Below are 72,089 nucleotides of genomic sequence, written 5' to 3'. Positions count from 1 at the left end.
TTAATCCTTGACTAGAAGCATTCCACCATCTCAACCTCCCAGTCATTGAGAGGTCTAGAAAATCTTGGGTTCCATCCACTCTCTACAGAAAAGTGCACCTGCAAATTCGTCACCCAAGCCTCTTTTGAGCTAGCTAAAGCAAACAAGGAAGGAAATGACACACGTAAAAACTCATCCCCCGCACCATCTATCTCTCCAAAACTTGACCCTTCTCCCATTGCCTACTACAAAGAGAGTTCTGGAAGAGGCTAACTCCCATAGAAGCCTTATAGCCTTTCATAGACCAACACCATAGTTACCCTTCACTTCCTTAAAGCAACAACCCCTTCCAATTCCCCAAATTTACCACAAATAACTTCTCTAAAAAAAGAATTCATTTCCTTAGCAAAGCGCCAAATCCATTTGCAAAGGAGAACCTTATTAAGAGAGTTAAGATGTCTAACTCTAAGGCCTCATTTTCTTTTGTTTAAACAAACATTATTCCATTTCACTAAATGAGGTTTTTTTTATAAAGCCCCACTTCCCCACAAAAAGTCCATTTGAATATTCTCCAACCTTAAGTGAATCATCCTTGGCATCTAGAAAAAAGACATAAAATAGATTGGCAGGCTAACTAGCGTGCTCTTGACTAGTGTTAGTGTAGATCCTCAATTTTGTCCATTGTCACTTGCATATATCTTGGGGGTGTCGCCCATACTCAATTCTTGTGTGTCACGACCACGGAGCCTTTGTTGGGCTTAGTCGGTTCTTGGACCCCATGTGAGTTCACCTACGATCCAATTTAGTGCAAGCGTTTGGTCCATTATGAAGTGTCGTCATGGTCGATTCCTTGGTTCGTATCATTCTATGGGATAGAGGTTGAGGTTTCCGCAATCTCAGTTCAGTTGGAAACCATGACAAAACACACTGGTTTGTTTTAGTCATTTCTCCATCAGCCGAGCTAGGAATCATGCACCGTTTTTTTGTTGGATTTCTTATTCTTCAAGGAACATTGTGTCAAAATTTGATAATTTTTCTCAACTGGTCGATCGGATGGGCAATCAACTCAACCGGTTCGACAAGTTTTTTTTTTAGGCAGTCGACCGGTTGCCAACCGATTGACTCGTTCGTCAAGGCTGCTGGCGAACGACTCTGTTTTTGGCATTTTTGGTGCCTTTGTTCAGGCTGGTTCAAGCCCTGGTGCTCTAGATAGGTTTGGAGAATGGTTTTAGGTTTGATTTGGGCCATTTCGTGGATTGATTGTAACCCACCTTGAATCCATGTGGATTCTTGGCGAGTAAGGAATTATGAAGTTATGAGGAGGCAGCTGCCCACCCCAGGAAGGGGAGAGTTGAATGAATTGGGTTTCCAAGGTTGAAGGTGAGGATTTCCAAAGCTGAATGGGAAAAAAAATGGTGTGGTGCGGATACTGAGAATGAAGTTTGAGAGGTTTTGAAGAAAAGAGGAGACGTTTGGAAGAAAAAAGAAAAAAAAATGGTTTTTGAGAAATCCTAGGAGGAGACTCTGTATGAGGAGAACTGAAAGCATGGGGGAAAAGTCTAGGGGTCTCTGAGGGGTTGGCACCTAGAGAGAAAGAAAAGAAAGGAGAAAGAAAAAAAAAAGATATGAGAGGAGAAGTGGGAAAGGTTTTTAAAGAAAAACAGATGGAACGGGAAAATGGAAGGATCTTGAGGAAAAGAAAAAATGATTTCTTTGGTTTGCCTTGGTAAGAAGAAAAAAAATCTCATTTGAAGCCGAGGAATACCTCTCAAAGGTTGGTTCTTCAGGGTACGTTTCTGGTTACTCTTAGAATTCTTGCTTATATTTGATTCCTCCTTCTTGTTGTTTCAGAATATTTAATGTCTTATTGATTGATGTGGATGAAAAGGGCCACAAATTGTTATGTTGATATTGGTTCTTTGTCTATTTGCTATGTTCTTCATTCAGTTGATGCCACTGATCCTGTTTTATTTTGTTCATGTTAAAAATTTGTTTTGAATCATTCCCCCATTTTAGCCCATGAATCTACCCTTGAAATAAGGCTATTTATGTTCATCTTTTGCTCACCCTTCCCTAGGATTTTTTTTTTAATGTTTTCATCTATGATTTCTACTTCTTATTTTTTTTATTTTTTATGGTGTTAGAGTCCTTGTCTATGTGTTTGAGCCTATATTGGAGAATGACAGAAGCTTGGATATAAGAGATAAGCCTGTCCAGTTCTGGAAGGTTTTGTGTTAATGGATTAATGCCCGAACGAGGTGGCTTCCTTTGTCGCCATGGCATGGGCAGCACCTCTCTTTTGTGGCCCCCTCCCCTCATTGGGATACATAAGAGCAAGTTCGGGTAGCTTTTTAGATGGGAGTCCCGTCGGTGGTAGCAAGTTGACCATTTTCCCATGCGCCCCCTACATGACCAGTCCACTCACTTGTCTCCACCGTTGAAATAAAAAATAAACACATATTGGTTGAATATTTTTTTTAAACACTTGATGAAGTCTATATATTTTTTTTTTTTATGATTTTTGAATAATCTTGCTTCAAGTTTCCAAAGATTCCAAAAAATTTTGAATTCGTTTTTTAAAATTCTCGTACCCAAATTTCCAAAAATTCCGGGTTCATTTTTTTAAAATAATCTTGTACCCAAATTTCCAAAAAGTTTCAAAAATTCAGAATTTATTTTTTTAGCGTCAATTTCAAAAAAGTTTCAAAAAGTCCAGATTCAATTTTTTAGTGTCATTTCCAAAAAATTTCCAAAGTTTCCAAATTCCGATTATTAGGGGATGAAGTTCAAATGGGAAAGATGTTAGTCCTCAGCTGAAAGCCAAGGGAATGAGAGTAACTAAATTTTAGCCACGTAGTCCAGAGTCATGGCTGTGCTTAGGGGCCATTGGGTAGAGCCGAGAGATTACATATATATGGTTTGGTCATGATTGGAAATTTTGGTAAATTTGGAATTTGCATATATTGTGTGCTTGTGCTTATTAATTAACCCTTTCTCACAGTGCAAGACTAGAGACCTCAGGTACGCAACTTTGTTCTGGTAATTAATTTCCTGTGTGTGCCGAATACCAACTAGAATTGCAAGTCTTGTCATTCATGTAGCCCGAGGGGGAAGTTGACTGATCTTCGACCCATATGCTCCAATGTACCCAATTCACTAGTAGAGACCGGATTTCGGGCCTAGAGGGGTGCTACCTTGTATAAGGTACCTTCCTGATAGGTAACCTAATCCTTGAACCTAAAAATCTAGTTTCACGGACCGTTTTTTCCTAACTGGAGTCATTGAGGGGTTTTTTGTTTTTAATTTTCCCCATTTCAAAAATAAAATAAAAAGTAAATGGCGACTCCAAACAAAAACCGTCCCTCATCGGGATGGATTTTCTAAAAATCAAAAATCATTTTTTCTCCACATTCACATCATTTGTTTTAATCCGTGAGTCGCGCCGATCAGTGGATCGGGGGATGGTCCACAGTTAGTCTTACCTCTTTAGAAATATATTGTCTTTTCCAAATTGTTAATATCATTATGAACCTTTCTTCAACCTTGTCTCGAACCACTATCGAGTTATGGGCAGCTCCAAGAGGGAGCCCCTAATAAGTGGTTGGGAGCGCACCCACTTTACAACCAAAAATAGCAGCCAACTCCATTACATTTGACACCCTCCCAACCGGAATAAACTCATTTTTATTTAAATTGATTTTCAAACCCGAAATGGCCTCAAACCACATGAGTAACCAACTCAAATAAGTCATTTAAGAAGACATGGCCTCACAAAAAACCAAAGTATCATTTGTGAATAACAAATGGAAAATCTCCAAGCCCTCCCCATTTCTTCCTAACACTTTGAAGCCAGATAAGAGGCCACCATCTCTTGCCATTTCAAAAAGGCAACTAAGCGCTTCCATAACTAGAACAAATAAGTACGAGGATAACAGATCCTCTTGCCTTAAGCCCCTAGAACTCTAAAAAAACCCCGAGGGAGTACTATTCACTAACACCGAGAACCTTAAAGTTGAGATGCACGGACTAATTCAATTGATCCATTTTTTTTTTCCAAAACCCATTTCTCCTAACACCTTAAGCAAAAAATTCCAACTTATATGATCATAAGTTTTTTCAATATCAAGTTTACAAAGCACCCATACTCTATTACTTCTCAACATTGAGTCAATTGCCTCATTAGCTATAAGTACCGCATCAAGAATTTGTCTTATTCCCATAAACACATTATAATATTTTGAGACTACTTTACCTATCATTTTCTTTAGCCTATTAGCCAACACCTTAGCCAAAAGCTTATATATGTTGTCCACCAAATTTATCGGCCTTAAATCTTTCAATTCCTCAGCCCCTCCTCTCTTTGGAACCAATACTAGAAATGTTGCATTGAGGTTTTTCACAAAACACCCATGTTCATGAAATTCCTTAAAGAAACTCAAGACCTCAACCTTGACTACTTCCCAGCAATGTTGCCAGAAAGCTAGAGAAAAGTCATTTGACCCTAAAGCTTTATCCTTGTTTAACTTTGACAAGGCAATGAACACTTCTTTCTCACGAAACAGTTCCTCCAAATTTGCTGCATCTTGATTGTGAAGAATAGTAAACTGCATGTTGTGGACCCGCATTTTTCACGTGTACCCCCACTTGATTGGCGATACTCTCTTTTTATTTGTGAAAAATTAATTTTTGGAAAAAATTGGAGTCGCTACTTATTTTATTTTTATTTTAAAGGGAAAATAAAACAAGAAAGAAAAACCCTAAAATGTGACTCCATAATTTTTGGAAAAAACATGTCTTTGAAAAACCTGAGTCTAGGTCCGGGGATCAGGTTACCTATTGGGAAGGTACCTTTAAAAGGTAGCACCCCTCTAAGCCCTCTAAAGGTCTCTATTAACTAAGTTAAGGGGAATGTGGCAATTAATCGGTTAATTATGGATACCTAAGTAGGCTAGGTGGTTCCAAAAAATAGCATGCCAAACAAGATCAAATCATAATAAAGGAAGGTTAGGATGTATACCTAGACCGTTTCTCAAGCGCTATCATAAAACATCGATGGTTAATTTAAACAATATATCATCTAGCATGTATTTTATTAGAAATAATCAAACAATGAAACATGTATATCAGAACACTCAAGCATTATTAGACATAAGCATTATTTCACAATGACAAGCATATTCACAGAATTTAGAAAGTAGGTGATAGAGGACATACCTAGATAGTATAGATAATTTGTAACGTGCTTCCTCAAGTTGTAAGGGATTAGATAACAAATAATAAAATATAGAAATCCTAGCATGCTCGTTATCTTTGGAAGATGCAGCCTACTCGCTTTGGGGATCAATGGCGTTCATGGTTCTCTTGAAGATACCATGAAGATCTTTATGGAAATTGAGGCATGGACCCCTTAAAATGCAACATGCTGCCACTTTTCCTTAAAAAAATCTCACCATCTAAAAGTGCAACTTGCTGCATTTTTCTTTCAAAAAAATCTCACCCCCTCAAAATGCAACTTGCTGCCACTTTTTTTTTATAAAAAATCTCACCCTAAAGTAGCAGTCTGCTGCCACTTTCCTTTCAAAAAAAATTCACCCTAAAGTGGCAGCCTACTGCCACTTTCCTTTTCATCAAACTCATAGTGCGCCCCATGGAGATTAATAAAAATCTCTTTTCCTCATTTTGGATGGTCACGCCCTCTCTCCTATAGTGCATGTGCAGATCCAAGGATGCAACCCATGAAGTGATGTAACGATTCCTATTGAGTCTGTTAATGTTGCCAAACCAGAAAGTACCCAATTATGAATGTCCAGAAGATGCTGAGGACATGCATGTCTTCCGACAATGATGTTAGTTCAGGACAACGATAAATTTGAAGATGTTAGTAAAGTGAGGTTGTCCATTGAGTGTGATAATGTTATCAAATTTAGGGCAGCAATTTGAATCCTTGAATAAAGATAGCTTCCAAGGCTTCAAGTGGGGTGAGATGTTGAATCACTTGTGATAGAGAGATTAAGCTACTAGCACATCACTGAATTTTCAATGACTTGAGAGAGAACTGAGGTGTGGCAGCCACTGAGAGAATATTAATCTATGAAAATTCCCACTTTCGAGTTGCTTTAGAGAAGTAAGGCGTCACAACTACATTACCATCTAGTATTTTGCTTTGACTTGGCAACACTTACATCTTTTTCAATCATGCATGGAGCTGTTTTGAAGTCCAAAAGTGCAAGTCGTTTTTGGATGACGGCTGGTTCTTGTTTGCTGTTCCTTGAGATCAGTTTTATTGCCAATCAGAATGATGAGAATGGTCTTATCAGCATGACCACGTGACTCTTCCAACCATCGAGGTATGTGGTCAAAACTTTGGCGTTTAGTTATGTCGTAAACCAGCATTGCGTCAACAGCACCCCTGTAATACGCACTTGTAACGGCTCTGTGTCATTCTTAGCCAGTAGTGTCCCAGATCTGAGCCTTGACACTCTTGCGTCGGATGACGAGGGTTCGAGTCTGGAACTCAACCCCGGTTGTAGCCTTGGAATCCAAACTGAACTCGTTCCTAGCGAACCGAGTTTACGACTAGCCCACTTCGGTGTCTCCGATCATAACCACTTTGAAAACGTAGTTGATCTTTTGGCTCGAATTGCCATAGCTTCCACCACTCGCCATCACCGCACCACTCCATTCTCTCTCTCTCGAACACTCTCTGTCTGGATTCAAGATCAGTCACAGCCTTCCTTTTCCCATCCTCAATTCTGTCCGCTGGGAAACCGAATTGCCACCATCAAACAGTTGGTTCCTTGCAGCCGTTGAAGCTTGTCAGCATCACCAAGAGACCAACCAATTGGGTTGTAGGAGAAATCAATCTGTTTCCATGTAATCTGATCCCAAACTCCAATCCCATGCACGTGGCTTCAATCTTTACCGCTAGCAATATTCCTATAATCTGAATTAAAGCCCAGAGCTCCGACAATTTCCTTTCTTTATGGCAGCCAGATTTGGATCCGATCTCGACTCTCCTTTGAGATTAAGCAATTTATCAATGTATAATCAGACCGCTGTGGACAAATCCATGCTTGGTGGTCATGCTTATTGATGATAGTCTAGAAATGTGGAAATCAAACAATTCTGATGAACCCTCTCCCATGCGTGATAAGGCCGATGATGTGTTATTCCAGATTCATCCCCGGAGATCTCTCTAATTAGAATGTTCAGAATCCCCCAGAAACGAGAGCTCTCTTTGCGGTTTCTTTCTCTAGCAGCGTTCATCCCCCCCTTTTTTTATATGCTTCCCGAACTTCATCACATGAATTACCACAATCATCATCCGTCACTTCTGCTCCATAGCATGAACCACAATATTTTCCATTGCATTCAAGCCTGCCACCATGTCTTTGTAATAGCTTCTCAATCTGAGGGCCACCAATTCCATCCTACCTAACTGCTACCACATTACCATGGGCGTCAATGGAGAGAAAGTTTTGACCAGCATGGGCGCTCGTACCATTGGAGATGCAGCCTTGAAGATTCCCCCAGAGTGACCTGCTACTGGTGCGTGCCTTCTATGGAATCTGTGTTGCGTGCTGGTCCTCTTAATGGTGAGGAATACGGCTGTGTGCTTGCAGTCCCCCTTGAAAATACACACAAGAACAAAAGAAGGCAACTAAGAAAAGAAAGCATAAAGGATGAAAATAGAATGATCTAGAGAAAGTCGTGCTTCATATTTCGATCCACGAGATTAGGTTGGTGGGAAGAGTAAAGAGAATCTGGGCAACCAAAATCTTAAAATAATATACCATAAAACAGAGTCTCATTGAATTCAAATGATAAAAAAAGTAGGGAATGGAACAATATCCGTAACAATATATGAGAAATCATCAAGATTCGCATGGAGTTTATGCCATCTCTAACCCAACAAGCAAACAGCGTCCCAGGTCACAAAAAAAATAAATAAAGAAGTAAAAAAAAATTGAGGAACATAGATTGGGAGTATGAGCCAAAACAAAACGTCAGTAAACTTACCTTAGAACTTTTCTGAAGAAGCAGAGATTGCTTCTCTTTTCTAATTCCACTTCGTTCTTAATGCATGCTGAAAGTCCCCTCTCCTCTGTGCCTCTCCTCCAGACCCAATGGATTTTAAATTCTAGGCAGTCTTGGCCGCAATGGCTTGGCTTCCGGCTATCTTCCCTCTCACCTTTGAAGACAATTTCCCATATAAAAATCCTCTTTTGCCCAGTCACTCCTTCTTCCTTCTTCCCTCTGAAATCTTCCGATGCGTGTTGCCCCTTTCTTTTCCTTTTCTCACATATATATCTTACCCCCTAAAACCTAAATCTCTCTAAAAAAGGCAAATTCTCTTATTTCCTCTATTCTTTTCTCCTTTTCCTTTTTTTTAAATCTTCCAATTTAAAAGCAATCTTCCCAATTTCAAATTCCCCTCCAAAACCTTCCAAGGAGAGTCCCACCTTCCTTAAACTCCAATGGTAAGTTTCCTTGCAAAAACATGAAATTTTTTAAAGTAAATAATTGAATGAATAACTAAACAAGTAAACAAAATAAATAAATAAATAAAATAAAATAAAAGTCTTAGTAGGCCTAGTGTGCCCAAACGGGCCTAAGGTGAGACTAAGTGGGCCAAGGTGGACCTAATGGGTCAAGAGTGCCTAAATGGACCTAGGGTGCCTAAATGGGCCTAAGTGCCTAAGTGGGCCTAAGTAGACTACCCTAAAAGTTATCTAAAAAATGAATGAAAAGCCTAAGTCTAAAATAGGGTTGCCAAAGGTCGCAATAAGAAGTCAGATAATCCCTCAGCTAAAATCTCCAGAGTGACTCAGAAAAAGGTAAGTCGTATGAGTAGTAATGGGCCACCAAGGAGTTACTATGGAGCATTAAAAATGAATTTAAAGACATGTGCTAAATGGACAAAATTGAGGGTCTACACATGTCTCTTACACTAAGGCACCACTCCCCTGGTGGTTATGATAGAAATGACTAAAAAGCCTAAACAACCCTTTCCCTCATATCAGCCTCTTCTGTGAGAGAAACCCTGTTAATCTTCACATTATCCATAGTATTCCTCCTCTTATGAGCATTTGCCATTTTGTGGAAGAAATTGGTGTTTCTGTCCATTTTTTCAACCAAAATTGCCTATATTTCTACCTCAAACTTGTTTATTCCATTAGAGTCCATTTCTTAAAATTTGCCCTTAAAATCTCCTTAATAGACTTCTCCTTAAATGATAAGGTACCTTGCACCTCTTTAGAATCCCAAAATTCCACTTGAGACAAGGCCTCTAATTTCTTAACAGCCACATTCTTGAAAACTTCAGTGTTCCACCTCTTCAAAAAACCTTTTGAGGTTTTTCAATTTTTCTGACAAAACAAAGCTTAGGGTCTCCCTAAAATTAAGGGTCATCCACCAAGACTTCATTAAGTCCTTAAAACCTTCCTCCTTGAGTCACATATTCTCAAACTTGAAAGGAGAAGGGTCTCTACACCCTTTCCCCACCTTCCCCCATCCAATAGAATTGGAGCATGGTCTGAAACAAGTCTAAACAACAAGTACTATAACATTCCATGGAAGTGGCCTTCTTAATCACTAGACACCAAAAAGCAGTATAACCGTGCAAGGACTTGATTATTCAAACCACCACCACGTAAAAGGGCCTCCTATTAAGTGAAAATCTCTTAGTTGAAGCTCATTTATGACCTCTGAAAATCTTCTCATTATTGTAGACAACCTCTAATTGCCACCAGAACGCTCCTGAGAGAATCTTGCAACATTGAAGTCATCCCTAATATACCATAGGTCATTCCATAATCCCCTTATAGCCCCCAATTTCGCCCAAAAATCCTCTCTAACACCTCTTTGGATAGGGTCATACACCCTAGTAAAAAACCAAACAAAACCATCATCAAAATTCTTAAATCAACAAGAAATTGAGTAAACCCCAACCTCCATACCCACTAACTCAAGAACTCTTTTATCCTAGAACACTACAATCCCCCTAAAAGCCCTCATCGCATTGATCACACCCCATTCAATGAATTTCCTTGTCCCTAGACTTTGCACCAACCCTAAGGATATATCTTGGATTTTGGTCTCCTGGATACAAACCAAATCTACCTTCTCCGTTTTAATGAAAGACTTCAACACCATTCTTTTGTTACGATCATTGGCCCCTCTTACATTCCAAGACAAAATTCTTAACTTCATGAGTCCCCAGTAGAAATTGCCTCTCAAACATTAACCCTACCACTATCTGAGTTTGTGCCCTTATAGCTCACCAACCATTCTAGTTTCTTCAGCTCTCTTTCAGATCGAGAAGATACAAATTTGTCTTTCTTTCTATCACACTTCTGCCCATTAAGACCCTTACAAGCCTTTATATGCTTCAATATCACCAGAATCTCCTCCTCATAAACCTCGGTTGGCATTCCTAAAAACTTACTAAATGCAGTTAACTTGTCATAAAACTCTTTCTTCTCTCATCCCTTGTCCTTTTTGCCTTCAAACCACGAACGTCTCTCCTCAGTGTCAGCAATAACTTCCTTTACCATAATTTCTTTACCCTTAAAACCCATGCAATCCACCAAACTTCCATCGACCAAAACCATCCGAAGGGGTTCCAAGGCCATCCTAATGTTACCTTCAGCCTCCACTAACTACAAGCAAGAAGATGACCCCTCCACCCCCAATCATATTTCAATCCCACATGTTTAAGAAGGAGTAGAAGAAAAATAACTTTTTCTCTCTCTCTCTCTCTCTCTCTCTCTCTCTACCCCTGCCCCCTTTCCCCCTTCCCCAATCCCCCTCCATTCTCGGCCCAAAAAAAGAGTTGGAGAAAGAGACTTACCTAGTATTCTATCACCCTCTTCTATCAAAGCTTTTTCGGTGGGCAAACATCTAACCAATGACGTCGGAAAACCCAAACAGCTTGAAAACAACCCCCAGCTACCCTCGTCGCTCCATCCATCCCTACCATAAGCCCTTGAAGACTTCAATTTCCCTAATCACTTAAGCAACTTAAGCTCTGAGGGTCTATGACCTAAATTTAAAGAGCCTTTGCCAATCAGCTTACTTGTTAACACTAAAGGCCCACTTGGCAAATTTAAAGAACCTTCACCAATCAACCCACCCTGATAACACTAAAGACCCATTGGGCTGGGTTTTAGGAACCAACTTGCTCACAAGCCCAAAACTCTCTTTAGTCAAATCTAAGCCACCACGTCTCTCTGCTATCCTTTCTTCCAAGTTAATGACACCCCTTGTCTCCTCTGCTACTCCTTTTTCAAACACCATACCATCTTTCCTACCCAAACAATCAAAGATAGACATGTCCAAAACTCCATTTTCCTTCTATAGTCTTCTTTTCCGCACTCCCTCGACAACGCGTGAATTACCCCCTCCCTTCTCCCCTCTCCCCTCTCCTCTGCCATACTCTGTGCAATAATGCACTAGCTCCACATGGGAGATCCATGGAGGAATTTCCCACCAAATTTGGACGACATACACTATTGTACCTTCCACCACCTATAGGGATCTTGGTTTTTCTCTCCCAACTAATCACACCAACACCCTAGCCCACTGCAAATGCCTGAAACTAGAAATGTCCTCATCCACTACCACAAATCCTTCACACCCATCATCTATTTTTTTTAAACATCTCCTTGCTCCGGAGATGAAGAGAGAGTCCCATCACCCTTACTCATACATGTTTTGCCAGCTTCTCTTTTCAACAACAACCTATCTCCAGGTTCCACCTCTAACATTAATACTAATTTCTGAAACCTTCGAGCCCCCCTTGAAAGAACTATCTCAGCATCAGAGAAAGTCTCAAACTCAAACAACATGAGGGCTCTTCCCAACTAGCAAATCTTCACTCTCCCTTACATAAGCTAACTGAAGTGAATCCAACTCTTTAAAGAGTTTAAACCTAGATAAGGAGATGGTCCATTTTCCTACCATCCAACTAGACAATGCTTCAACTGCTCTTTTCTCTACTGAGCCTCTTCTACCCCCACCTGCAGCCAAACTGCATTACCAACTCTTATAATGGACTTCTTAGTAGCCTTGATGTATGAAATAGTTGTTGTCTTCTTCAAGACATCTCCACTTTCCATAGCACTAGGAAAACTGGCCCAAGAGTCGACCCTATCGAGCCCACTCCCAATGAACGTAGCTTCTTAGCAAGCACAAGCCACCCATTGGGTAGTCCTCTTCCTTTAGGGAAGCACAAAGTAAATTTTTTTTCCCTCCATTGATTTCACCATACAGAAAATGAATATGTTTGCCTTATTAGAACAATACTCCAACTTGAACTTTCTACCATTTTCCACCTAAGACTTGGTGCACAACTTCCTTCCATCAATTCTATAGTAGGTTTCCATTCTAGCTAACAAAAGCCCAAGACTAGAATCCCCAAACTTTATCCAAGAAGAGAAACCTTTACTTCTTTCGCAGATACTCCCTATTAACTTACCTCTCACCTCCTCCAAAATGATTTCAAAGGATTTGGATTCAACAGCAAACCAACTTCTTCTTCCATTCATCAAAGTTATTCTTTTCTAGCTCTTTAAGCACCTTGAGACCTTGTTATTGATGTAGCAATAGTAGCTAAAGGCAACAAGCAACAACGCTAGGGCGAGAAACGCTAGAACCACAATTGCAACTAGCGCTGTTATCAAATTAGCTAAATTAATTCAATTAAATTTTAATGTTCGAAGGAGGATGTACCTTTTTTCTAATAAAAAAGGCAATGTTATCTTACTGATGAAAGTACATTCAGATTAAGTAAAACTCTTCTTTTAAATCATAACTTTAATTAATCTTAATTTTTAATTAAAATTAAAAAATTTTAAAAAATCTTATCATATATTCATAACATTTTAAGATTATTATTATTATTATTATTATTATTAATAATTTCACACTGGTGGGCCCAAACGGTCCCTAATCTGTATAGTCTTTTCAAAAAGGCCAACTAGATCCCAAACTTGACCAATCAGAGAAGTATCGTGGACTGCAGCCAATGACGTGGAGGCTCCTCTGGACTTTGGCCGCGGTTGAGCTTTGAATAGGTACACGCAGAGATCAGAATCCGAAAACCCTCACGATTGATGAACCCTAGCACGTCACAGTCTCACACGCCAATTCCTGTTCAAGAAGACTCTCTCTCTCTACTTCCTGTTTCTAAGGTTCTCTCTCTAGATTCAACGATGGCAGTTCCAGTTGTTCGATTCCCCATCATTCGTCTGGTGCGGTTCATCGGAGTTGTGGTCACTGCTTTCGTTCTCACATGGGCGGTTCATTACAGAGGAGGAATGGCGCTCATTTCTGAAAACAAAGATCTTATCTTCAACGTAATTTTCTCATTTTTGTTCTTTGTTCTGACTTGTATGCGCTGATTACAGGGAAAATGTAGGAAAGAGAAGGAACTGTGATTGCCATATTAATATTTCTTCTCTTTGTTTGTGGATGGAATTTGGCTTAGTTTAATTGGAGCTATGACAACTTAAAATATAAGATGCGAGATTTAACTCGTTCGTCATTTTAAATTTTTTCCTCTGTTTGCGTAGCTGCTGGACCTAGGGTTTGATTTTCTATGCTTGGATGCGATTTTTGCAAATCAAATGCGACTGCTTGTTTCTTGGATATTAAGTTTTTTGTTTCACTAATGTGTTGAGAATTGTTTGCACTGTGAATCATGTAGATCCTCAGGTCAGGATGTTAGATAGTTCAGCATGAAAATTGTTTGCATTTTGAATCATTGTCAAGGCCTTGCGGATATAGATCCTCAGAACAGTTTGTTTAGGTAGTTCATCATAAGAATTCTCTGCATTGTGAAACATTTTTTGAAGCCTTACGAATGAGATCCTCAGGATGTTTAGGTAGATCAGCACCTATCAAAAATAAAAAAAAAAAAAAAAATGTTTAGGTAGATCAGCATAAGAAGGTTTGCATGTGAGTTGTTTTCAAAGCCTTAACAATGTACCTCTTGATAGATATGATGATTTTGTCATTGATGTGAAATTTTATGCACTAGATTGAGATTAGAAGTGTACTTGTGTATGGGAGCTTTCTCCTATAAGTTATGGCTCTATTTTATATCGGAAACAATTGCAAGCTCTGCCAGTGTGCTGAGATCAATATCATCAGATCATGATGGTTTAGAGGTTGAAACAAGCCAAAGGGAAGGGGTGATTGGAACTTGTGCCGTGCATTAGCTCAAATCCAATGAATGAAGCTGACTGTCATTTGGAAGCTAGAATAGAAAACAATATTTAGCCATATAATAGCACTTTGGTGTCTCCATCAATGCATTAGGTAGGTCATATCTGCAGTGAATTCTCTTTTATGTACTGAATCTTCTTCTGCATGCACACACACACACACTTGCCTCTTAGACCTGAGTCAACCTTCTTGGAATCTTAGAGAACCCACTTTCAATAGAAACATTTCCCTAACCAGGAGTGAAACCGTAAGGCTATGTTTGGTTCCTGGAAAATGTGAGAGAAAGAAAATTGGGAGGAAAAATGGAAGGAAAGAAAAAGCTAAGGAAAGGAATATAAATTTTTTCATTTGTTTGGTTATCCATGGAAAATTCAAGGGAAAAAAAAAAAAGAATTCATTTTCTTTTGTTTGGTTAACCACGAAAAAAAGTCAAGGAAAAATAGAAGGAAAACAAAATCAACAATTTGTCTTAGATGATTATCAATTTGTTGAATAATAAAATAACTTTTGTGCTCTTATTTTCTAAAAATTAGTTTTGCAGAAACATATAACCAATCCACATCCTAACTCAAAACATTGCTCCTTACTCATTAGAATTTATGTGAAAATCAATGCTTAGATAAACCAAATTCAATAATCCTAGAAATCATACCCAAGCAACCAAATTTTCAGCAAATTAACACTGCATTTATGCTCTTGTACTGCAAATTAACATTGCACAATGAATGTATTCGGATCCATGGGAAATCGTTTTGGTGTCGAGCTGAGATTGAACCTCGTCAACACAAAGAGTGGACTTGAACCAAAGAGACAAAACGGCTGCTTGCACGTTCTTATAGCCCTATTCACTGACTTTCTCACTCGATTCAACCAAAACCCTTCTTCACTCTCACCCTGTTCCCCAAGATTGTACCCCATTGTGAAACTCTAGTCCCCCCAATTCTCCTTTTGCTTCTCCCAATTTCTCTCCGATCAAAGTCCAAGAACCCCAAGATTTAGGGTTTCCCAATGGGTGATCCCTTGGAGAGATTGGGATCGGAGGAGGTCATCAGAATGGAATCCTGTATGAAGGAGGAGCTCTACATGGAGATTGATTCGCCTTTCCGGGAAAATGTCACCACCGCTAAGGATTGGAAAAAGGCACTCAACACGGTGGTTCCAGTGGTGGTGCTTCGGACCACCACTTGTCGGGCCTTTGATACCGAGGCCGTCGGTGCCAGCTATGCCACTAGGATTGTGGTCGATAAACACCGCGGAATCATTGTCACTAATTGTCATGTTGCTAAGCTTGATATGCTTGGAGCTCAGTTTTTGACATCAATTTGTGTTGTGATTTTACCAAATTCTGTTTTACTATTATGGTTTATAGGGCCGGTAATTGCGGAGGCCATGTTTGTGAACCGTGAAGAAATTCCTGTGTATTCGATATATAGAGACCCTGTATTCATCCATGGGAACTCGGGTGCCTGAAAAGGGTAGGTTTTCAGAGGCACTGGAAGGTGGTCGGAGTGATAGTGGTGGTCGTTGAAAGGGTTGACGACGGTGAGAAGTCATGATGACGATGAGAAGCCATAGCGACCAGTGAAGAGGAAGTTAGAGGTGAGCAAGAGACTCGGTGAAGACGATACCACGAGCCTGATAAAATTTCCCCCACCTTTTCCCTTCTCTTTTTTTTCTTATTTTCCTCATTATTTTTTAAGGAAAATAGTAGGGAAAATATTATGATATTTTCTTTAATATTTTCCTTTATATTTTTTTTCCATCATATTTTCCATGTTACCCAAACTAAAGAAAATAATTTTCCACATGATTTTTTTTCCTTTCCTTAGCATTTTCCAGGAACCGAACATAGCCTAAGGTTTTTAAAATTTTTTCTATTATCTAATTTTCAGCATGTGTTAGTAAAAAGTAAACCTGTGTTCTTCTAACATTACTAACACTTAATGCATTTTCCATGTGTGATTTTGAATTACCAAATCAAATTCATGAACTTTTCCTCATGTTATTAGTCTAATGACAAATTAACCTTTTAAGTAACTTAAAATTATTAGTATTATGAAATATGAATTCAGCGCTAACAATTACTGATACCAAATTTTTCTGTTTGACTGAACACTGCCTTGACATTTTTACTAGTCTTTCCACAACGGCAAAGCTGTGGTTTTTGATAAAGTTATTTATTATGATTCTTGGTTGTCTCAAAACGAATTTCCCTATCATACTTGGAAAATTTCCCTTATCACACTTCTCAGATTTCTTTTAAGATTACATTTCCCATTTTTGTTTCTCATGTCTTCACCAATGTTCACCTCCTATGCTGATAACTATGTGTATCTCTTCACTGAATGATTGCATTGTTCTTATATTTTTTCTAGTGATTAAGCTGAAATGTTATTGTTTTATTAGTGAAGAATCGAAATCTTGACAGTTCCTTAAGACAGAACAACTTTGGTGGTGCCATCCTTCTCTTGAAAGGGGAAATAAAAATTTTATTTTATTGGCTCATTTTTCTTGATTTTAGTATTTTGAGTATTTCCTTACTTGTAACAGTGCAGGTTTCTTTCACTCTGTTAGTGAGCTTATTTTTGTTGTATCCCTTGCAGGTCCACCCTGTTTTAATGGTGATTGGCCTCATACTTCTGAATGGTGAAGGTAAAAATCCTTTATTTGGTGCATCTGTGCCATAGTAGAAAGCGTTCCTTGGCTATTTTGATCTCAATATTGCATTGAAAGTTTATGACCAGTTTCATTTTTATATGGTAATCCTATGTGGCATGAAGTTAAATGTATCAACTGCAATTTGAGATTATTGACATGATATCTTTAATTTAAAAGAGGACATGACCCTATATAGAGCTAGATTATAGTAATGAAGATGATCTTAGGCAGGCTTTAGTTTTTTGTCATGAATTGTTTGTGATCTTCTGAGGTTTTCTTAAGGCTTTGAAATTAAGAGGTTTGCTTTGTTGATTTTTGTGTTAGATTGGTTTGATGGTGATGTTCTTGCTTGTTTCTCATTGCTGTATGCTTCAGAGCAGACTAATGCTTGTCTTTTAAGCACTTGTTGCACAGAAAACTTATCTTAAGCGTTCATCAACATTTTCATTGTAGATAAAGGATTTGCTTTTATTCAGTTTTGATCAATATTTCATAATTCATACACAAACAAAACTGGTGTTACTTTTATGATGTTCAAAAGACAATGAAAAAAGAGGTTGTTGTGAAAAGTAGCAGAAATTGGGTGGCCCAAAAGAGAAAAAGAAATTCTATTGCTTGTAGTAAATGTAAGAACTTGCTTCACCTTTTCATTGTCTAGAAGGGTTTTTTTCTTCTGTAGAATAGTGGAGATTAATGCATGTGTGGGAGGGATGCAAAAGGAATATTTTCCAGATCATCCTCCCATGATAGTTGACCAGGTTTTAGAGTGGAACTGTATCCAGTTAAGAAAATTTAGAAGAATCTAGTCCCTTCAAATTTGAAGATATTCACTTCATGTTGTTTGCTCAAAAATTGATCACTGGTATTTTTTGCAAGAGGACACATTGTGCAATGAAGCACAAATTAACCCTTTGGAAAGTATTGCTGTTTGGAATGTAATGCTGTTTGATTTGTACAAAGTACTTTATTCAGGTAATGGAGTAGATGTCTTGTTGGTTGAGTTGTTCCTTTAGCCCTAAAATCATTTAAGAGTTTTTGCTTTGTGCCTCTCTTAGAGTTTTGAAAAAGAAAAAAAATGAAGTGCAAATTTATTTGGTTTTGGAAGGATAAATGCCAAATGCCAAATGCCATTGCCATTCAGAAACCATCTGTGGGAACCTGCTCCACCTTCTATCCTGCTGGAAGTCATTTATAGGATTAAGGGAAGTAATTTTTTGTCAGACATTAAATTGCTTTCATATTGTGCCATTTCATTTTCTACCCCTCCAGATCATCAGAACCTATTTACATCTGTTTCTGACCAACATTATTGGTCTTCTTTGACCATGTCAAAACAATCTCAATCATCACTAAATTTTTACTGTTTCTCAAATCCCCAAATGGTTGCATTTCTAAATAAACATTCCAATTTAATCCTTTCTACCTCTTCCACTTATATGTAGACTTGGTGACCAAGACTGCACTGCACTAATATCTACAGCAGACTTCTGAAAGTCTAGATTTAGTCCATGTTGGTTAAAAGTTCTTATTTCTGCAAGTTGTGATGAATCCTCCCTTACTATAGCAAATACTGGAATCTGGAATGATCAATCTGTAGTTTTCTGAAATTAATCTATGAAATTCACTTCAAGCTATCTTTCCTGCCACACTGGCACCTTCAAAATTGTTCCTTTAAATGCTTGGAATGGGTTGTTGCAGCAATGTTAGCATACAAGACAGTTTCAGGAACGAAAAACTACAAAAAGTTGGTTCATCTTAGTTTACAGTTCCTTGCATTCTGTTTGAGCCTTGTTGGTGTGTGGGCTGCTGTGAAATTCCACAATGAGAGAGGCATAGACAACTTCTACAGCCTGCATTCGTGGTTGGGATTAGCATGCCTTTTCCTGTTTGGCATCCAGGTCTTTTTTTCCTTTCCCTTTTTACTTCTATGTATTTTATTTCTATAATAAACTTGTATAATTGCATATGTTTACTGTTTCATTTGCGCAGTGGGCCACTGGATTTGCAACCTTCTGGTACCCAGGTGGGTCGAGAAACAGCAGAGCTAGCCTTCTTCCTTGGCATGTGTTCTTTGCAGTATACATTTATGCCCTTGCCGTTGCTACTGCTACAACCGGGATTTTAGAAAAAGCCACGTTCCTTCAAAGCAATAAGGTGATATCGCGATATTCCATGGAGGCACTGTTAGTAAACTCTTTGGGTATCTTGATAGTCGTTTTGGGTGGTTTTGTCATTCTTGCAGTTGTTACACCCGCGAATGGCAAAGGTGATATCCCTAGAGGATCCATAGAGTAGGCATGATTGTTGCTTGTGTATCTCTTGGTTGTTGCTTGTGTCCTGAAAATTGGGATCTTTGATCCTGAATTTCTCATTACTTCTACGAACCCAAGTCATGTGTTTCCAAAATTTGTCACGGGAACATGAATATAGTGATTTCATAAATTAAGAGTGAGATTTTTGCCTTGGCCAGAAGCCTCAAAAACTGCGCTAAAAACCCTAACTTCACTCCTGTACATTCTTGTGCACTTAAATAAATGAAGTTGAGCTTCCTTTGCAACTGTGGGATATGATGCAATTTTTAGCTCCGCTGATGAAACCATATGAATTTTCTAGCGTCCCAAAATAAATCAATCTGACTTCACAGGTTGCAGCCGTTTCAAAAAGTTCTGCATGTGGCATTAATGCATGACGTGTCTTAAATTGCTTTAGGATTCTAAAATAAATATTTTGTTTTCTTGGAAGAAAAAGAGAAAAAAGAAAAACAAGAACACTTCCATATGTATAGCAGTGATATTTATGGTAGGGGTCCATGGCATTTGAGAGTGATGTTTCATATGAACTATAAATTCACATTTAAAGAATGTGCCTGGGCTGGGGACCCCATAACATAGGCCCATGGCAGACGACTGCATGCGACTGACCCGTTATGTTAAAGGCTGAATCGGGACCTCTTTCTTAAAACTCTATGGCCGGGCAGATGAGCGACCTCGAGTAAGACAAACCGAAGACGCATCGTAGAATATAGAACCACAGAAGATATTTGAGCCCTCACATTCAAACATAGCTGCCCAATTAGAGTGGCCACTCCTGCGGAACCGACAACGCCACAGAGGTGAAAGGGGATTGGTCGAATACAAAGGTTTGGCCAGATTGATCGTCCCACAAAGCTGTCCAGTCATCTCTATAAGAAAAAGGTATCACCTGACATCTTAATAAGAAAAAGGTATGACCTGAAAAGCTAGTGTTACAGCTGAAATGGTCCCTCGATATGTTTGCTTTTTTTACTTTAGTATCTTTGTTTTTTTTAGTTTTTATTTTAATTTAGTTTCTATTTAGTTTGGTTTCCTTGTCTCTTCCATCCTTTAGCCTATATAAAATAAGAAGACATGAAAAAAATCTCAATAAGAAAAACCTAAAAATTGTTCTCTCAATCTGCATCTTTTCCTTAGGTCATAAGATTTGGTATCAGAGCATCGTCTTGACACCAATCATGGTAGAAGAGACTAGAGCACAAGAACAACTTAGACTTGAAGATACTATTAAACAATTGAAGGATTCATCAAATAAACAAGCAGTCACCTTATCAGAACTATCGAAGATGGTTGCAACTATAAACTAAAAATTTGAACACTTGACTTCTAGAGTAGAGGAGTTAGGTAATAGGAACAATGCTTTAATCAATAGAAGCGGGACAAGCTATCACTCACATGTTACAAAATCCCTTCAAACCAAGTTTTCCAAACTCGGTTTTCCAAATTTTGAAAGTAGGAATCAAATAGGTGGATTTACAAATGTGAGATTTTTTAATATTAATGGAATCAAGGATCATGAAAAGGTAGGATTGGCTTCCTTACATTTAGAAGGAAGGAAGGATCTTGGAATGGTTTCAAGAGTACGAGGCTAGTAACAAGGAGATCAATTGGGGACAGTTTTCTATAGATGTTGTTTCTAGGTTTAGCCCTAGTGCTTATGACAATCTTATTGGGCAAATAAGCAAATTGCAACAAGTTGCTATGATTAGGGCATATCAACAGCAATTGAAGGTGTTGATGACTAGAACTAGTAGGTTGCCAAAGGAGTTTTTGGTTAAGTGTTTTATTAGTGGCTTGAAAAAGGCCATAAAAAAAAATCAAGTTACCATGTTTCGATTGAGCACACTAGCCTAAGCCATGTGGCTAGCCTTGTTACAACAAGGGACAATGGAGATAATTCTCAGGGAAGTCAAAGGTTCTAATAGAGATGGGGGAAGGACAAGGAACTCTATGGGAATCAAAATGAATCAAGGTGGTCAATTACCACCCATTAAGAGGGTTTTAGTCGTAGAGATGCAAGAGATATGAGAAAAAAGGTTTTTATTTTTTATTTTTTTTATTGTGATAAGAAATATGAGTCTGACCATAAATGTAAGAGGAAGCAGTTTTTTTTGTTAGATGGCGATGAAAGTGAAGGGAAAACAACATGTGAAGTTGAAAATGATATTAAGGAGGATGGTCCTATGGTTTCAATCAATGCGATATCTAGTTCAACATCTCACTAGAATATAAGGATCTATGGCAACATTAAGAAGAAAGCCATCACCATACTAATTGACTCAGGAAGCACCCATAACTTCCTTGATCCCATAGTGGCTTTATGAACTAATAGGAAGCTCAAATCTCAATTTATGGTCTTTATAAGGTGCTTAAAAGGTGGGATATGCAACTTATAATTTAGAATTTCCAGCAGATTCTAAGATCCATTCGGTTTTCCATGTTTCATTCCTAAAAAAGGAGTTGGGAGTAGCAAATTTATAGCAAACTGAGTTACCTTCAATCCAAGAAGATGGTAAAGTGCAACTAAAACCAATAGTGGTGCTTGATAGGTGCATGGTTAAGAGGAACAACAAGGCAGTTGCTCAATGGCTCATATATTAGTCTAACTTGCTTCGAGAAGATGTAGCATAGGAAGATGCCTACAAGATTCAACAAAAGTTTCCACAGTTTCAACCTTGTAGACAAGACTTCTTTTGATGGGGAGGGGAATGTTATAGCCAAAATAAAGGATCCTTAGAATCCCTCAGTATATTTGTTTTCTATAATTAACATATTTGCTTTATTTAGTTTCTACATCTAGTTTCTTTATTTGAATTTATTTTCTACACAATTTAGTTTCTTTCTTTACTTTCTATTTCATCTAGTTTCTTTATTTTAATTTAGTTTCTATTTAGTTTAGTTTTTTTGTTTCATATATCCTCTATAAGGTGAGTAACCTATATAAAATAAGGAGAGTGTAATGGGGAAAGACATGAAGAAGAATCTTAATAAGAAAAACTCAAAATTCGTTCTCAATTTGCATCTTCTCCTTGGATCAAAAGAGTTATCCACAATTGCAACAAGTTAGGGTTATCTCATTCTACTAAGGATAGGCTTAACCATTCCTAACTACCTATTGGGACAACCTTGATCAACCAATAGGCCTTGGCATGTTTGGGTGCCACTTGAGATCTCTAACTAGTGGTGCCTCCAAGAGATGCCCTGTGTACGACATACTAACCATCAATCTAACTAGGGTTAGACAACCAAGGTTAGGGTTACCTATAAAAGATACTCATGACTTATAAGAAATGTAAGCCTTTTCATTTCTATACATTGAGCCTTGAGCCAATCAATTCTCTCTATCTTTTTCTTTCTCTTGGAACCTCTTCACTAACTGAAGTGTTAGAATGGAATAGTTGAAAATTCCTAACTATCTTTATTTGTAGCCATTTGTCTTGAAGTAAATGAACATTCATGTGGCCATCAGGTAGCATTTGGGTGAGGAATTGTTGGATTCCCTCAATAATGAACTCGATCAAAAAGTCAGATTGACGAAATAGGCCTAATAAAATATACTAATATATCATCTAATGAATCAGTAAATGGTCTGAAAAGGGACATTCTAGCTTTGGGAAGTGTTTTTAAAAACTATTCTAAGAAATTGTTTTTGAAATCGTTCTATGATATTTTATAGAACAAAAGTCTATTTGGGAATTTGAAATATTTTTAATGGAAGTATTGGCCATAGATGATGGCCAACTTGTGAGTCTGCCCACCTACTAAGGTCGAGTGATGGATTTTGCTACAACAGTTGCCTCTTAAGGGGGTGCTAGATTCTGTCGAGAAAGGGTACCTTGATATTATATCAGCTAAATATTGTCTCTCCATCATGAAGTCCTCATGGCTCCATTTAAAAATATAGTGATTTGAGAGCTTGCCCTGACCACTCCTAGAAGAACTCAAAAATGGATCAACGAGAAGAATCTATCGAGTCGCCAACACGAATCATGTGGCATAGATATCGAGGGCGACGATGAGACGTGTACAAGGAACAAATCCTAAAGGAAAACCTTGTTTTGTCACATCGGCAAGAAACGTCATGAAGGTTAGCCATGAGCCACCTAATGTAAATCTGCCCAACTAATCATAAGTGAGAAAATAAAGGCTAATCTTAATATAGAAAACACCCAAGAGGATGGAGGTGAATTAGGTTTTTAATTTTTTTTTTCAAACACAACAAATTCAAGCAAAGGAAACACAAATATAAAGAGATAAGGTTAAATGAAGCAAACTCACATTTTATAGTGGTTTGACACCTCTTGCCTACGTCCACTCTCCTCAAGCTCCTAATCGAGTAAGGGTTCTATTATACTTGAAGCTTCAACCAATCTTCCAACACCTTTAGACTTGGATTCTAGCTCTAATGGACTCTTACACAATCCCTTTAAGTCTCTACTCACTTGAAGCTTCTAACACTGAAATAAAAAGTTCAAATATCTTAACCTAGCTCAACAATGGCTTAAATACAACTTAAAGTTAGGATGAATCACAAAGGTGCACTAAAGAATATGCAAATGGAGATTCAATGCACCAGGGAAAGAATAAGAGCTTTTAAGGTAATAATAAGTAGGTAAAAAAAATAAATGCAGGTGTTCTCTTACTCATAAACAAAGTAGAGTTCTCAATTTATAGGTTTCTAGTCTCGAGAGTCAAAATGCCAAAAAGTAGCCTCAACCGATTGAGCTGGGGGTTGACCGGTTGATTAGTCGTTAGAGCATTTAATGCTTGGTAGGTATGTGAGATCCCACATCGGATAGGAGGGAAATTTCTTGGCGCTATATATATAGAGGCTCCTTATAATCCTACATACGCGTTTTAAAGCCATGAGAGCCCCTTTGGGTCCAAAGCGGACACTATCTACATGGTTGGGAGCGGGTCGTTACAAATGGTATCAGAGTCGATCCCTAACCTCGGTGTAGGATTTGTTTGGCCCTGTAAAGGTGTTTGTCTGTTTTGCCCCATAATCTCGTGGGACACAACGAGGACATTGTGTCTACATGGGAGGTGTTTGTGACATCTCACATCGGATATGGGAAAAGTTCTTGACGCTATATAAGTATGAACTCATCGTAACCTTGTAGACATGTTTTAAAGCTATGAGAGCCCCTTTGGGTCCAAAATGGACAATATCTACACGGTTGGGAGCAGGTCATTACAATTGGTATCAGAACCGATCCCCGACCTCGGTGTGGGGTTTGTTTGGTTCTATAAGGGTGTTTGTTTGGACCCATAATCTCGTGAAGGGGGAAAGTTCATAGCGCTATATATATAGAGGCTCCTTGTAACCTTACAGATGCGTTTTAAATATGTGAGGATCCCTTTGGGTCCAAAGCGGACAATATCTACATGGTTGGGAGCGGGTCGTTACAAATGGTATCAAAGCCGATCCTAACCTCGGTGTGGGATTTGTTTGACCCCGTAAGGGTGTTTGTCTATTTGGCTCCATAATCCCGTGGGACACAACAAGGACGTTGTGTCTGCATGAGGGGGTGTTTGTGACATCCCACATCGGATATGAGGGAAAGTTTATGACGCTATATAAGTATGGACTCATCGTAACCCTGTAGACACGTTTTAAAGTCATGAGGACCCCTTTGGGTCCAAAGCGGACAATATCTACAAGGTTAGGAGCGAGTCATTACAAATGGTATTAGAGCCGATATCCAACCTCGGTGTGAGGGTTTGTTTGGCCCCATAATCCCATAGGACACAACGAGGACGTTGTATCTGCATGGGGGGGAGAAGGTGTTTGTGATGTCCCACATCGGATATAGGAGAAAGTTCTTGGCGCTATATATGTAGAGGTTCCTTTTAACCAAGTAGAAACGTTTTAAGGCCCCTTTGGGTCCAAAGCGGACAATATCCACACGGTTGGGAGCGCGTCGTTACATCTTCATAGGTTAAGTCCTCAAAAATTTGAATAGGCTCCAACTCCAAAACATGAGAGAGATCATAAATATATTTCCTCAAAGTCGAAACATGGAATACATTATGAATCTTAGATAGACTTGGAGGCAAAACCACTTTATAAGCTAAAGTGCCTATTCTTTCTAATACCTCAAATGGTCCCACAAAACGAAGACTGAGTTTCCATTTTCTTCCAAATCTCATTATAAGCTTCATAGATGAAACTTTCAAGAAAACATGATCACTCACCTCAAATTCCAAATCTCGTTTGCGATTATCAACATAACTCTTTTGTCTTCTTTGTGCTGTTTTCAATCTTTTTTTTAATTAAAGAGACCTTTTCAACAATCAACTGCACAAGTTCAGGCCCCAAAAGTTTCTTCTCTCCAACATCATCCCAACAAACAGGAGATCGACATCTCCTACCATATAACGCCTCAAAAGGTGTCATCCCAATGCTAGCTTGAAAGCTATTATTATAAGCAAACTCTACTAGGGGCAAATAATCATCCCAATTACCTTTTAGGTCCAAAGCACAAGCTCTCAACAAATCTTCTAAGACCTGAATTACTCTCTCTAATTGACCATCAGTCTGCGGATGAAAAACAATATTAAAACTCAACTTCATACCTAATGTTTTTTGTAAACTATGACAAAATCTAGAAGTGAAACGAGGATCTCTGTCAGATACTATAGAAACAGGTACACCATGCATTCTCACAATCTCCTTAATATATAGAGAAACCAAATAATCCATAGAAAATTTGACTTTCATAGGCAGAAAATGAGCAGACTTTGTCAATCGATCCACAATTACCCAAATAGCATTATTACCCCCTAAAGTTCTTAGCAACCTTGTCACAAAGTTCATGGTAATATGTTCCCATTTCCATTCAGGAATAGAAAGGTTGTAATGATCCTGTTGGTCGTTGATGCTTTGCTTTCACCTGTTGGCACACCAAACATTGAGCCACAAATCTTGCAATATCTCGCTTCATACCTGGCCACCAATAATTTTGCTTCAAATCTCTATACATTTTCGTCCCTCCTAGGTGGATCGTAAACTTAGGACAATGAGCTTCCTCCAATAGCTCTCTCCCTAAATCTTCCTCATTTGGGACACAAAGTCTAGTCCCAAATCTCAAAATCTCATCATCTGATAAGACAAATTCAGGCTTACTACCTCTCTTAACTTCCTCTATAAGTTGCACTAATTGCATATCATTCTTTTATAGGGTCTTAATTCTCCTAACCAAGTTTGGTTGCACTCTAAAGTTCACCACAAGAGCTCCCGAGTCCAAAACTCTTATATGGACTTGTAAACTCCTCAAATCTTCTAATAATTGACTCTGACAACCTCTAATAGCTACTAAGGAACCAACAGATTTCCTGCTCAAGGCATCAGCCACAACATTCGCATTCCGTCGGTGATACTAAATAATGTAGTCATAGTCTTTAAGTAGTTCAATCCACCTCCTCTGTCTCATGTTCAATTCCTTTTGGAAAAATAAATACTTCAAACTCTTATGATCTGTGAATATCTCACAAGTTTCACCAAAAAGAAATCCGGATCTTAATTGCAAAAATCATTACAGTTAACTCCAAATCATGAGTAGGATAATTTCATTTATAAGGCTTTAAGTGTCTAGAAGCATAAGCTACAACTTTCCCATGTTGCATAAGAACACAAACCAAACCCTGACGAGAGACTTCACTGTACACCACAAACCTTCCTAAGCCTGAAGAGATAGTCAAAATAGGAGTTGTCACCAATTTGTTCTTTAACTATTGAAAACTACATTCACAATCATTAAACCACTCAAACTTAACCCCTTTCTAAGTCAACCTGGTCAGATGTAGGGCGATCTTAGAGAACCCCTAAATAAACCGCCTATAATAACCAGCCAGTCCTAAGAAACTTCGAATCTCGGTCACAGTATTAGGTCTCCTCCAATTTGACACAACATCTATCTTTCCAGGGTCAATAGAGATGTCATCCTTAGTCACCACATGCCCAAGGAAAGAGACTTTGTCTAACCAGAAATCACACTTTAGTTTATCATACAATTGCTTATCTCTAAGAGTCTACAATACAATACTCAAATGGCGCTCATGTTCCTCCCTACTATTTGAGTACACCAAAATATCATCTATAAAAACCACCACAGATTGATCTAGATAGGGCTTGAATACCCTATTCATTAAGTCCATAAAAACAGCAGGTGCATTAGTCAAACCAAAAGGCATAACCAAAAATTCATAATGTCCATATCTAGTTCGAAAAACAATCTTGGGTACATCTTCACTTCCAACCCTTAAATGATGATAACCATACCGAAGATCAATCTTAAAGAACACACATGCACCCTGAAGTTGATCAAACAAATCATCAATCCGAGGAAGGGGATACTTGTTCCTCATTGTCACCTTATTCAACTCTCTATAATCAATGTAGAGTCTCATATATCCATCATTCTTCTTTACAAATAAAACAGGAGATCCCCAATGTGAAACACTAGGCCTAATGAAGCCCTTATCTAACAACTCCTGAAGTTGAATCTTCAACTCCTTAAGCTTCATAGGTGTCATCCTGTAAGGGGCCTTAGAGATAGGAGTTGTCTTTGGTGCCAAATCAATGGTGAACTCCACCTCCCTCTCTGGTGGCAAGCCAGGTAGATCATCTGGAAAGATATCAGGATAGTCTCTTACAATGGGTATGTCTTCCAACTTTAAATCATTTTCCTCATTCACAACATAAGCCAAAAAGCCTTGACAACCTTTCCTAAGTAAAGAACTAGCTCGCAAGGCTGAGATCATACGTAGTGGTTTGTCCACATGCTTCCCCTCAAAACTAAAATCAGGCTGACTAGGAATGCTAAATGTCACTCTTTTCCCAAAACAATCAATAGATGCATGGTATGAAGCTAACCAATCCATCCCCAAAATCACATCAAAATCCTAAAGGTCAAGAAGTACTAAGTCAACTGTCATATCTCTATACCTAATCATCACACAACAATCTCTAAGTATTTTATTAACCACAACAGAATCTCCTAAAGAAATAGCAACAAATAAATCAAAGTTCATGCTATCAATTGACATCCAAGACTTTGAAATAGCTAATGTTGGGTTTCTTGTTTTCCCAAAGCTCATAGGGAGTTTTTTTAAGTATGGGCCTTAATAAAACTCTATTTAAAACATAACTAGACGTGTTAATTGCTTCAGCCTAAAAATATTTTGGTAGGTTGTTTTCATTTGGCATGGTTCTTACCATCTCTTAAATGGTTATATTTTTCCTTTCAACTACCCTATTTTGTTGAGGAGTTCTACGATCTGAAAAATTGTAGTCAATTCCATTCTTATTGCAATAATTTTCAAAATCAACATTTTCAAATTCTCTTCCATGATCACTTCTTATACAAGTAATTCCAAAACCTTTTTCATTTTGAACCTTATTGCAAAACTTTAAAAACTCATAAAAAGTTTCATTTTTTTTTTACTTAAAAATAAGACCCATGTGTATCTAGATAAGTCATTCATAATAACATAAGCAAAAGACTTTCATCCAAGACTTGGTGTCCTAGAGAGACCAAATAAACCCATATGCAATAACTCAAGTGGCCTAGTTGTGGAAATAAAGTTTTTTGTTTTTAAAAGAGTTTTTGATTTGCTTTCCCACTTGACAAGCTTCACAAACTTTATCTTTTTGAAAATTTATTTTGGAAAGACCTCTAACAAGTTCATCTTTGTTGAGTTCGGAAATGAGGTCCATGTTAGCATGTCCCAACCTCCTATGTCACAACTAACTTTGATCATGCATGCTTGAAAATCATTTATCATGACCATCATATTTTGAAATATTTATAGTGCAAGCATTATCACATCTATGGCCCATGAAGATGGTTTTTTTATTTTGAATATCCTTGATAATGCAATGAGTTGTTTCAAAAATCACTTTAAAACATTTGTCACAAAATTGACTAATGCTTAAAAGATTGTGTTTTAAATCATCTACTAATAAAACATTTTCAATTAGAGAAGATGTGTCATTACCAATGTTGCCTTGACCAATGATCTTTCTTTTTTGCATTGTCTCCAAAGGTAGCATATCCTTCATTTTTCTTTGTAAGAAAAGCAAACTTGGATTCATCTCCGATCATGTGTATTGAGCATCCACTATTCAAGAACCATTTATCCTTCTTTGAACCCTATGACACATAACTCAAGTTGATTTAAGTACTCATATCTTCTTGGGTCTTTCAGGGTTGGCGACCTTGGATTTTTCAACCCAAATCTTTTTAGTTTTTGCATTTAAATTCTTTTGAAAACCTTTTCTTAAAAGGCATGTGTTACTAATGTGTCATCTTTTTCCACAAAATTTGCAAGTAGTGAAAGGACTTGCACTTGTGGATTCCTTTACGAAATAGTTCTTAAAATACTTTTGATTCTTTAAATATTTGAATCCTAGCCATTTTTTTTTGAAAAATATATTTTTGGCTAGCTAGAATCATTTAAAAAAAAAAAAAATTTGTCCACAAGAGAATATTGAAAGAGAGGAGGTCAACCATTCATTTTTCTTTCTTAAAAACTCATTCTCTTTTTCAATATAAGTTTTAAAATCATCAACATTTGAAAATTTTTCTTTTACTGCTCTTAGTTCTTTTTCAAGTTGTTGAACTTTCTTTTTGAGAAAAATATTTTTCAAACCAAGTTTTTCAAAATCCTCGTACAATTCTTGAAAACATCATATATATTTTCATCGCTCATGTTAGAGTTTACCTTATCAAGTTCGTCTATTGTCATGAAACACATGTTTTCCACTTTTTTTCTCATTTTCTTCTTCAGATGATTCATCTTCACTTTCACTCCAAGTGACCATCATTGTCTTCTTCTTTCTTCTCTTGGTTTCAGTTTTGTAGAGAGGACAATCATATTTAATGTGTCTCGGTTTCTTGCACTTGAGGCACACTAAGTCTCTTTTCCCTTCTCATCTCTCATTGTCACCATAGGATGAAGATTCATTTTTAAAGAAGTTTCTTCTAAAAGTGAACCTTCTTTCTTTAAACTTTTTATCCCTCATGAACTTGTTGAAATTTCTTGTGATTAGGGCTAAGTCTTCATCTTCTTTACTTTGTTTTTCTTTTTCAACTTCTTTCTCTTCCTTAGTTGTAGATTTAAGAGCTATGTTTTTCTTCTTTTTGTCTTCCCATTTTTATTGTTTCTTTGCCAAATTGATCCCATAGGTCATCAATGACCCTATAAGCTCCTCCAAAGGAAGCTTGGTCAAGTCTTTGGCTTCTTGAATTGCAGTGATCTTTGTATCCTACTTTGATGGAAGTGACCTCAAGATCTTCATCACCTTCTTTGATTCCTTGTAGGTTTTTCCCAAAGTTTCAAGACCATTGACAATGTCAGTGAACCTGGTGATCATCTCAACAATAGTTTCATTAACTTTCATAAAAAATAATTCATAACTAACAAGTACATTGATTTTTGACTCTTTAACTTGATTTGTTCCTTCATGAGTTATTTCAAGTAATCTCCAAATTTCTTTAGTTGATTTGCATTGCAAATTCTATTATATTCATTTCTATCCATATCACATTGTAAAGTATAAAAAGCCTTAGCATTTAATTGGAAATTTCTTCTATCGCACTCATCTCATTCTTGCTTGGGTTTTGGAGCCATGACTCCATCAATTAGTTCTGAAGGAAAAGTTAGGTCACCTTTAATGATTTCCCATAAGTCTAAATCGGTTGATTGTAAAACCAACTCATTTTAGTTTTCCAATAAGGATAATCAGTTCTCGTAAAAAATGGAGGTTTATTGGTTGCAAAACTTTCAATGTAAAATGAGCTTGATGGATTAACCATTTCCTCTTAGACGATTAAATTTTAAACAAGATGCTTAGCTCTAATACCAATTGAGAAAATAAATGTTAATCTTAATAAAGAAAACACCCAAAAGGGAAGAGAGGAAAGGATGAATTAGGTTTTTAATTTTTTTTTTTCAAACACAACAAATTCAAGCAAAGAAAGCACAAATATAAAGAGATAAGGTTAGAGGAAGCAAACTCAGATTTTATAATAGTTCGACACCCTTTGCCCACGTCCACTCTCCTCAAGTTCCTAACCGAGTGAGAGTTACACTATACTTGAAGCTTCAACCAAGCTTACAATACCTTTACACTTGGATTTCAGCTCCAATGGCCTCTTACACAATCCCTTCAAGTCTCTACTCACTTGAAACTTCTAACACTCAAATGAAAAGTTCAAATCTCTCAACCTAGCTCAACAATGACTCAAATACAACTCAAAACTAGGATGAATCACAAAGGTGCACTAAAGAATATGCAAATGAAGATTCAATGCACCAAGGAAATAATGAGAGCTTTTAAGGTAAGAACAAGTAAGTAAACAAATAAATACAAGTGTTCTCTTGCTCATAAATGAAGTGGAGCTCTTAATTTATAGGTTTCTAGCCTCAGGAGCCAAAATGCCAAAAAGTAGCCTCGGTCAGTTGAGTTGGGAGTCGACCGGTTGACTAGCCATTAGAGCATTTAATGCTTGGCAGGTGACTGTTAGCCTTGATCGAACCTCGACCGGGAAGGCATGTCCCTCGACCGGGAATGCAAGGCTACTAGAAGAGAAAAAATATTTTTTGCATCTCTTAATCGGACCTCGACCAATACCTTAGTCGGTTGAGCTGGTTGGCTAGTGTCTTGACCAGTTCACAATTTTTAGCCCGAAAACCTATCTTTTTATGTTTTTTTTTCCTTTCTAACACTTAGACAAAGGCTTTAGGTAAATTAATATGCCAATTTTGAAATGATTTTCCTAAGGTTCATTAAAACTTGAGTTTAGATGGAAATGTAGTTTTAATGCATAAACCGAGTTTTAAAGATGCATGAAAAGATATGAAAATCCTAAGTGCACTCATGCATTCATATTACATATGTTTCATATGATTGAAGGGTCTTCCAATTGTCTTGATCTTGCATCAATTGGGTCATTTGATGAATTTCCAAACTAACACTTGAAATTCTTTATGATTCAAACCAATTAGCAACTTAACCATGGTTTGTTATCATCAAAACGCAATTAGGAGAACCCTTAGGATAACAATAAGCATCATGAAACCTCCAACGTTTGATTCTCGACATGTCATTTCCCCAAGAGAAAGTTGACTCATTTGGCCAATCAAGATTTGGTTTGGGAAACCTATAAAGGAAGAAAAAGAACAACAGATGGGAAAGACCCTTTTTAGCCGAGGCACCCATCAACTGAAGAGTTGACACTTAGAAAAATTTAGCAGCCTGGATAATTAATGGACCATCACATCAAGAAGGGTTGAGTACCAACACTTAATTTATTTTTTGTGGTTTTAAGTAATTTTTTAAAAATAATTTTTATTTATAATACCTTATTTTTAATCATTTTCTAAATTTGTATGATTATTTTTTAAAATAACTCTTTGAAAACAAGTTAAAACAATTAAAAGATGTTCTCATAAAACACTAGCTTTGTTTGGCAAGTGTTTTAAAAACAATTCTAAAAAATAGATTTTGAAAACAGTTTTTGGAAATTATTCTATGATGTTTTATAGAATAAAAATTTATTTGAGAATATAAAATGTTTTTAACTTATTTTCTATGTTTTTAAATACGTTTTAAAAATAATTTTTATTCATTTTCTATATTTTTATAATTATTTTTGAAAAACGCCCAAAGAATTAAATGATCATTAGTGAAATAACAAATATGTTTGGGTGGAATGATATGGAATAGAGCATTTGTTACTTAAAAAACAAAGTGAAAATAATTAAAAGATATTTTCTAAACTCATAAAACAAGAGAAAATAACTAAAAATAACTAAAAAATATCTCTTGAAAATACCTTATTTATTATTATTATTATTATTATTATTATTATTATTATCTTAAGAATAGAAAATTGCTTGAAAAAATAAATGGGTCACATTGTTTTCTGTTTTTAAAATAAAAATTTTTAATTGCTAAACATATATTTTCCTTTTTATTTTCACTTCTACAACTATTTTTGCCGCCTCAATCCATCACTCTCCTTCCACCTTCAGCCATCGCTCCTTTACCGCATGTCATTTACCATCAAAACACATTTCAAACCTCAGAAACCTTATCTCTTCAGCATCACCAATCTCATTTCATTTATTTGCAACTACTTCTGAACCATATCCTCAAAATGCTGTTTTGTTCCTGGCAGATTGGAAATTTATTTTGCTTCCCATTCCATATACATCTCTTTTCCACAATCCGACATTTGGGAATAAAACTCGTAACCTGTTTCTTTAAACTAGAGCATTGCGAAACACCTACCCTGTCCCTAAAGTGCTGAGTTTCACAAAGGCAACTACTAAAGACTGCTGCATAACAGATCATGCCCACAATAGATATAAAGGGCATAACATAAATGGGAAGGAGGCGGACAAGGAAACAAATTTTAACAGTCAATTCAAATGTGACACTTCGTTTTGCCCCTCAAACTTCTGCCGTAGGCTAATGGATAAAGCTGAAGGGAAGAAAAAGGGAAATTGGAGCTTTAGTGGAGACCAATATAAGATGATAGCAGACATGTAACAAGAATGAAGAACAATGACAATTTTAAACCCCTGCTTCAGTCGCTAGCTAGACATTTATGATTAGGATATGGGATCTCTAACTAGAGATTACTTAAACATTGTGCAAATCTCCAAGAGAAAATGTGATTGATTCCTTGAGAGTTGGTGCCAGTTCGAGGCTTTTTTCCACAAGTACAGCTTGCTAAAACATGTTTTTTAAATGGGCATTAGAAGTCAGGACCTTTGGTGTTTCTGTTCAGGGATCAGGGATCAGGGATTAGGGTTCATGGGTTGTGGCGTGTATGGATATTTTGGTAACATGTGCAGGCACACAGCCTCAGTTCCATGGATTTGGAACTGAGGATTTTGTTTTAGAATCAGCTAAACAAGGCACTTACCAGAACCCACATGTTCCAAAAGGTAGATTTTAGAACCTAAAAACACATTTTTTTTTTCCCTGCAAGAAAATTCTTGCATGTGATATGAAACCATTGTCTACAACCCAAGGAAAAACTCGTTACAACATACGGTAGTAGCATCCCTAAAACTGCCCGGAGAGGCGAAGGAATCGCACTCTTCACTGAGTCAGGTGAAAAGGAAAATTCCAAAACCAGAACGAATTATTCCAGAGGGAAGGAGATCTAAGAAGAAATGACATAACAAGAAAATTCTTCCACACTTATTGTCCTGTCTGCAACAGCTGGGAAGATGGATCTCAGCATGGGAACAAAAAATTGAAAAGCCTCGTGAATCATTTGACCCATCTATATCCACAAGTGCTCTCTCCGGTACTCTCGCACAATCACAGGCACACTTGTAGGTGGGACCTGTAAGAAGCACAAAAAAACTAAAATGGTTTAAACCGAAAAACAAATCCATCATAGTTGTATAGCCAAGCCAAGGCTCAAGGCACAACAACTCCCCAGCTGTAAGAGGAGCAATTACCTTGTTAGATAGGTATCCTCATATATTTTCTACTTATCATTTTATATTTTATTATTCTTGCAATTTTTAATTGTATATTGAAATTTTATATAATCACACTAATTTTTTATTCAATGTTTTTTTAAATGTTTGAAATCTTGATGATGATTATTATTATTATTATTATTTTTTACTTGGATTAGAATTCTAAATTATATTTGGCATGATATACGAGGGGATGCTTAATGCTTGCATGTACAAATTTAAAGTACTTTAAAAAATTCACATCCACCTTTAGTTGCTCCTCACTTGGCTTAGGGGCATGCCTTAGGTTGTGCCTTCCACCTTTCCAAACTACGAAATGCAAAAACAAAACAAAGAAGCAAGGCATAGAATACAAGCATGAGTATTCTGTCTTAAAACTATACTATACTATCCTCAGAAGATATTATTTAAGTACTTGAGTTATCTTTGCTTGGACAGTGTCAGATGTGGGTATATATATATATCTAGGAGTTAGATTCTTTTGACTCCAAATTTTAGGATACAATAAACCTGTTAAACAGGATTCAAAATTTAGATATGAAATGGATACAGGGATAAGCTGAAAAAATAATAAGAAATCAATTAGAAATAAAAATATTTTTGATAAGAACTTCCTATCTTTTATATTTTAATTTTATCTTTTTTTTATTCCTAAATATTCTTAAATTCTCTCTTCTTTCAATGTAATAATGTGCGAAGGAAGTTGAAAATAAAATCAATAAGTAAATTAAAATCAAATAGTCATATTTGAAGCAAAGTCGGAGCATCCAACAAGGATCCCACAGCCACACTCATACCATGTTGTGTAGACATGGGTATGTTGGGAGAGTCCAAGTACCATAGATATTGAGTTACATCATGGAAATAGAGCAAATTTAAACTTACAGCCACTGTCCCATGACCTATCTAATAACTGTGCATGCAACAAAAGCTATAGAAAAGAGAAAAGACGCTGAAAATGGGGTAGATCCTCTGAACACAAAAAGGTTTAGATCCTAAAATTCTCATATTGCAGACAGGAAAGCTGCCAGAAGCTAGTACTTCCACAATCAAGGAGAGCACAGAACTTTATATTCTTTTTCCTTTCTATTTTTCAATGGCAGACAATCATATGAATAAAGAGACTAACAACCACCATTCTTGAAAGGATAGTACTATCCTCCTGCCCCATAACCAAAGAGGAAAATTCGAAAAAGGGGTTCTGCATATGTTTTATTTCCTCCTAAACTACAAAAAAACTAAAACATTATCGCAACCCTGAATGAAACTATTAAAAGATCCAAATCTAATCTTCATTTTAATATCGGAACACCAATTATCAAGCAAAATATAAATAACTTAAGCTGTCAAAGGAAAGAAAAGGTTAATGTTGGACCAGAGAGCCCCGGTCCAAAGGGGTATTGATTCATGCACACTTTAGGACTAGTAAATAACTGAGAGATCAGGTTACTCTTGGAAAACTAAGGATAAATAAAGCGTGTTTTCTCAAAAGTATGAAACATAAAATTTTAATATTAATATGACTTACCATGCCATAATCTGTTATAATCATCGAAACATAATCTGAAGGTGTTGCATCATATCTGTAAACAAAAATCCAAAAAAAGGCGCTTGTATGGTAAGTGGGGGTGAACAAATAAGTGTGGGTCCCCTATCGTTTAAACCCTAAACACTTACATCAGATTCAAAAGCTGCAAATTTTCACTCTTCGCCCAATCATCCAAATAGTTAATTTCCTCCCTACCAGGAACTTTTGAAATTGCATCAGGATCACCTACAAGGAGTCAATCAAAATATCTGAACTATAAAGCAATGGAGAACATGATGCCAATCATAAAATAACACCAATATCAACTAGAGCTGGAAATGCATACCAAGTTCATTAGAGCAAATCGAATCAAGCTGTACTCTCTCATAAAATTTATATGCTTCACAACATACTAACACTGGAACTCGGAATGCATGAGCAACCATAGAAACACATGCAGTCCCAACCCTCGAGTAAACTGTTCCATTGGACAACACAGATGAAGCCCCAAGGAAAACTCGAGTAACTTCATGCATGATATATGAAACAGCATTTATATGGGTGTATGTGCAGCTAAGGCCTTTTCCCACCAATCTTCGAAGTAAGAGTTGCCCTTCAAGCTTTGGACGAGAGTCCACTACAACAACACGAAACTGTTTGCCGAGCTCATGGGCATACAATAGTATCATCTCAACAGCAGAGGAAGACCCATATGTAAGTAGGACATCCCCATCCCTGATTTTTGTTACAGCATGCCTGACTATTACTTTGTCCGCAAGTACTATCTTCTCGTTTATAAACCGATTGATATCTGACTGAAGACTTGCTTTCGCTTCAGACTCAGACAAAGATAAAGGTAACTTGGCAATTCGACTTTTTAAAAACCTAATTGCATTTCCCATGCTTATTGAAAGGGGTCTGCACTCAATTAGAAATGAAACATAACTGCTTAATCTAGCAGTTAAGTCTCTGACAAGAGTTTTTTCAGGTGGAGTGGAATAGTCTTTGATGGCCTCTTGGAATGCCTGAAGCATTGCAATACAACGAGCATTGCCACCAGATACGTCTCCTGCTAAATACTGTAAGCCAACCTAATGAAAATTAAAATTCATAATTAGACAGAGTACATGTTTGACCTTGTTTACAGAGTGGATCTAAAGCTAAGGGCTCAATAACCATCCATATCTGATTTTGGACATCTGGGGTCAACAATCATATGAGTCCAACATAGAATGGAACAGTGGCTCTAAATTTAGGCATCTAACATCATATGGATTGGATAAGACTTATTTTTGTTGATAAGCAATGAGACATTTTTACTTGAGTTCGGCTTTTCCAGAAACTGATTGCTTTGTATTTTTCATTGAATTTAACCTTGTGAGCATATCACTATCACAGGCTCAAAAATAAAACAGAAAATCCTATGAAATACCTTGTAAACAGCAGGATGCATTGGATCAAGTAGGAAAAACTTTGACTCAAGATCAGGAAGCAGAGTTCCACGTTCATACTGAGGTAAATGTCTAAATAACTCAACTCTGTTCCTAACTTCAATTGGCCTTACTACTGCACGCCTTTTTGCCTTCTCCACTCGACTCTTATCATCAAATTGCATGCGTGGATGAGGTACATCTTTCTTTCTATCCTTCTCTGGTGGACGGTCAACACCCTTTTTCTCAGAAGCTGTGACTGAAGCACTATCTTTCTTCTGTGAAGAAAGCTTTGAAACCTTAGCTGGTTTTGCATTAACTGAAGTTGCAACCCCAGAAGCAGCAATGGGTGCCTTACTTACTTCAGCTATCATGATTGAGTACATAAAGATTAATTATTACAACTTGATAATGCTGATAAAAAAACACCATATCCCATTAAAAATAAAACTGGTGGACATAATCAAAACCACCACTAGTGTCTCCAAGGAATGCTAAATAACATGCTGCACCTAAAATTTAAACAGGCTACAGTTCATTTGAAGAACATAAAAAGTAAAAAATAAAAATAAAAAAAGCAAAGAAAAAAATCAATGGCAATTGCACTGAACATAGAAGCTAGAAAATGAATTGATTAGTCTAAACTGTATAGAAGCACTTGAAGAAAAGTGATTGCATGAAAGGTGCCAAAAGAACCCTCAAGGTATGAGGCATCTCTTGTGATAGTCACACTTTTGAGGTCTGAGCCCAATGACAGGGCATTTGAGCCACACCAAAGAATTCTCCTATACAATTTCATTGAACATGCAAATTATATATATTCTCAAAACCAGTAATGCCTATCAAAAGAATACTCTTAAAACGAGTAACATGTGGATACATAAAGCTTTCGATATTTTTATTCTATTATTTATATTATCACTAGCAACATAGCCATATTAGAGATTTGTGTGAGTTGAAGAAAGGAAGAGAGAAGGAAAACGATTCCTTGAAAAGACTGGAGAAGTTTTACTGGGTATAAATACATGATTTGTACAGCTATTAAAGGGAAAAAAGTCTAATATACAACTAATCAATTCCCAAAATTACTCTATGATCTACTTCCTACTAAGTGAAAAGAAGATGAGAGATTTCCTCAAGCTCACTCTCTCTTCCCCCTACCTTAAAACCCGTAAGAAAACCTACATCCCGGGTTTTCAAAAGCAAACTACTAAGGGCCTCCATAGCAATCACAAACAGATAGAGGGAGAGAGGCCCCCCTGTCTCAACCCCCTAAAACTTCGGAATAAACCCATGAGGAAGCCATTAACTAAAACGGAGACACTGGCCATAGAGATTCACCACTTAATCCAATCTAGCCATTTTTGCTTGAATCCCATCTTGGCAAGAATTGCTAACAAAAAGCCCCAATTAAAAAATAAGCCTTCTCAATGTTGAGCTTGCACAACAACCCACATTCCCTTTTTTTCAACTTTGAATCAACAATCTCATTTGCTATTAACACCACATCCAGAATTTGTCTTCCCTCCACAAAAGCATTATGAAACTCAGATGCAACTTTACCCAAAACTTTCTTGAGTATATTGGCCAACAATTTATAAAGGCCTCCTACAAAACTTATAGGCATCCTTAAGATCTTTTTTATTTTATTTTATTTATTTATTTATTTATTTATTTTTATTTATTTATTTTTTTTTTTATAGGTGAAAGCACAGAAAGATAGTATATATAATGAATAAAGGGCGCCCAAAGGCCAACCCAAAGCGTACAAAGAGTATACAACAAGCACCTAAAGGCAAGAGCAAAAAAGAAAAAGGGAAACCAAAAACTTACCCACCCTCATCTAGAATCTAGCCAATCATAAACAACGTAGTCTAAGACAAAATATTACAACCAAAAGAATTTTTCATCCTTTGAATCGAAAGCTCTTCATTATCAAAGGTGATCTTCTTTTCCTTCCAAATTGTCTAAAAGAGACATAAGGGATCTATTATCCATGCATTTTACGCTTCTTGCTCACAAAGGAACCATGTCAACCAAGAAGGCTCTCTCTAACCAACAAAGGGAGGACTCACGTCAGACCAAAAAGAGCAAATAATAACTCCCAAAAAACCCTAGTCGTGGTACAATGGATTAGAATATGATTAATAGACTCTTCTTCAGCACAACAAAGGAAATATCTATTAGCTAAGGACCTCCCCCTCCTCTTTAGTTGATCCAAAGTCAAAGTCTTCCCCCACAAAGCTTCTTGAGCAAAAAAGCCCACCTTAGTAGGAACACAAGGGCTCCAAATGATGCTCCTTGGAAACGGGACTGCAATTCTAAGTTCCAATGCACCATAGAGAGACTTAACAGAAAATTTCCCATCCTTGGTCTCTTTCCAAAGCACCTTATCCTCCAAGTCAACAATCACCCTCTTCCCTTGTAATGTCACAAGGAATCTCTCTACCATCTCCACCTCCCAATCATTGAAAGGCCTAGAGAATCGAGGATTTCAACTCCCCTCCTCACCCGATGTGTCCCAAACCTCCACTACCCACGCCTCTTTTGAAGCCGCCAAGGCATACAACGAGGGGAAAGAGTCACACAAAGTGTCCCGACACCACGTCATCCTTAAGATCTTCTACTCTTCTCTTCTTTGGGATAAACACAAAAAAAGTAGCATTTAGGCTTCTTACAAACCTGCCATGCTCATCAAACTCATCAAACTCATGATTGAGCTAGACTAAAAATCCAAAGGCTCAATCTCATTCCAACATCTCTGCCAGCATCACCACATCCTCTGGTGCTTTCATCTGTAAATGTTGATGCAAATCCAATTCCTGCCATAAAACTGCCAGTGTTATAGTAGGTAGCCACAACGAGATCTCTATGCTTTGTATGGTGAATTATTGTCTTCAATTCAAACATATGAGAAACATTTCCATTCTTGGAATATATCCGAGATCCCGCATCCCACACTTCTTTGGCGGTAGAAAGGAATAGAAAAGGTTTATTGATCTCAAGTTGCACATAGTATCAACCATGAGATGGCCTAAGAATTTTCAGCTTCCCATAATGTAAAAGAAGGATCTGAGATTTTTTGTTCCTTAATGGTACCACGCAAATACCTTATCTTTCCTCAACTCTTAAGGAAAAGTTGCATAGCTTGTGAACACCCAAGAAAATTCCTAACATTATGTTTTTCAAGAGTAATTTGGAGGGTTGGACTATCATAATGGGTGATGGATAGGCTGTTGGGTTGTTTCAGCAGGAGTTTTTTTAGAAATTTCCACCATTGAAAAAACAAATAGGTAGAAAGAGAAGATTGAGAAGGAAAATAATGGTAATGAAAGGATTGTGGCAATGAAGGCTAAAAGAAAATTTCCAGCAAAGGATTAGAATATCTTTCCAGGCTCTAACACCATGTGAGCGGAAGAAAGGAAGATAGAAAAAATGATTTCTCACTTGATTAGACTAGAGAAGTTTTACAAGGTAAAAATACATGATTTCTACAGCCATTAAAGTTAAAAAAAATTCTAATATTGCTTAACAACTTGAAATGTAAATATTAGTAGGATTAAATATGTAAGACCAATGTGTATGACCAACATGTGAATATTATAGAATTAGTTCTAGTAGTTAGCTACTTAGTTACAAAAAATTTTCAGGACTGCTTTCTTAAGCTACTTGCATATTTAAGCCAAGAGTGTCATAATCAACCATGAAGCCACAATCATACATACAATATTTGAATGTGTGTGAGTGTGTATGTAAACATGATTTCAACTTTTAGCATGCTACTGAAACTAAGTGTCCCTTCATTTCTTCATAAGCCATTTTGGTCAAAAGTAAAATGAAATCCCAAAAATATTCATCAAAACAATATATATTCCTGCATACTACTTAAACTAAGTGTCCCATCATTTCTTTGCTTCTTCATGGACCATTTTTGTCAAATGGAAGATAAATTTCAAAAAAAATATTCATCAAAATAATTAAAAACTTTGAATTTTGGAAACACAAACTGATAAGAAGTTTAAATGATGATATTTTGCCAAAGAGGAGAAGCAATTCTGAAAATTTTTAGATCACCTATAATTCAAAAAAGGAATCATGGAATTTCCTAAAAATATGCAAAGCTTGGACCCAACACTAACAAGAAAACAAATCTCAAATGAAGTTTATCTGCTATGAGTTAGCAATCATGAATTAAGAAGTTTAATAAGCCACATTTGTTGTGATATGAAATAAAAACCTCTACTTCCTACTCAGGAATAAAAAGGATAAAACATAAACACCTGCACAAATCAGCTCCAGTGTCATATATGCACTCATTTTCATTAATTCATTAAAACAAAGAAGAACCATCTCCACCTTTTGCCGCAGCTTTTGCAGCTCTCTGAGCCTCCTGAAGTGCACGCCTTTCAGCTTTTGATGTTTTCTCCTTCAGTGACCTTGAACTTGCTGGTTGTTCATTTTGCACTTCAATTGATGCTCCTCCACTTTTTACTGCAAAATATTTTCCCATTAAATCCTACCATTCCTAAGAGAGATTAAATCCAGAAACTTCAATAGCAATTGAACTTCCAATAGTTCAATACATGTATTATAAGTAGTAGATAAATTACTTATATTCAGATGATCAAAGGGCTCATTTCCAGAAAAGATCAAGAAGTCATTAGTGGTTAAGTCACAATTTCTATGCAATATACTCAACCTAATTACTTGTCCAACTCCAACCCAAGCGACCCAGACCCCAAACAATAGATTGCATTTAGGAACACCAACTTTACATGCTAGGCAAAAAAGTACTACAAATCCAAGTCATTCTTGGAAAATTTGGGGAGGTGGAGGGGGGGTTGGACTACCAGAGAGTAGAGGGATTCTTATGAGATAAGCCTTTGGAAATACATTAGAAAAAGGTGGGAAGAGTTCATTCTTAAAACTAGCATCCATATAGGAAATGGTAGACTAACAAGATTTTGGTGGGACAGTTGGGTTGGGGGGTCTAAATTGAAAAACGTTAAACCTACACTTTTTAGGCTAGCATCCCACAAAAATACTACAATTGCAAACTTATGGGGAAGGGAAAGGGGTGGAGGTGGTTGTTGGGAGGTTCAATCTAAAAGACCCTTTCAAGCAGTGGCGGAGCCAGCAAATGGCTTGAGAGGGGGCAACATGTCACTTTTTATTTCAAGAGGGGACAAAAATTGGACAAAAAGCTTTTGTAACCTAGCAGTAACAAAGAAATTCCCCTTTTATCTATGAGAAGGGGTTCAAATCCTCTTGAAGACAATTTAAAAAAAAAAAATCGGGGAGGGGGGGGCACATAGCCTCCCTTGACCATGCACTAGATCCGCCCTTGCTTTCAAGATTGGGAGTTAGAGGAGGTGACTCACTTTTTGGAACACATTTCTTCGTTAAAAGTGCAAAAAGGAGAGAACACTTTAATATGGAAAGATGATAGGAGGGGAAAATACAGTGTAAAGTCTTATTATAATACTCTAAGGGTTGAGAACAATTTAATATTTCCAGCTAAAGAGATTTGAGGATCCTATGCTCCTCTTACAACTCGTTTTTTTGCTTAGGAAGTTGTTTGAGAGAAGATCTTAACTGTAGACACGTTGATAAAGAGGGGATGACCCATGGTTAATAGATGTAGCATTTGCAAAATTGGTGAAGAATCGGTTTATCACATTTTGATTCATTGTGATAAGACAAGGGAGTTTTGGACCTTGTTGTTAGCAACATTCAATTTGGTTTGGGTGTTCCCAACTTCAATGAGAAATCTTCTCCTTGAATGGAAACTCAATGGGCTAGGGACGAACAAAAGAGCAGTTTGACTATTGGCTCTAATTTGTCTATTTTGGTGTATTTGGAGAGAGAGTAATGAAGGACTTTCGAAAATGAAGAATTGTTAAATCAAAGTTTGAAGGATCTCTTTATCTAATCATTTTTAGAGTGGTCTTAGCAGTTTTTGGATTTGGAAAACCCGTCTATTTTGAATTTCTTAGATGCTATCTATTGTTGCTAGACTTGCACTTTTCTAAGTTTTTTCTGTCTTAACTAGTGCTTGTTTTGGAATTTTTATGTATATTGTTTGTATATGTAGGGTGTGTGCCCCCTCTTGTTGGCATTTCTTAATACATGCCTTTGTCTAACAAAAAATATCAATTAATCATAAAGAGAACTTCTTTACACATTTTACTTCTTGCAATTTTTTTGAGAACACAAAATAGTTTTTCTACATATAAAAGAGGGATGAAAATATGTTTTATGTTAATTTGTAAAAGTACAACAATAGCAAGACAGATAACAGGAAGCTACGCAACCATCTACTAGCTTATGACGACCATCCCCTCCGCCAACTTCTCATCACAACTCCCTAAGAATCACTAAATTCCCTAAGAATTGTATAAACACCTTGATTGGACCACCTTTGTAGTATCTCATATAATTCTATAGATATATCGATGGTTAACTTTCACCTGATTTCATAGAAAAAAAGAAATAGTTGAATGCATGACGATAGAACAAGCATTACACCAGCACAATTGGCTCCATCATTTAAAACTAATTTAAAAAGCTTCCACTTATGTCAATTTAAAAAGCTTCCATTACACCAGCACAATTACCCATCAAAAAATTAGAAGGTCATAAATCGAGAGATATCTCCCAATCATTCACCTAATGTCCTCTTTCCACACAAGATATGGTCTCTCATTACATAATGGACACCATTCAAGGAGCAAGGAAATCCAAGCTCAGCATGGTTGAATAATATACTCCAACATACAGATTCTGGCCATCCAACTGGATGGGCATTCAACCCATCCAGTTTGAAGTCAGCGCCCAAGAACTCCACCTAAAAACCCTCCATTGTTTTTCAACTAAAATGAACCTGAATATAACATGACCCATCAACACGACTGGTTTCAAAATACCGGTTTCCTGAATTGAACAGAAGTTAAACCAAAAATTCTGTGAACAGTCAAAGAAATGACCCACAATTGAATAAGTCCATGTCATTTCAATTGTTATAAAATAAAACTAGGACAAATAATTTGAAAACTTAAAACATAAAGAAACGAGAAGTACGCAATCAGGTATAAATTTTAGAACTCCGGTTTTCCCATGTGTCAGAATCACAATAGATACTCGGACACTCACCAAAACGGATATCCAATTTCATTGTTTACTTCCACTAAATCTCTATTCACAGATAATATTACACATGAGAGGATCAAGTTCTTGCTTACCAGAAATTCCGGGAGGCATATTCACTACTGACACGGTAGTCAAATTACTCGGTTTGACCGCCGTCAGATCAAACCCACCGCCAGGAAATGACGACGCAACTTTTCCCGAATTACCCCTATGCGTCCAACCCGCCCCTGAGGCGTCCTCGGAGAACTCCCCGTCGCCAACCTTGCTATAAAACGATGCCGTTGGCGAGGTGCCATGAAAGAACTCGGAGGGATTGTAGCTTCCGACGGGAATGGTGTCACCGGGACGGCGAAGAGGAGGGTACAGAGCCGGACGGGCGGAGAGGAGGTTGTCGGAGGCGTGGCGGGGGGGAGGGATCATGACAGGGGAGAGAGAGTTCCCGGTAGGAGAGTTGTCGGCGACGGGAGGGGAGGACGATTCCGGTGGACCAGATTGAGTACGCCCGGGCGAAGCACCGGGGGCGAAGAATCCCACCTGGCGCACTTTAGGGTCGATGACCACACGTGCGCCGCGGCGAGGGTCCATATGGAGAGGGGTTTCGTGAATGTGCGTTAGGGTTTTGAGAGTGGAGATTGGAAGAGAAGCAGCGGTTTTAATTCCATGAAAAGATAGACAGGGAAAGGGTGGTGTTTGGATTGAAAGAAAATTTTAATGGTTCGAGGGAAAGTTTAGGGGTTTTCGACTCACAATGAGCACAACACAGAGGAATTGAAAAGAGAATCATAATTATCATTAAAAGGGAGAAAAGGCTAAAAAGAGAAGATATGGTTTTAAAGTGCGCAGCCAAATGGAGAAATTTGGAGACTTAATCCATGTTTATTGCTTTTTTTAATGTTAATTCTGTCTTTTTGGTGGAATTCTGGGAAGATAATGTCAATTTATTATTAACATATAAAACCATATACAGGTTCCTACACCCACTTTCTCGGTAACATTTTCATTTTCACAACGTCAACGTCACAGTTAAAAAATTTAAAAATTAAAATTACCTCCATTTGAGAGTTTTTACTTTTTTTTGCTGGGATTTCATTATCTCACCCCTACTCCTTTCCTTCCCTGTTCTTCTTCATTCTTTAATATATAGTAGTAGCATTTAGCAAAGAGCCTAGGTTTAGTTACGACTTACGAGGAAGACGAATGAAGTCTTTAACGCGTAGAGTAGTAACTATTCTCCTCCATTCATTTATTCCCCCACACAATACCAGATATTTACCACGTGCCATTGACCCATGATGTAGATTGTAATCTCAATTAGAATGTGATTCTAGCACTTCACTCACAAATTATAATGGCCTTACAACAAACCAAAGAAAAGGCCCCCCATGATGCCGCAGAATCTGATTATGCAGCTAAGAAACGAATGGGCCAAGATCACATGCCCTGCAGAATGCCTCACAACCATCGGAAAAACGCTTAAAAAAGAAAAAAGGGAAGAGAAAGAGAAGATACCACTGATGTGGTGGGATGGTGAATGTGATATCTAAGAAACAAGTAGAACGAGTGCATATGCGCCTCAGACGGCTGTTTAATCTCACAGGGTCTAAGAAATTTTAGTTTAATGACATGCAAAGAAACATGGGCATCCATGATCCACAATCACAAAATAAACCATCATCCCCTTTTGTCACATTAACAATGGCACATGCTTCGCTTTTAGATGAAACTTGGACAGATTGGTCCCTTCGAAATGCCATGTCGCACCTCCATTCCATGATGCATGTCAGCTGGCCGGAATGTTTCTGAGTCACATGGGTCTGCAAGCAACACACAAGAATATGCAAACTTAAAAACCCAGCACAAGCTACCATGAACCAGAATAGAAATGAAGAGTTATTGTATTTATTTATTTATTTTAAAAATGCATAAACCTACTGGCCGACTCCATTGAAGCAGGAAAAACTACAGACACAAATTTTTCCCAAGCAATTTATATCAGCTAAGCTTGGGACTCAAACCTCAGACCCCCATTCCCGATTCTGAAAGTCCTTTCAGTTGTTTTTCGTAAGCCATTACTTCAAATCACCAACCTTACATTATAGGGTTGGTCCGAGTGGGAGTGAGAAAATTTCTGGATATAGATGATCTTCAAAAACTCAGATATTCCATATCATTCATTTTTATAAAAATATTTCCAACCATTGCCTGGTGCTCAAACTTGAATTCGTACTAAATTGTCTAACCATTTTGTAATGAAATTTGAAGAACCAGCGGCAGAAAATTTTCATGCTTTCTTTTTGTTTTGATCTCTCCATGAACCAAAAGACTAACCAATGTTAAATCCTCAATCCCTAATTATTCCATCATGAAGCTGAGCAGTCACATGGAATCATGTGGAATGCAGAATCATAAAACATCAATTCCAACACAATGATACCAAGTTTTTGCAACCTCCCATCTTTTTTTGGGTAAGCCAACAGGACAAAGCCTAGCTAGAAATGATTGACCTTCATCAAAATTGATACTCACCATAGATGAAGTGATGCAGTTGGAGATTTTATGTGACAATTCCAATCAAGCAAAGGAATCATGCAAAATTTTTCAAGAAAGAAGAAACTATTAAAGATAACTTCAGACAGGTGTTTGAATGATATTTTGTTACCACTGAGATAATCTTCAAAACCGAAGTTATCCAAACTTCCTGTTAGTGCCTCCAACCCTAGCATGGAAGATGGTATTGCTCCTGGAGGCCTCTGAAATCTGAAAAATTTTTAAGCAAACAATATGAAAGGAATTTAGTGCCCAGTCCAACTTATGTAAAACTAAGCAAGACAAACAGTTATCCATCAGACAGGTCACAATCCAATCCACTTGCGCACATCCTTTTCATATTGTGAGATCAGGATGGTGTATAAATACAAAAGTAGAGAGTCTAGATCAAAATACGAGGCAAAAGTAGAAAAGTAGACCCATCACAGTGCATATTGTATACAACTTATTTGTGTCTATGCAACAATTATAATTATTTGTGCTCATTGAAGGTATGCAATAAAACTAGCATGTTAATACAACTGTGTGCCCACTACAATAATAAAGGCACGAGCACCTCTAGTCAAAATAAGCATAAACAGGAGTTTGAAAGAAGCAAAGCCTTTCAGTTTACAATTTCTGATTCCTTGAAACTTGAAATTTTTGTTTAGTTGCAAGGTCTGAATGTTAAGTACAAATTATAGTTCATATATTTCATGTGCCAGATATCATATATTCAGTATTCCATATACTAGAATGAACAAATTGACACAACACATGCACCCATGCACATACAATCAACTTGCTACTTAATATGAACAAATATGACATAGACAACATACAAGGACTTCTTCATTCCAAAAGATAAAAGTTGAGAAATAATAAAAAAAAACACAGATTTTAATATGAACACGAATATTGTAATAAGGATGTCCATCCTTGATAAATATTCCTAAACTGAATTATTTTCAAAGGCAGCAACAACAAGAGTCCTTTATTGACACAAACATACACTTGATTCTTTCTGCCTTGCATGCTTGCACTGTATTAAAATTAAATCGCATCTGTCATTTCCTTTGTTTTCCCTGAAAAGGCCATCTTCCCAGGAAATCAAAGAAAACAAACCAAGAGAATTAAGTATAAAGGTATTGAAATATAGATCAATTCTAACCTGTTTCATGGAAGTTGATTGTTTTTTCAAAACTAAAAGGAAAAAAGAGTGACATGCTTCCTATTAATCTAAATTTTTTAGAAAAGTATTCTTATTCAGGATATCACAATCTAAATAGCATGCCATTTACAAGACCTCATGGAAGGCTGGATGTCTAATAATTTTTCCATCCTTTTGATAGGTAAACGATGTTTCATTGAACAGCACAAAGGGGGGGGTGGGGGCTAACGTCAGTACAAGGAATATAATTGATATGCAAAAGAAAGAAGAAGAGGAGGCCCATGATAGGAGAACTAGCACAAGCCTCAAGGCAATCACAATCTACCAATGAAATCAACAAAAAAATAACCCATCCACTCCTAGGGACCATGATAATTGAGACTTCAATGATGAATTTTTGTCCTTTAAACCAATTGCTCTGATCCTTCTAAAATTCACTTATTTTGCTCCTTTTCAAAGCACTAAAACAGGGAAACGGTACAGTTCTCCATATTCTCCCATGTCTTTTTTGCACAAAACTAACCCTATAGCAAACTAGAGTGTCCATAGAACAAGGAAGCACCCCAAGAAATTCAAAAAATTGAGAAGACAATCACCCAAAGCCATCTAGCCACCATAAAATGAAACGGATTATGACTGGCAAACTCCCTGCCAAGCTTGCAGAGAAAACACCAATCAACCATACAACATTGCCTTTGCATCAATTGATCAGTGATAAGAATCTTTTCCCTGCAAAACTTCCAGCTTCCACATGAAAAAAATCTGCATTGTATGGGGACAAGAGCTCCATAGTAAGGATGCTATAAAGGAATGGGAAGAAACCATTGAATGCACCTTAGAAAAAAAATTTACAAAAAACCCCTCTGTTAAACACCTTCCACAATGAAAAATCCTTTCTCCTCACTAGCACTAGATCTAGACCGGATGAGCAACAAATGCAGCTCCAAGGACTTAATTATGAGAAAATTTTCTGGTTCAGCAGTCATTCAGTTGACTTTAAAGGTAAGATACAGGAGAAGTTTTTGGGAGTGGATCAATTGGAGTTTGAAATTATGGAATAGCAACTATGTTATCTTAACAGTGATCATCCATAAATTTATGCAATGGAGTTCCTCATAAGATTCCCCAAGGTTTTTAAATTTTTGGCTTTTTCCTGGGAAACTTGTTGAGGATGTGCAGCATTTTCTTTTTCATCCTTTTTCTTCAACGCAACCTTGCAAAGTGGCAAAGCTGGGAATCTCATTAGGGCTGCAAGGTTTCAGAAATTTATTTCAAACCAAACAAAAAAGTAAAAGAAAAAAAACAAACTTCTCAATTTAAATTAGTGGTAATTTTTTACTTAGTCACTTTGTGTTAGGGATTCAAATAAATTCTCAAAGGGGGCAAGTGCCCCACTGGGCATTAAGAAGCTCCATCCCCGACCTTGCACCTGTTTATAAAGAAATTTTCAATAGTTGTTAAAGGGAAAGCATGTCTTGTCATTTCATATATAAAGTCTTAGCTTCTCTTGACATATGGAACTTAACAAATTAACCGCATTGGAAGTAATAGCAACCCATGGTCTTGTAGACATATAGCTCCTCAAGCAACTCTTCATATACAAGCAACCTCCAAAAACCCAAAAAAAAAAAGAAAAAGAAAAAGAAAAAACTAGGGTCTGTTTCACAATGCTTACAAAAACAATTTTTTGAGAACAATTCTTGAAGAGAAACAAAATTTTATTTGGGAACCCAAATATTAAAAACAGTTTTCATGGCCCAAATATGAAAAACAGTTTTTCACAGTTTATTTAACATATGTATAATGAAAATGTTCCCAAAACATCCTCCGTATTTTCAATTGTTTCTTCAAATACTCTACAAAAAATACTTAAAAAATCTCTATATTGTCTAATATAACGACCTATTTTCAAAAAACTATTTTTCAGTAAAAAAATTGTTAAAGGTGTTTTCTAAATTAGAAAACAGTTTTCTATTCTAAAGAATATAAAACAATTTTCAAGAACAATTCCCAAGCATATTACTATATTTACCTCCCATCTTCTTAAGTATCAAGATTCCTTTATTTCCCTAACTTTTCAATCACAAGAGTGATCACATAATTGAACTTAGTAAATTTTTCCAGCTTATCCTAGTCATAACATACTACTAGTTGTTTAAAAAACGTTAATTTACATTCAATTAGGTAGGAAGTCAAACCTGAAGTTGAACTTATTGAAATTGCTTGAGACACCAAACAACCATTAGAATGTGCCTCTCCCAAGACACTATAACTCCATGATCAGGTACTATTTACTTTCAATCATCAAGAGAAAACTGAAATACCATCCTTGACACAACACATAAATCCTAATTGAGCCAAGAGAGGAAAGATGGTTTTGCAATACAGAAAAACTAACCAGAATCACTTACAACTTCTGCAGCAGCATTGAATACATAGTAGCAACCCATAACCAACATCAATGAACATTAATCACCTGGGGAAATTCTTTACATGATTCTATGTAGTTCCAGTAGAATTGAGACCAACTTGTAACTTTTGGTTTATATTAAATCAAAACCTTGGAGCTTAGCTAACCTAGTTAATCCATATATCCAGACTTAATCACTCAGTTACTGCTATCAATTTATGCATCAAACAATTCAAGGTAGTACTTATTTTTCAAGTTTTATACATGCCAAATTAAATTTTATTAACCATAAATATTATCCATTTACTTCAACTACATGTGAATGAGTATCCCTCCACATTTAATGAATTATGACAATCAACCAAAGTCTCAATATGCATGTAAGCTACCAAATATATGACCCTTAAAGAATAAAACCTAACTCCTACTTTTGATATCACTTCTCAACATAATAAAATAATTAAATGAGTTCAGTATGAGAAACAAGAGAAAGAAACTCATGGACTCCATGACAAGGAGCTACAGGCTTCTGAAATGAGAACTTCATTGCTTAATCAGGCATTACAGCTCATTTCAAATTTATATCAAGTAGTTTAGGCATCTCAAGGGCCCATTACTCCTCACCAATCCTTTTCATGCTTTTAGCCTTTGAGATTCCAACTTCTGTGCTTAGTGAATGCAACCATCATGTGCACACATGGTAGGACTCAAACCCACCTGAAATACCAGGTGGGTGCTTGCAATGGAGGTTTTTCTGCAGAAAGGAGCCTATCTACCTTATCATGAAAACAAGCACAAGAGACCATCACCATTCAACAACTGAAAGTAAAATAGAAAGGCTTCCGAAAGCCCCCCTCTATTGCATATAGCTCCAAGGACCAGGGTTTTCAACTGAAACCTAAGTTTATAGAGTGGACTAGGGTTTTCAACTGAAACCTAAGTTTATAGAGTCACAAATGTAAACGATAAATAAAAACCACTAATAGCTATAATAGAATCCTAAAACAAGAACCCCATTTACAGCCAAAACCACAGGTCTTTTTCAAGAATTAAAACAAATAAAAATACACGTCAAGAAACAGGTACTTCGAACTCATACCTAGATAGGATCTGAGCATCAAGATCCATCTTCAAAGGAAATGCAGTTCCGTACGTGTTAGCAAGGATTTTTCGCTTCATCCCCTCCTGTATCTCCCTTTGCTGATCCATAATCAACACATAGATAAATTCCAACGGAGATTTTATGCAAGCTATAATGACTAAGTCTCCGTTTGGTTTCGGGGAAAACAGAGGAAAACTTAACATTAGGTTTGCTAGAGACCCAATTAATGAAAAATCAGAGCCTTCAGTTTCTTGGCAACCAAACAAAGCATTAAAAAAATTAATAAAAAAGAGAGAGATATTACGGATTGATAGGCGGATTCGAGAGGATGAGATCCAACGATATCGCTCTTGACACCTTGCAAACCGAAACGCAGCGCATCGTTTCGGACACCTCCGATTTCATGAGCTATCGTCTTCGGAGCTTCCATTTTCTGAGACTGGAATTTGCAGACTTAGGGGACAAGCAATCGAATTAGAGGTACGAAGGCTTGAGGGGGGCTTCAGCATAAATAGAGTTTTGTTTCTTGGGGTTTGGAAAACGGTGTCGTTTCAGAATACTAATTTTATTAAAGAATCACATTTTAAAATTACAGATTTTATTACAAATTTAAAAATCATATTTTGAAATTATAGTTTTAAATTTTAATACATATTTGCAAATCTTATTTTTATTTTAAATTAATTTAAAAAATACAAATAAAAGAAGGCTATTTGGAACATTGGATGGACAATTTTACCAAAAATTTTATCTATTTGGAGTTTGAGATAATAAAAAAATTAAAATTAAAATTATTTGGAACTATATTTTAAAACAGTTTTCTATTATTTGGAACAAAAAATATAAAAAACATGTTTTGACAATTAAAAATTATTTTTTAGTTATTTTTATTATTTTTAGTTATTTTTTTAGGGTTAGTTTAAGAATTAATTAATTAAAAATAAAATATTAGATATAAAAATTATTTTTAAAACATATTTTAAAATATTAACGATGGGTTAAAAATATTTTAGATTTTTAAATTGAATTTTATTTTATAAAAATTAAATAATAAGTTTTAAAAACTATTCTCAAAAACTATTTTTTTAAATTGATTTTTTTTAAATAATTACCAAAATATCCTTAAGATATGAATCTTTTTTAATCAGAAAATGGTACCTTATTTTTTTCATTAAAATGAGCTATTATATAGTATACATCATAAATTTAATTTCTGGAGGTTATGTTTTCAAACGGTAAAGTGAAGTACCATCATAAATTCAAATTGTCTTCTTCTTCTTCTTCTTCTTCTTCTTTCTTTTTATTATTGAGTCGTCCTACTTTCACGAGCTTTATGGATTTTTAGTCCATAATTACTTTTTTTATTAATATATATATATATATTTTTTTACATATGTACGTATTTGGTATTAATAGAAGAAATAGTTATACCTTCATTATAAGGTGACAACATGACAAAAATAAAGTTGAAAGTTTTAAAAGTGGGCTATAAATATTTTAATGTTTGAAGGGTGAGTTCAAATGCCTCGACCATATTCACCCAATACTTAGGAAACGTTGAAATGTCCACTCAACATTTATACGTCTCTTATAGTAGAGATGGCAAAGGGATGGTCTCGAGACAAGCCACCTCATCTCAACTTCATCTTGTTAATTTTTATTTATTCTCACCCTCATCCAAAAAATAATTTAAATGGGGTAAAACGAGTGTAGGAAATTCTCATACCTATCTCGCTTTCCCACCTTGTCTGTTTAACCTTTTTTATTTTTTATTTTTTTGAATGGTATTAAAAATAAATATAATTTATAAATTAATAAATATTGTAAATGTCTATAATTTAAAATAATTTTTTATTTAATATTATATATAATCGGGCGGGTGGTGGGATAAAATTAAACCTAAACATACCCCAAACATGTTTACATTTTTTCCAAACCCATTATATTAGAAACGAGACAAGAGATGCAATCTTATAGAATAAAAATTGGAATTATTTTATAAAATATGATTATAGGTTTTTAGTACAAATATTTGATTTCTTCGCATTGAATATACGCAACCCAAAAAATTGTCTCCCTTTTAAGTTTATTACTTTATTTCTAAACATTTCAAAAGCAATCTAGAAAGATCTTTTAGGTTTTTTAACCTAATTTTAAATAGAACTTAAAACTAAATAGTGTTTAATAATGTTATGTATTAAGTTGTTTGTTTTTATAATATTTTTTTCTATTAAGTATTAAAAAATAAAGACAAATCAACATATTTTTAATTTCGCAAAATTCCTTGTAAAATTAGCAAAACAATAGGAAAAAAATATGGAACAATTTTTTTATTAAAATTGATAAATTAGGGTACAATCTTTGTAGTAATATTCTTTACAAAAGAATATATCTCTCTTATTCTTTCACCTTAATCATAATTTGGAAGATGAGTTTTCTTGATTTCAAATATCAATCGAGGATCACAAGTGACTTATTCCTAAACAAATTGATGTATAGAATTTCTATCATTTTTTGGATTTGCAGGGAAATTTTGCGAAGTTGTTTCTTCTTTATGAAACTTCTTTTCTTGTGTAGAGTTGTTTTTGTCGATCCAAAGAAGTCCTTTCATTGAAGGAAGTCATCCTTATTTATAGGTTAAAATTAAATTTTGGAATTCTCTAAGATTTAGTTGTTTGATTTTAACAACTTGTCTTCTTCGTTAAAGAAATTCGTCAACAAGAGGATATTTATTTATTGTTTATTATCTTTTGACTTCAATTGAAATATTTGTTTCCTTTAAGAATTTGTCAACAAGAGAATTTTTTTTTTAATTCTTAAATATTTAATTTTATTTGGAAGACTAAATTTTGTAGTGTTCCAAATTTCATCACATATTACTTTTTTAATATATAGCACGCGTCAAACGTGTATAGTACCAATAGCTCATTGATCCCAAATTTTGTTGAATTGTAGAGTCACATTTTTTTAAGACCAATTTAATTATAATTTATTTCACTAAAAAATTTAATATATATAATTATTTTTTCTATTAAAAAGTCAAATATTTTGGTTTTTTCTATTCAACTAAAAATTTATAATAAGTTTTGAAAAACTAAAAAAACAAACAACCTAAAGTTTGAAATAAATTTTTTTTAGTAAAAAAATAAACACTCTCTACGAAAAGAAGTTGTTTGTTCCACTACTCTAAGCACAAGGTTACAGTTCCACTAATAAATACAAGGTGTTATTCAAGAACATGATAAAAGAGTATAGGCTCTAACTTGTATAACACCTCGGAAAGGAGACACATTTGAATCAACTAAACTAAGTACCTTCTTTTCAAAGTTCATAAAATTTTGACAATCGTCTAACTTTTCATGGTTTTTTATATCTATAGAGTGTCTAGAAAACTCAGTATGTGGTTTTGTCATATTAAATTTTGTATTAATCTATGTGACATATTACATTTGCACATGGGATTAATAGATGTTTAATCATGATTAATATATATGTTGAAATAATAAAAAAATCCAGATAAAAAGATAAAAATTTAGGAATATGTAGCTTGTGTTGCATAGCCACCATCCTTTAGGTAGTTCCATTAATTAAGAGAGGAACTTTTAAATAATAACAGTTTTTTTTGTTTTTTGTTTTTTTTTAATTACCTTCCAAGTAAATAAAAGATAATTTGACTTCTGTCTTAAAGCAAATTCATGTATAGTTGTTTTTTTTTCAATTTATTATTTTCTTATAAAAAAACAAAAATCTTATTTTAATTGAAAAATAGTTTTTGAACTTTTGTCTTATTAAAAAGTCAAATTTTCCTTTTTCTATTTTCAACCTTTTGTTTCTATAGCATTGTAACTTAAATGTTGGTTGGATACACTTTTTATTTTCTATTTTTAAAATTAAAAAATGATAATAATTCATATATAAAATGCAAGAACTCTTAGAGATTATTTTAAAATTATAATAATTTTTAAAATTTATTTAATAAAATTTGAGATATTAAAAAAATATTTTACTACATTAAATTTAAAAATAAATTTTAAGGTAAGCCCATACTTTTTATATAAGAATTACTATATTTTATATGAAAGTTCATATTATTTTCTAATTATTATTATTATTTAAAAAAAAAAAAAACAAGAATTGTATCCAAATGAAAAACATAATTTTTTTTATTAAAAATAAGATCAAATTCACAAATTATTATAAAAATTATAAATAAATCAAATTACACACTATTTTGATTGAGAATTGAGTTACCATAAATTAAAAAAAATTATTATGTTGAAATAAACTCTATATTTTGCTATTTTCTAAAGGATCATCATTAAAAAAACCAAACCAACAACATATGAATCACTTAATTTGGATAAAAAACGAATTTAAAATAAATCAACAAAGTTTTAAAACCAAAATTGAGATTCAACCATCGCAATTATTATTTTGTCTCATAACTTATGCATCTAATTTCCAATGAAATTAAACCTCGAAAACTCTTGTAGATTCTTCATTAAAAAAAAGTAATACTAAAAATTATAAACCTTTCAACTCTTAGCATGGTAAATTTAAGTTTGAATACCTACTCCAAATATTCACAGATGGTTTTGATTAAAAATGAAAATGAGGGATCTGAATTCTTAGTATCTCTTTACCGTAACACCTTAACTCTCAAACCTTTCAACAAAAAGGCAAGGTGCATCAATCCACTGGTTGCAACACAAAGTTAAGGTAATCCACAAAGGAGTACAAGGTGCTATGTCACATAATTGAAAAAATAATATAGTTGGCAACTAGTATAAGACCTTCAAGAGTATGTGCATTTAGATAAAGTAAAATTGTATGCACTTCTTTTATATTTAATGAATTTGTAGTTATGTTACCTATAGGTTTTTAGATCGACTAAGATTTTAGAAAAGTATTAACTATTAAGGCCATTTTTCCATGTATATCCAATGTCATCTATGTGTGATTGTTTTCTTATTCTTATAAGTTGATTAAACTATTTATCAATATAATTTCAAACATAAAAATTAAAATTTTGTACAACTCCCTTGGCTACATATTCACCTCCTCTTTAGGTAGTTCCATAATCAAGGACAAGAACTCATAAGTGGTATTAGAAAAAGTTAAGATTTTAAAAATTAAAAATTTTCAACTCCTACAAATTGATTTTTGAGTTATGGACCACAAAGAATATTGATCTTCCAATCTTGAGAATAAGGATAATAGAGCTAATGCCAAGGTTTTTTTATTATATTTTTAATAGTATTAGTCCTAATGACTTCAAAAGGATAGCAACATGTAAATATGTTAAAAAAAAAACAAAAAAAAACCTAAGACATAATGGCATTGATGAGGGAGTGCGCTTATATTGTCAAGTTGCCCAAATTACAAATTTTGACTACCCAATTTGAAGGCTTAAGGGTGAGACATTTTTTGAATTTTGTATCAAGTTGAGAGATATTGTTAATTCTTGTTTTAATTAGTGTGATAAAATTCCTAATTTTAGGGTAGTTAGAAAAATTTTAAGATCTCTCCTTGACGGATTTAGGCTTATAGTAATTATTATAGAAGAATGTCGATGCATTGAGGGTAAATGAGTTAGTAGGTTCCTTATAAACTTATGAGATGACTTTTCTCTCATCAAAGAGATTCAAAGGGTTAGCATTGAAGGTCTCTTCAAAAGAAAAAATTGAGTTTGATGATAAATATGAATTAATTCTCACTCAAATCTCATCAAAGAGATTGACTGATTTAACTTTGAAGGTCTCAACAAAAGAATACATTGAGTTTAATAATAAGAATGAACCAATCCTCGCCCAATATGAAATATCCATGTTTGCTAAAAAGTTTAAGAATTATATAAAACTCAAAAGAAAAGAAAAGAAAAATAATAGCAAAGACTTAAAGAAAGAAAGAAAAATCTTTCCAAGAATAAAACCAATGAGAATAGCTCAACTAAGTTTGACCAAGTAGAATGCTTTAGTTGCAGTGGGGAATGACACTTTGCTTCTAATGGTCTAGTCTTGAAAAAAATCAAAAGGCTTTACAAGTGACTTGTGGTGATTTTAAGTTCAATGGAAATGAATATGAGGATTCTAAAGAGAGTGATGCCTTAACTTTATTTTATTTCCTACCTCATCAACTCTATCACTAAAATCGAATCTAAAAATCAAGTTGAATCCAATAATAAAGAAGAAAAGGAATTTGGTGATCTATGATATGTATATAATGCTTTTTAATAATAAAAAGTTGTTAGCCCAAAGGTTCTCCTAATTGCATTTTGATGATAAAAAAAAATCATGATTAAGTTGCTAATTGGTTTGAATTATAAAGAATTCCAGGTGTTAGTCTGAAAATTCATCAAAGGATCCAATGGATGCAAGATCAAGACAATTGGAAGTCCATTTAATCATAGGAAGCATATGTAAGATGAATGCATGAGTACACTTAAGATTTTTATATATTTTCATGCATTTTTAAAAACTCAGTTTATGCATTAAAGTAATATTTTCATCTAAACCCGAGTTTTATCGAATGAACCATAATCAAATCATTTCAAAATTAGCATATTAATTTACCTAAATACTTTGCCTAAGTGTTAGAAGCAAAAGGACCAGAAAAAGATAGGTTTTTGGGCCAAAAATAGTGAACTGATTAAGTCACTAGTGAATCGGCTCAACCTATTAAGGCATCGATTGACCCTTCCCGATCGAGGCTTAACGGTCACCTGTCATGCATTTAATGCCCAACAACTAATGAACCAGTCGACCCCATGCTTGATTGATCAAGGTTGTCTTTTTGAAATTTTGGCTCTTGATGCTAGAAACCCATAAATTGAAATCTCTACTTTATTTATGAGGAAGAGAACACCTACATTTATTTGTTACCTACTTGTTCTTGCCTTAAAAGCTCTCATTCTTTTCTTGGTGCATTAAATCTTCATTTGCATATTCTTTAGTGCACCCTTGTGATTCTTCATAACATTTAAATTGTATTTGAGCTCTTGTTGAGCTAGATTGAGAGTTTCAAACTTGTTATTTGAGTGTTAGAACTTTCAAGTGAGTAGAGACTTGAAGAGAATTGTGTAAGAACCCATTGGAGCTAGAATCAAAATGTAAAGGTTGATAGAAGTTTGGTTGAAACTTCAAGTATAGTGGAATCCTCACTCGATTAGGAGGAGTTTGAGGAGAGCGGACGTAGGCAAGGAAGTGTCGAACCACTATAAAACTTGAGTTTGCTTTTTATAACCTTAACTCTTTATATTTGTAATTCTTGTGTTTTTGAAAAAAAAAATTTTAACCCCAATTCACCCCACCCTTCCACTTCCCTTTTGCGTGTTTTTCTTTATTAAGATTAACCTTTATTTTCTCAAAAGTTATGAAATAAAATATGAGAATGTGAAATTTAAAAAGATTATTAACAAAAAGAATCCTCACATTAAATCATTTGGATTTAAGAAACATGATTTGAATGATAAATAAATCTTTCAAGTCTCAAAAAATTGAATTGGTTAATAAGATAAAAAAAAAACTTAATAATAAAAATAATAATATAATTAACAAAATTAGATTTCATGAATTGAAACACCATTAAGTGATTATGTCTAACAAATCGTTATTTTTTGAAAGTGATCAACTATAAAAGAACTTAAGAAGTCAAAATAAAATGTTTCATCATAGTTATAAAATATTGTATGAAATGATTCTTAAAGGCAAGACATTTGGAGATCAACATACATAGCCTAATTTTAACACTCTTATAAGTGGAAATACTACTTTTGTGAAGCCCGACACCTTTGTTATTCCCATGACCATCAAAAACTTTATTCGACAATGTCTAAGTAAAATGATTTGCTAAGTTCTCCGTAAAAGGTATCTTCTCCATTGCTACATTACTTCTTTGGGTGGTACTTTTTCTCAATTTGTTTACTTTTCCAATGGTTCCTTGGTTCTTCAAACTATGTCATTGCCTCATTGTTATCATAAAACAATGTCATGTGCAGTACAACCAAGAGAATTACTAAGTCCTATGAGGAACTTACAAAGCCAAACGACTTTCTCTGTAGCTTTAGAGGTTATAACATACTCAACTTCCATAGTAGAGTTAGTCATGCAAGATTGATTCTTATTTCTTTAATTAACAACCACACCACCTAAAGTGAATACAAAGCTAGAGGTAGAACTACAAAAGCCCTTATCAAACAAAAAGTCCAAATTTATGTAACCAAAGGGTACTAACTCATTGCCATGAAACATAAACATATAACCCATTATTTTCCTAAGATACTTGACTCTATAATTGATTGTTGTCTAATGCTTTGGTCCCGAGTTAAACCAATATCTACTCATCATCCCTATAATAAAGCAAATGTTTCATCTAGTACATAATATCACATACATAAGGTTACCTTTTGTTGAGGCATAGGGTATTACTTGCATGCACTCCTTCTCCTCAAGTGTCTTAAGGCATTGATCTTGAAAAAAAGAAACTTTATGCTTGAAAAACAACAAATCCTTCTTTAAGTCTTACATCACATACTTGACTAAAAGTTTTCAATGTAGGTGACTTAATGATTACTACTCAAAACATGCTATTTTGTAGCTTGTAATTAGCTCTTTTAAACACCATTGAGTAGTAATTATTACCTTTTAACCCAATTAGCATGTTAGGAGCCCTTGCAATCGTTTCTAACAATTGTGTTAAGTTTTGGTGCTTTTTGATAGCTTTATGCTCACCAAAGCAATTTAAGAATGAGGGAGAGCTATTTATAGTTCAGGGAAAAGCTTTTGAAAGCTTAAATTTATGAAGAAATCAAGCTATGGAGCCTCATAATCCTTTGCCTTAGTGGTTCAAAGTATACAAGGAAGAAATAATGGAGAAGAGGAAAACAGGGGATGAAAATAGGGGACACAGCTGTAGTCTTTCATTGCACTTTTGGAGCACTTCCCGAAGTTCATTTTTTACATTCTATATACCATTTCAAAGCTCAGAAAGTCAAGAATCCAATGGTCCAAACCACGTATGATTTGGAGCTGAAATGAGGAAGATATGAACTTCGGAAGACAACTGCATCAAGCTGAGGGACAATTTCGCACACCACTGTTTAAGGTGCGAAATCCTCAGTCCACTGTGCGAAAATTTCGCACACCTCAAACCAACATGCAAAATTGGAACTCAGCGTGCGAAAATTGGATATTTTTGCCGACTCTTTTTTCTTCTAATATTTTTGTGTTTAAATTTCCATTTTCTCCTTGTATTCATCCAACCATGTAATTCCTTAGCTAGGAAGTATCCAAGGAAGGGTAAAACTACCTTCCTATATAAATTCTCTTGTAATCACTGAAAAGATATCTTTCGGGGAGCTTTCTCCAGGAGACCAACTTTTGTAAATTTGTTACTTAGTGAAATACAGAGATCTCTTTTGCTTTTATTTTCTCTCTTCTATTTTCTATTTTCTTGCAAGCCAAACACCCTCTGAGGATGTTTTCCTAGAGGATGAGAGGCTAAACAACAGTTTCTTGGATTAAAGGAAGCTAGGTGAAAAGTCCAGATTAAAAGGTGGAAAGTTTCTGTGCATTAAATTCAAGTAGTTGGAGTCCATAAATGGTTTTTAAAGCCAAGGTTTTGCCTTAAATCCCTTCGAATCACTTTGACTGGCCAATACATGGTCAGCTTAAGGTCTCTGTGGATGCTTATTGCTAGATCCATATCAGTCCATTAGTTATCATGTACGAGCCATTGGAAAGTGATTCAAGGTGATAGCCCATAGTGTCTTAAGCCATTAATGGACCTTGACTACCATCTCTAGTGACTTTTTATGGATTAAAACTTCATTGTCAAACCTATACCGGTTCGGGAAATAACTATAGGTTAAATCCCCAATGCGAGGAGAAAAATCCGGAATTTTCCACTTTGCATCTGGAACTTGAACCTAGCAACCTTTAGCTCCAGGAGACTTTCTTTCTTCCACTTTTTACTTAGTTCTATGTGAGTTTAGTTTAAATCACCACTTTCAAAACAATTTTAATTTCTTTTAAATTTCAATTTTGTGCTAAAGGAAATCATCAGAATCAATTTCTAATTTAGAGTCTATCATTGGTAGAGTGAAAACCCATCCCTGAGTTCGACCCTAGAACTGCTATACTATAGTAGCTTTGCTACGCCAGTATAAGGTCATAGGTTTTATAAATGTTTTTGATTAAAAGATCCGGCTGGAAAGTCAAGCGAGAATCACTTAAGATAGTGCAAGCTTCCTATTCTTATGGTCCTTAAGAAGCGTAATCCTAAGAATATACTACACTTCTGCCTAATTTGTCATCTAGAATTGAGTAGACAACTAAATTTTGACTGATGAGAATAACCTTACATCATTCTGAATGAGTAGAATATCATCAATAGGTAAGATCATGAACACCATCTTGTTTACTTGTGCTTTCTTATGCACACAAGGCTTATCCTTGTTTTGATTAAATTCATAAGTTTTGAATGTATGATCAAAACACTTTTTCCATGAACAAGATGCTTGCTTTAATCTATAGATGGATTTATGCAACTTGCATACCAAATGTTTTTGGCCCTTTACTATGAAATCATTTGGTTGCAACATAGATGCGTTCATCAAGATAGCTATTCAAAAATGAAATCTTGGCATCTATTTACTGTATCTCATAATTAATATGTGCTGCAATGGATATGAGTATTCTAATACCCTTGAGCATAACTACAAGGTAAGAAGGTCTCTTCAAAGTCAAAACCAAGTCTTTTACTATAATCTTTTGTTGCAAGCCTAACCTTATATATTTAAACCTTTCCATTTACTCATATCTTCCTTTTGTAGACCCATTTGCACCTTATAGGTTTTATCATTTCATGTGCTTTTATAAGTTCCCAAACTTTGTTAGAATTTATCGATTTTAACTCTATCTTTATGACTCATTGCTATAGATAACCATCCACATCACTCATAGCTTCATCATAATTTGTGGGATTGATCTCATATTCCTTTGGAATTAGGTCAAAAGACTCTCCTAAATACATGCATTGATCTGATTGTGAAACAAACCTCCAACTACAACAAGGTACTTATGTACTAGAATTGTCTAGAATGGCCAATGTAGGTAATAATGGATCCATAATGTTTTGTGCTATTGTATGACTATCTTCTGAAGCTCTTTGGTTGACAAAATAGAGGTTAACATACCTAAAAATGGATATAATATGCATTTTCCCTAACCTAAGGCTTTGATACTAGTTGTTGGAATCACTAGGAAAGATTATTCTAGGACCTAAATCATTAGGATGCACACAAAACTATCCTAGTGATCTCTAAATCTATGTAATAGAAACATAAAGGTATAAAGAATTGTAGATCTAGGAGTATGAAAATAATACTCGTGATCAAGATGTTCTCATATCAATTCTAGTTGATGGCGAAGTTGGTATTGATCTTGAATACCTTAAGGGATACAAGTTTTATACCCTTAAGGTATTTTATATAGGATAACCTATGGGCTTAAGTGACTTAAACCTATCTTCAGCTTAGGTCACTTAATCCAGCTAGTTGAGTTCTTCTTAGTTAATTAATTAGTCATATTATGTTCCAATTAATCTTTTGTACAATTTAGATAAACCATTTATGGGAACTTGTGGATGATTATATATATTAATATAAATCTCTTCCTAACTCTTTGTAAAACGGAGATACGCAAATGAAATAACATTCAATTATCTATTAACATTTTTTTTCATTCCAATTTCTTCTCTTTATAATTTCTTTATTCTAGAATAAAATTATAATCTTTAAAATTTATTTTATTAAAAATTGCATGTCATAATATTAAAATTATGTTTGATAAGTAAACCTTAAAAAAGGGTTACGAAACCTTTTGGTTGCTTTAAGCCTAATTGAGAAATGATTTCAAGGGTGGATTGTACCCAAGTCATGTACAAGACAAGTGATGTAGACTTGAATAGTCAAATAAATCTTAATGCAATTAATTGATGAAATAATAGAAATTCAAGTATAACTTTGTTATATCGTATCTTGCTTTTAATGGTTCTATCTCAACAAACATATATGGGTTTATCCACCCACCATATGGATCATTTGATTATTTTATAATCTTAATAGATGCTTCTACTAGGTGTTCACACATTTTTTTTTTACACATAATGATGCCTTTTCTAGACTTCTTGCATAAATAATCTAATCAAGTGCACAATTTCTTGATTATCCAATCATGATAATGCATCTTGATAATGCTTGTGAATTTACTTGTCAAACATTTATTTATTATTGTATGTTAGTTGGGATTGATATTAAGAATTCTATTGCTCACACTCATACCTTGAATGGTTCAGTCGAATCCTTCATTAAAGCTTTTAACTAATTGTTCAAAGCTTACCAATAAAATCCAAAATTACCTACTTCTGGCTAGGGATGTACTATTATGCATGCTACAACCCTAGTTTGCATTTGACCTATAACTTACCATAAATACTCCTATTCACAACTTGGAAAACAACCAAATTTCTTTCACTTAGGAATCTTTAGTTGTGTATTGCACCCACACAATGCACTAAAGATTTGAGATTTATATAGGTTTTGGTTCTTCGTCTATCATAAGGTATATTGAACCTTTAATATGTGTTGTTTTTATATCACGCTTTATGAATTACCTTGATGAAAATTTGTTTCCCACAATTAAGGGGAGAATACTCAATTCATAAAGAATGACAAAAAATTTCTTGGAATTCATCAACTTTATCTTATCTTGATCTTCAAATGAATGAATGTGAACTAAAAATTCAAAAAATCATTCACTTCCAAAATTTTGCAAACCATAATAGAGGTATTTATTGATATAAAAAAAGTGAAAAGGTCATATATTCCAATTTCAATACTTAAGTGTGGATTGATATCCCAATAGGACGATTAATAAATGAATTTATAATACAATTGAATTGTGGTAAACCTATTTACTAAAAGGATGTAATTCTTTTAAAGAGAATAACACAAGAAAAAAGTGGCACTCTCAAGAAGACTACAAAAATGATTGATCAGTCTAAAATTGATGAACCTATAACTCCCTAAAGAAGCACAAATAAAAAAAATATTCCTTGAAAATACACATTAAAAATGTAGCCCTTGAAAATGTACAAATTGTCTAAAATAGAAAAATAAGAGAAAAATTGGATCAAAATAATATTGTTATCAACAATAATATTTTATTTCTAAGTGACCTTTGATATCATAAAATATGATAAGGATCCTAAACTACAAAACGTGGAAGAATGCTAACACAAAAATGATTGTCCAAAATAAAAAGAAGCCATATAACATAGTTAAACTCATTAATAAAATGAGAAGTTTTTAGACTTAAAGAAGTAAAGCCTCTTAGCACAAATAGATATTTATATGAAAGTACAATGAGAAAAATGAAATAATTAGATATTAAGAGTGATTAGTAGTACAAAGTTTTGTGTAAAAACCTAATATTAACTATAAATAAACACACTTTCTCTCATGGACGTAATCCTATTTCATATTTTAATTAATTTGTCAGTCTCAAAAAGATTATATATGTGTCTCATAAATGTTGTTATGACATGTTTATATGGATCTATAGATTATAATATATGCATGAAAGTCTTTGAAAGATTTAAATTGCTTAAAACAAATAGTACAAACCCTCGTAGTATGTACTTAATCAAGCTACAATAATCCTCACATAGATTAAAACAATCTAAACACTTGTGGTATAACACCTTAGCAAATACCTACTAAAACAAGGTTATGTAAATAACCTTATATATCCATGAAATCAAAAACTAGATTTGCAATAATTGTAGCATATGTGGATGCTTTGACTGTTGTAGATGTTAGAGTTATTTATTTATTTAGTTTTATTTACTTATTATATTAGAATTATTCTATTCTTTTTAGAAAAAAGGGTAAGTTAGTTTTTATTTCCTTTTATTGGGTTTATTTAAACTCTAATGGTGTTGTATTTTTTTATAAGAGTGTTCATCATGGTATCAGAGAAAAATTGATCTTTAATGAGACCTTTGATTTGTGATCTCATGGAAGAAAGTTTAATCTCATACATTTTTTTTTTCGTTAATGAAATTCTTTTTTTTTTTTTTTTGTATTTAATCATGAGATATCATAGTGGGTAATCACAGCGTTCTTTTCATGTTTGATCCTAGTATTTGATTTTGTATTTGTTTTTTTTCCTATTCATATCTACTTTATTTTATTTTTTGTTTATTCATCATAGATAGTGAACGAGATGATTTCCTTCAACCTATTAGTGTGAGCTTGGATGGAAAAAAAAATTCATATTGGAGTTATATGATGAAAAAATTTCTAAAGGGTAAAAAGATTTGGGGTTATATTATTGGCACTCTATGCAAACCTATGAATGAAAATAATGAAAAATATGCAAAACAGTTAGATATTTGGGAAATAAGCAATTAAAAAATTATCACTTGGATCAATAACTTTGTTGATAATTTGATAGGTATACAGTTAGCGAAGTATGAAACTGCTATGGATATCTAAGAACATTTGGAAATATTGTATACACAATATAATTTTGCCAAATAGTACTAGATAAAGACTGATATATGAGCCCTTAAATAGAAAGACATGAGTATTCAAGAGTTTTATTCTATTATGACTAATTTTTGGGACTAGTTGGCTTTCACGGAATCAGTAGAGCTTCGAGCCTTTGCACCTTATATTGCTCGTAGAGAGAAATAACATCTAGTTCAATTTTTTATAACCATTCGTAGTGATTTAGAAGCATTATGTGGGATTATTTTGCATTACAACCCACTTCCTTTTGTTGATTCAATAGTCAATGAACTGTTGGCTGAAGAAATATGTCTTAAGTCTCAAGCAAGAAAATGTATTGTCTCTACACTTTCTACATTTGTTTTGGTAGTTCCTTCCAAGCCACATTCTAGTCCACCTTCCAACAATTAGAATAAGCCTTACTAAAGGGTTACTGTGGATGAATGTAGCTACTATAAGCAAAAGGGTCATTAGAAGGCTTAATGTCTAATGATCCATTCTAGAATAATGCAAAACCAACCTTGCCAATAGTCTCACAAGAATCAGTTTAATATTGGCAAACAATGTTTTTACAAATCTCCACAATCTAATACTACTGCAGTTGTTCCTCTATTTGACTTGTTTGAATTTGGACCCACATTATCCTCTAATCCCACAGTTGCTTCCCAAACTAAATAGTTTTAGAAGTTTCTTGCCACACAATCACATGTTATGTTTACCTCTTCAGGTTTGTCAGTTTCAGGTATGTCTTCCTCCATATGAGTCTTGGACTCCGAAGCTTCTCACTATATATCCCCTAATTCCTTATCTTTTGCTTCTTTATTTTGTACATTTTCTATGTCTACCATGATTGTCGATGACACTTCTTTACCCTTTGTTGGTATTGGTTCTATTATTACACCTCATTTGTCTCTTCCTCATGTTTATCATATTCCCAATCATACATTGAATCTTGTTTTTGTTGGTCAATTATGTGACTCTAGTTACTCAATTTTTTTTATCTTTTACTTCTTGTTTTGTGCAGGATCCTCAATCCCATAAGCTAATTGAGATAGGTCGTAGGCGAAGGGGATTATATATTTTGGACAAGCTAAAAGTACCAACAATTGTAGCTTTCAATCTTGATTTATCTTTTTTTCATTTGAATCCTTTTTCATCTAGTTTTTATTTATGGCATTCTCGTTTAATACATGTTTCAACTTTCTCGTTTAAAATATTTAGTTTGTATAGGAGCATTAGGAAATTTGCAAACATAAGATGTTTTTATTGCAGTAGTTGTAAATTGACAAAATTTTCTACCTTACCTTTTAATAGAATTGTTTCATTTTCTTCCATTCCATTTGATTTGGTTCATTTTAATGTGTGGGTACCTTCTTTACTTTCTACAAAATGAGGATTTTGATATTATGTTTCCTTCATTGATGATTATACTTGTTATTGTTAGGTTTATCTTATGAAACATCGTTTTGATTTTTTTGAATATTTATAATGCATTTCAAGCCCATACCAAAACTTAACATTCAGTTGTTATCAAGTGCTTAGGTGTGATTTAGGTGGGGAATATACTTCCAATGCATTTCGTGAATTACTTGTTTCACACGGAATTATTCATCACATGTCTTGTACTGACACTTTAAAGCAAAATGACGTTTTTGAAAGGAAATATAGGCATATTGTTGAAACTACTCGTTCTCTTTTATTACTTATGTTTATTCCTATTGAATTTTTGGGAGAAGTAGTTCTTATTGCAATTCACTTAATTAATAAAATCCCTTCATCCCACACCTTTTGTTTGTCATCGTTTGAAATGTTGTATAAAACAAAATGGTGTTGCTAAAAGGAAATGTAGGCACATTGTTGAAACTGCTCACTCTTTTATTATTTATAGTTGTTCTTACTAAATTTTGGGGAGAAGCAATTCTTATTGCAATTCACTTAATTAATAAAATCCTTTCATTCCATACCTCTAGTTTGTTATCGTTTGAAAATTTGTATAACTATGCTTTTGATTATTTTTCCTTAAGAGTCTTTGATTGTACTTGTTTTGTTTTTCGTCCTCATACAGAGCATAGCAAGTTATATGTTCACTCTGTCATTTGTGTTTTTCTAGGATATGGTGAAGGTCAAAGAGATATCATTGCTTTGATCCGATTAGCCATAAATTATATGTTTCTCATCATGTTTTCTTCCTTGAGCATATACCTTTCTTTTTTTATTCTTGTTGAGTCTCATAAGACCACTAATTAAGAATTTGTTCACATTGATTCTTTTTTAGAGGATACATATAGTTTTTTATTATCATGCTCATTTTTCTCCTCTTACGACTACTTTAGTAGATTTTGAGACTATAGATCCTCTTCCCCTATATTCTCCTTAGCATCTTTGTAAGTCTATTCGATTCCCAAATTTTGTTTAGCTCTCTTATTTAAATTCTTTTACATCATTTTTAGTTTCTATTCATAACCTTTTTAAGCCTCTATCATATAAAGAAGTAGTTTTTGATCCACTTTGGATACAGGCTATGTTTGATGAACTTTCTACTTTACATAAAACTAAGACTTGGGATTTTGTACCTTTTACCACTTGGTAAGAGTGTCATTGGTTCTTAATGAGTCTATAAAATCAAAACTAAGTCTGATGAATTGATTAAGTAGTATACGACCCGATTGGTTACTAAGGGGTTTTCTCAACAGTATGGTATGGATTATGAGAAGACTTTTGCTCTTGTTACAAATAAAGATGACTACCTTTCGTACTCTTATTGTAGTTGCTTATGTTCATTAGTGGCATATATCTTAGTTGGGAGTTAAAAATGTCTTCTTGAATGGTGATTTTCAAGAAAAGGTCTATATGATCTCCTTTTTTGGTGTTTTTCATAACCCTAGAGAAGTTTGTAGGCTTAAGAAAGCTTTATACAATCTCAAACAAGCACTTCGTGCTTAGTTTGCGAAGTTCTTTGATGTGCTTAATTCTCTTGGCTTTCATCCTAGTTGTCATGATCCTGCACTTTTTCTAAAGTGTGTCTTTACTAGTCGTATTCTTTTTTATTTATATATTGATGATATTATTATTATAGATGATGATGTTGATGGGATTGCAGTGTTGAAATATGATTTGACTTTCCATTTTGAAATGAAAGATTTAGGTGCTCTACGATATTTGTTGGGTATTAAGGTGACCTTCTCTCTAAAAGGTTATCTACTCTCATAATTTAAGTACACAGTTGATATTCTCGATTGAACTCACTTTACTAATACTAAGATTGTTGATACTTCTCTTGAGGCTAATGTTCTCTATTCTTCTTCTAATGGTAACCCCTTGCTAGACCCTATTTTATATCGTACTATTATTGGTAGCTTGGTTTATCTCACCATTACATGTTTGAACATTGCTTATATTATTCACATTATTAGTTAGTTTGTTGTTTTTCTTATTAGAGTTCATTGGGCTGCTATTCTTTGTATTTTATAGTATCTCAAGATTACTATATTTAAGAGTTTTTTATTTTCATTCTCTCCCTCTTTAGAGTTGCTTGCTTATTTTGATGCTAACTAGCTAGGTCAGTGATCGGAAGACTGCAAGTTTACCATTGGATTTTATATAGTTTAGGGAGATTATCTTATTTCTTGGAAAAACAAGAAACAAATTATTGTTTCTTGATCTTCCATAGAAGTTGAGTATAGTACTATGACGTTTACCACTAGTGAGATAGTTTGGTTATGTTGGTTACTTGTTGATATGAGTGTTTCTCTTTCTTATTCCACTTCGATGTATTGTGACAACAAGAATTCTATTTAGATTGCTTACATCTTTGTCTTTCATGAAAGAATTAAACATATTGAGATTAACTGTCACATCTTTGTCAACTGATGTAAGTTTATTTTATTTGGAAGGAGCAAAATCTTAGTTGCTTGAACAAAATCTTAGTTGCTTGAATATGCGGATTTTGACTATTTTTAATACCACCACCCCCAATAAAGCTTAATCTCAAATAAGGTATGTATTTACCTATGGTAGTGCTTCAATATCAAGAAGTTGAGTGAAACAAACAATGGTAACCACCCCTTCAAATCATTAAAAAATATTCACAATTTGTGATGCAAGTCATGAATGTATATGAATAAGGTCAAATAATTCAACATATTTGAGAATCATGTAAACTATTCTCCATCAAAGATAATATAGACAAGTTATATAAAGATAATGCTACTTGTATTTTATAAATTAAAAGAGGATTTATAAAAGGTAATAAAACTAAATATATCTTCCTCAAGTTCTTTTATACTCATGAACTTTAAGATAACAATGAAATTGATATTCAATAAATTTGATTGTATGATGATCTAGCATATCTATTTATAAAAAAGTTTCCATCAATTACCTTGGAAACATTATGATATAATATTGGAATGTAGAGATTGAGAGATCTACCCATTGAAGTGTTGAAAAAAATATATATAATTATGTCTACATGATGAAAAAAATAGGGAAAATCATCTAACCATACACCAACTACAAAAAATATGAGATTTTGGAACTTTACTTTTTTCTTTTTAATTTTGGTGTAAAATGGAAAAAAATATTGTCTATTCATGTACTCCAATAGTGCTTTCAAATTTGTTCCACAATTGTCCTCAAAAGTAAAGGACAAAGTACACATCAATTTAATGTTAAGTACATGGGTCATTTAATTTTATTATTTTTCTCACATCAATATATTTCCCTTACCACTTGTCACGTTTCCACTTTTTTTTTTTTTTTTCTTTTTTCTCCTCTCCTGCTACCATAATCCATTATCACCTATTATAGTTTTTATTATTATTTTTCTTTTTTTCCTTTTTATTCTTTTTAATATGCTCGTGCATTTTTTAATAAAACTTCATTAATTTTAATTTATTTTTACTCTTTAATTTGTCTATATTTATTGATTTTAATTATTTTTTTGACATATTAAACTTACAATGATAACATGTAATAAATAATTAATATAACAAATTAAATAATATATATATATATATAAGGGACAAAAATGAAATTATCATCCCACAAATAATAATGATTTTAAATATTAATTATAATAATACATTTTATAAATTAAGGTTTAAATTTAAAAATTCCATTTTATTATTTAGAAGTTTATGATATAAGATTTTTTATATTAATACTAAACAAAAGATTTATTTATTTTGTAAATTTTATCACATGTAAAAGTAAAAATATCATTGTAATACTATTTTATTATTTACATTATTTTTCTTTTAATTTTCATTTTAAATTTATCATACCAAAATCATAATAAGTGATGGTGGTTTTATCATTTTTCTTATGATTCTAAATTGATTGTGGATCTAACTTTTTTTTTGGTTAAAATCATTAATTTTTAATTAAAATAAAATATAAAAGAAAATATATTTTTCATAAAAAATTGTATTTAACCTCTTATATTAATTTCATAAAAAAATAGGTACATCCTTAAAAAAAAGAAAGGTAAATTAATGCTTAGGAGAACC

The 72,089-nt window shown here is 34.7% G+C and overlaps 3 protein-coding genes and 1 long non-coding RNA gene across 7 annotated transcripts; 1 reads left to right on the top strand and 3 right to left on the bottom strand.

The window, feature by feature from the left end:
• Window positions 1-12,941: 12,941 nt before the first annotated feature.
• On the top strand, window positions 12,942-19,423 carry LOC100251417 (transmembrane ascorbate ferrireductase 2). Its single transcript, XM_002283125.4, has 4 exons — window positions 12,942-13,337; window positions 16,812-16,860; window positions 18,565-18,764; window positions 18,856-19,423. The coding sequence occupies exons 1-4, from the start codon at window positions 13,095-13,097 to the stop codon at window positions 19,159-19,161; spliced, it is 798 nt and encodes a 265-aa protein (XP_002283161.1). The 5' UTR covers window positions 12,942-13,094; the 3' UTR covers window positions 19,162-19,423.
• A 14,724-nt stretch (window positions 19,424-34,147) lies between these two features.
• Window positions 34,148-45,674, bottom strand: LOC100246278 (uncharacterized). Of its 3 annotated transcripts, XM_010662204.3 has the most exons (8): window positions 44,891-45,674; window positions 42,006-42,140; window positions 37,652-38,016; window positions 36,566-37,310; window positions 36,369-36,465; window positions 36,220-36,274; window positions 34,939-35,000; window positions 34,394-34,549 (listed from the first exon to the last, which is right to left on the bottom strand). In XM_010662204.3, the coding sequence occupies exons 1-7, from the start codon at window positions 45,381-45,383 to the stop codon at window positions 34,974-34,976; spliced, it is 1,917 nt and encodes a 638-aa protein (XP_010660506.1). In that variant the 5' UTR covers window positions 45,384-45,674; the 3' UTR covers window positions 34,394-34,549; window positions 34,939-34,973. The 3 variants fall into 3 exon arrangements, with proteins under 3 accessions (XP_002283177.1, XP_010660506.1, XP_059598780.1); XM_002283141.5 differs by lacking the exon at window positions 34,939-35,000 and having other exon boundaries at window positions 34,148-34,549; XM_059742797.1 differs by lacking the exons at window positions 34,394-34,549; window positions 34,939-35,000 and having other exon boundaries at window positions 35,419-36,274.
• A 619-nt stretch (window positions 45,675-46,293) lies between these two features.
• On the bottom strand, window positions 46,294-52,541 carry LOC100241160 (cyclin-B1-2). 2 transcript variants are annotated; one of them, XM_002283161.5, is made up of 4 exons: window positions 52,312-52,541; window positions 52,005-52,105; window positions 47,458-47,555; window positions 46,294-46,612 (listed from the first exon to the last, which is right to left on the bottom strand). In XM_002283161.5, the coding sequence occupies exons 1-4, from the start codon at window positions 52,435-52,437 to the stop codon at window positions 46,512-46,514; spliced, it is 426 nt and encodes a 141-aa protein (XP_002283197.1). In that variant the 5' UTR covers window positions 52,438-52,541; the 3' UTR covers window positions 46,294-46,511. The 2 variants fall into 2 exon arrangements, with proteins under 2 accessions (XP_002283197.1, XP_059598781.1); XM_059742798.1 differs by having other exon boundaries at window positions 46,294-47,555; window positions 52,312-52,507.
• On the bottom strand, window positions 51,732-51,998 carry LOC109123926 (uncharacterized). The gene is made up of 2 exons (XR_002031777.2): window positions 51,842-51,998; window positions 51,732-51,803 (listed from the first exon to the last, which is right to left on the bottom strand). It is a non-coding gene; the product is annotated as an uncharacterized LOC109123926 (long non-coding RNA).
• Window positions 52,542-72,089: the final 19,548 nt, after the last annotated feature.

This window comes from Vitis vinifera, chromosome 14, assembly GCF_030704535.1.
Source record: "Vitis vinifera cultivar Pinot Noir 40024 chromosome 14, ASM3070453v1".
NCBI lineage: Eukaryota > Viridiplantae > Streptophyta > Magnoliopsida > Vitales > Vitaceae > Vitis > Vitis vinifera.
Note: the sequence above shows the minus strand (reverse complement) of the source record. Positions and strands in the feature narration are given on the sequence as shown.

Coding starts and splice junctions, on each gene's coding strand:
- LOC100251417 (XM_002283125.4), top strand. CDS start 13,095: ATGAACCCTAGCACGTCACAGTCTCACACGCCAATTCCTGTTCAAGAA. Junction 16,861..18,564: donor CATACTTCTGAATGGTGAAG/GTAAAAATCCTT, acceptor GGGTTGTTGCAG/CAATGTTAGCATACAAGACA. Junction 18,765..18,855: donor TTTTCCTGTTTGGCATCCAG/GTCTTTTTTTCC, acceptor TCATTTGCGCAG/TGGGCCACTGGATTTGCAAC.
- LOC100246278 (XM_059742797.1), bottom strand. CDS start 45,383: ATGGACCCTCGCCGCGGCGCACGTGTGGTCATCGACCCTAAAGTGCGC. Junction 38,017..42,005: donor TGCAAAAGCTGCGGCAAAAG/GTGGAGATGGTT, acceptor CAATCATGATAG/CTGAAGTAAGTAAGGCACCC. Junction 36,275..36,368: donor TTGCAGCTTTTGAATCTGAT/GTAAGTGTTTAG, acceptor TTTTGTTTACAG/ATATGATGCAACACCTTCAG.
- LOC100241160 (XM_059742798.1), bottom strand. CDS start 52,437: ATGGAAGCTCCGAAGACGATAGCTCATGAAATCGGAGGTGTCCGAAAC. Junction 52,106..52,311: donor TCGAATCCGCCTATCAATCC/GTAATATCTCTC, acceptor ATTATGGATCAG/CAAAGGGAGATACAGGAGGG. Junction 47,556..52,004: donor GATGCTCAGATCCTATCTAG/GTATGAGTTCGA, acceptor AAAATTTTTCAG/ATTTCAGAGGCCTCCAGGAG.